This window comes from Dasypus novemcinctus, chromosome 12, assembly GCF_030445035.2.
Source record: "Dasypus novemcinctus isolate mDasNov1 chromosome 12, mDasNov1.1.hap2, whole genome shotgun sequence".
Lineage (NCBI taxonomy): Eukaryota > Metazoa > Chordata > Mammalia > Cingulata > Dasypodidae > Dasypus > Dasypus novemcinctus.
Window position 1 is genome coordinate 6,153,767 of NC_080684.1, and position 72,089 is coordinate 6,225,855.

The following is a 72,089-nucleotide window of genomic DNA, read 5'->3' on the forward strand; positions in this document are numbered from 1 at the left end:
GCACCAGTAAAGACAGTAACTACAGTGGATTGAAAGCTGAAATTCATGAGTTCATAATAATAGTAAAACAAACAAAAAGCATGTAGGTGGTTAACATAGGAGGGTGTGATGGAATCAATTCATTATTGTAAAAGACAGTAAAAAACTGAAAAATAAAAAAGGCAGTTAATCAAACACCCTGCTTTTCCTATATGATCTATACCACTGAGAAGCTACAAAGAGGATGAGGGAGAATTTCTTTTTATATATCCCAGCTAAAAAATGGATTTAGATAGTTGCCATTTTAAAATTCCTAATGAATAAATGAATGTAGTCATTGTACATCAATAGCTGTTAACATGGCAGAAAAGGAATCATTAGATGCCTCTTAACAGAGAAACACAACACTGCCTGTTAAAAAGACTTGCCCCAAAATTTGAACCTGACAGGAACCAAGGTTTTAGATCCATCTACCAATTTACAGGAATATAGAGAACATATTAAACAACACAACTCTGCAATCAGCAAAATCCAATCTATGGAAAATTGTGGGTCAAATTAACTTCAACAAATATGTGAGAGGTAGAGAGATATTAGAGAAAGAAACTAAATTAAAGGAGACACTGAAAAGACATATGAACCAATAGCACTGTATGGACTTGTATTAGTTATCTACGGCTATGTAACACTTCATCCCAATGTTTAAAAGCTTAAAACTAAAAATATTTCTTTTCTCAGAGCTTCTGAGGGTCAGGAATCCAGGAGTGACTTAGCTAGGTAGTCCTGCTCTGGGTCTCTCATGAGTTTGCAGTCAAGCTCTTAGCTGGACTCCAGTCTTCTGAAGGCTTTACTGTGCTGTAGGATCCCCTTCCAAGATGTCTCACTGACATGACTGTCAGACTAAGTCCTCAGTTCTTTGCCACAATACCCATCCCACAAGAGCTGCCCGAGTTTCTGCCCAATGCAGCAGCTGGCTTCCCTAGAACAAGTGGTCTGAGAGAGAGGCAGAAGTAACAAAGTCTCAGAGTGACATACCATCATTTCTGCTGTTTTCTATTAGTCACACAGATAGAGTGTGGGAGAGTACTGCACAGAGCATGAATGTCTGAAGGTGGGAAGCATTGGGAGCCATCTTGGAGGCTGACTAACACAGTCTGGTTCATAGAACTAATTTCTTGAATTTCTTGCTTTCTCCTTCTCTCGCTATCTCTTATATCTCATATGCATTTCATTGAAAGATATTTGTTCTTCCTCTCCTTCACATTTATGGAAATTCTCTCCATCTCAGTCCACAAAGGTTGTTTATCTTCCTCAACCCTTCTTACGTTCCTCTTTCCCATATCAATTATTATCTCTTTCTTTGGTGAATAGTTGTGCACAATTTGCATAGTGAATGCTAATAGCCCCTATAGGCTCTTCATTTTTCTCTTTTTATGCATTTCCTTGATCTCCATAAACTTCAATACAAGACCCTTCTTGAGAGAGTGCAGTGCAGCAAGAGGCCATGGAAATTAATGTATATCTTTCTTCTCAACACAACTACTGTTTTAGTTTCCTGGCTGCTAAAACAAATGCTATGCAATGGATTGGCTTAAACAATGGCAGTTTATTGGCTCATGGTTTTGAGGCTAGGAGAAATCCAAAATCAAGGTGCCATTAAGGCAATGCTTTCTCCCAGAAAACTATGGCATTCTGAGGCTGGCTGCCACTGAGAACTTGGCTTTTCTGGCACATGGCTTCTGGATTCTGTAAGTTCTATTGACTTCTGGTGCCCACCCATGGTTTTCTGTCTAGTATCTGAATTTCATCCTGCTTATCAAAGACTGCATAATAGGATTAAGACCCATCCTAACTCATTTGGGCCACACCTTAACTGAAGTAACCTCATCAAAATGTCCTATTTCTAAGGGTTCACAACTCACAGGAACGGATTAAAATTAATATATTTTTCTGGAGTACATAGTTCCAAACCATCACAACTACTGTGCAAAACACAGACTAGATGTTGTGGGAAATTTAAAATGGTAAATAAATAAATAGAGCAATAGTAAGACTTGTTCCCATTCTTAAGGTGTATCTTTCTGCGTAAACTCTAAAAGCACTCAAGAACTATGTGATTGTGCCCTGTATTATTTATTTAGGCTTTCTATTATTATTTCATTTAACCAAATGATTTAGAAACAAACAAAACGCTCTATATTATTATTACACATCTATTGTCATGAAAATTTGGGGCGGAAAGAGACTGGATATGTGTGACTTTAACCTGAATAAGATTTAAAAGACCTGAAGTAGGATGACTAAGGTTGTGATGAAAAGAAAGACAGAAATGTGAGAGAAGCTATAAGCAAATACAAATGTGAAATAGTATTTAATAATGAGATGCTACAGAGTGCATCAGAAGAAGGAATCAAAACTGATTCTAGGTAGGACTACTGCGAGAAATGAGAAGTTACAGAAGGATGAATGCTTGGGGATGGATTTGTTGTTAGACCAAGTGAATCTTTACAGTAGCCTGTTGGAGCTCTGGAAAGACAGGAGGGCCAGCAAGGGAGATATGGAAACCAACCCCTGTATCAAACCAGCCAGAAAGAGACTAGGTAAAGATGCTTTGGAACAAGATTAAGAGATGTTTTCACAAAGACCTGCTTTTTACATGTGTTCATTGGCATTCAAGCTGAACACCTTCATTTCTCCAAACCCTAATTTTTCATACATGCTTAATTTTTGTTCCTTAAATTATTTTAGATATCAAGTGAATATCAAAGCATTTATGTTTTTAAAACAAGAATTACTTTTTTATTTAGGGCTCTAAATAACTTCTTCCCCAACAGTTAAAAATTATTAAATTCAAATTTCCTGATGCCTTGTAGGATTGTTTTTATTTTATTTTATTAAACATTTATTTTATTTCTCTCCCCTTCCCCCCACCCGCCACTTGTCTGTTCTCTGTGTCCATTCACTGTGTGTTCTTCTGTGTCTGCGGCACTGAGAAACTGTGTCTCTTTTTTGTTGCGTCATCTTGCTGCGTCGGCTCTCGTGCACGGCGTCACTCCTGGGCAGGCTGTACTTTTTTCGCGCTGGGCGGCTCTGCTTACAGGGCGCACTCCTTGCGCGTGGGGCTCCCCTCCGCGGGGGACACCCGAGCGGCACGGCACTCTCTGCGTGCATCAGCACTGCACGTGGGCTAAGGCAAACAGGCTAAGCGTTAAGTCCAGGAGGGAGGGCAAATTCAGGCATGAGTCAGGTGTATTAGTCAGCCAGAGGGGTGCTGAAGCAAAGTACCAGAAATCTGTTGGCTTTTATAAAGGGTATTTATTGAGGGTGCTGGGGTAGAAGCTTACAGTTATAAGGCCCTAAAGCATAAGTTACTTCCCTCACCAGTCTCTTGCCATGTGTTGGAGCAAGACGGCTGCCGATGTCTGCCAGGGTTCAGCCTTCCTCTTCCTCTTCAAGCTCCGTGGTGCCAGCCTCTTCCAATATCAGCTGTAGGCTGGATAAGTCTTGTCGCTCGCCCTGGGCTCATTTCTCTCCAGACTCAGCTGCTCTGTTCCCTCCACAAGGCCAGCTGTAAACTCTCAGGCGAACAGCTCCTCTCCCTTCCCAGGGCCTCTGCCCAGGCTAAAGGAGGCTTCTCTCTCCTCTGAGTACTTACTTCCTAGGGCTCCAGCATGAAAACTCCAACTCACTCCTCTGCCATGTGGTTTTCTTGGTAAGTCCCCACTCACACCTACTGATGTGGCCCAATCAATGCCTTAATCATTATTTAATCAAGTAAAAGGTAAACTTCTGAATTTAATACAATCTAATACACTCAGAGGAACGGACCAGTGTTCAAACATAATCCAATGTCTATTTTTGGAATTCATAAATGATATCAGACTGCTACACCAGGTAAACAACCAGAATCAGGATCCTGGGTGTGTCTGCTTTTGAAAACAAAATGATGGTATTTTTAGTAAAATTTAAACTGTCTCCTGAAGGTTGAGAACCAATTAGTCATTTAAAGAGTGATGTAAAAAGCATTCCAGATAGAAAATTGAGTATGGAAAATAGGTTAGAGTTATATGATTAATGGCCTTATGCATGAACAGCCTTGGGCAGCATTTAAGTATAATGAGAAAACATTGGAGGGTTTTTTTATCTGGAAATTTATATAATCTGATATAGAATTTTTCAAAGATCCTTCTGGCCACTATGTGGAAAATAAATTGAAGCAGCTTTAAAATCACGTACTAGAAATATATTGCAGTGGGAAGCGGATGTGGCTCAAGTGATAGTACTTCCACCTACCATATGGGAAGACCTGGGTTCGATCTCTGGGGCCTCCTGGTGAAAAAGAAGAGCAAACGTGCCTGTGCGGTGAGCCAGTGCCCACGCGAGTGCCCAAGTGGTGAGCTAGTGCCTGCGCCAGTGAGTCACACAGCAAAGTGATGCATCAAAAGGAGAGATAAGGGGAGAGTCAAGGTGAAGCACAGCAGAGACCAGGAAAAGAGGTGGCGCAATTGACAGGGTACCTCTCTCCACATCTGGGGTCTCCAGGATTGAATCCTGGTGAATCCTAGAGGAGAGAAAATGAGATGACAACACAGACAGCAGAAACAGCAGGGTGGGAGGAGAGGAAGGGGGGGAAATCAATAAATAAATCTAAAAATAAGAAAAGGCAATTGCCAATTTTTTTTTTAAGAAATACATTGCAGCAATGCCAGTGAGAGACAGAGGTAGTTAAGTCTGGGGTTATGTCTGTGGAGAGAGTGGGAAATGGATGGATTCGAGATACAGTCTGAATACAGAATTACTAGGATTTTGGAATGGATTGGATGTTGAGGAAGGTGGGTTTAAGGGGAAGATGTCAAGAAAAGTTTTCCTAGTTTGAGCAATTGCCTAAATGGTAGTGAAGCAGGCTAGTAAGATAGGGGATCAGTAGATGGATCTAGAACTTGGCAAGAAGTCCACGTGGACATCAATAACCCCAGGACGGCTGCTGGAGGACCCTCCCCAAGATCCTGCCACTCAGAAGAAGACTTCCTCCAGGAGCCAGGAGAAGCCCTGGATATTCCCTAAGGACTTTATCACTGGGCGCTCCTGGGAGACTGATGGGAGAGATAAGCAATCACAATGGTGAACAGCTGGGACTCCTCCCCTGCCATTAGCAAAGGGTTGGGATCATTTACAGTTCAAAAAGCTGCACCAGGCCTGAGTTTTCTCTCTTGCCTCTGGATCTCGACTCTGGCTGTATATATCCCTGCTTGCATCACTACCCAAGTAAACCTGGGGATTTGTTATCTATAATGGGGAATTGTAGCTTGTAAATCAGCCCTCTTTATCACTTTTCACCCCCTTCCTCTCTACCTGGGACCCTGATCTGTTATTTTCTCCCATTTGTCTTCCTTCCCTACCTGAATAAATTACTGGCCTAACTCACCTGATGTGCTTTTGAAATTCATTTCTGCAGCATAGCCAAGAACCTAAATGAAATCCATTAACAGTAGAGCAATTATTAAATCTATATATGGAGCCAAGTTAAATAACTTGTCAAAGATCTCTTAGCTAGAAAAGGGTTGAACAGGGACTTCAATCCAAGTCTCCAAGCCTACAGTCTTAACCCTATACAATTCACATTTTTAAAACATTGTACTTAAAGCTGTAAATTTTACAACAAAAATGAGCCACAGAGATCATTTAACTTCATTCTCCTCATTTTATGGATAAGAAAACTGAGGCCAGAGAGAAGTGACAAATCTTTCCATTTCAAAAGAATAATTTCAGTTTATTTTTGTATAATAAGTGGAACTTCAATATGTGTTCTACGGACTACGATGGATGTAGGATGACCGAATACCTGAAAGTAACTTGTTTCTTTCCCTGTTGCTAGGATACAAAGAAAAGAATTGTATGTAAATCAGAAGGCAATGAGATGCGACCCTCTCTTTGGGCCAAGTTCCGCTTTGGGTGGTCAAGAATATCCTGTTGAAGCAATGAAGTATGAAAACCAGCTTTAACCAGTTGGCCGGACCTGCACAGAAGCAGCCCCTTGCTGTCCTCACTTTAACTTGCTTAATTAACATAGTAAAATTCCCACCCAGGGGTGGAGTTATCCGCCCCTTTCTTGATCATGCAATGTATGTGCAAGGGTGATTTCCTGAACATACTAATCATGCAATTATAGAACCAGCTATGTGTGTTCATCCATATGCATAAAAACTAATGCATAATCAAAACAAAGGCTAAGTAATAACTTGGGTAGTTAAGCCCGAGTGAACTGCAGCGCAGGGAGTCGGGTCTGAGTCACTTTGGACTGGCGCTGGTGCCTTACCTGTGCAGACATAATAAATGTGAGTTTGCCTAACTGTCCTGTTGAAGTTTTCTTCCTGCGATCTCTGGTTATCCATAAAGGCCCTACCTTGAGGCCTAACAACTACAGGAACAACAAATTTCTCTGTTGATTTAGGGTGTGCCTTTGAATAGTGAAAATCAAAATCGTTAGCATTTCAAATAATGGCTTTAGCTAAACTTCTCTTTACCTGATTGGAGTTATCTGAAATCAGCTTTAACTCTTGACTAACAGGAAGGGATTTCATTTTAGAACAAAGTCCTTTCTGATACTCTGTAGACCAAGGTGAGGAGCAGAGCAAATCTTAAATGTTGTTCAAGGTGTTTCATTGAGAGGAACTAGGAAGAATGATTACCACCTGCCAGCTTCTCCCCCACCATCATCAAAACCAGCACCACTGATAACCGCCTCCTCTACCAGGCCCAATGTCCCATCCCAGTCTTTAAAAGGCACTGTGATAGGATGTGAGACAGGGTATGGAGAGAGTCATTGGAAAATATCATTCTTATTTTATTTCCAGTAGAATTCTCATTGGATTGGTAGTCTGGAAATCAAAATTTTAGTAATGAACATTAATGTTCTTTCTTGCTTTGGAGAACTCACACATCTCTCTAATCCTCAATTCTCTTGTCTACATACTGAGAGAACTGAAAGAAGTTATTTCTGAAATACAGCACAGGACATTGGAAAGAACCCAGCCTTTAGAGTTAAACAGATTTGATTTAAATTCCAGTCCTGCTAATCATTAACGTGCTACCTACTTAAACTTCTCCGAACTCATTTCCTCGCCTATAAAATTGAGTTTTACATTGTTTAAATAATCCTTTATGGAAGGATTAAAAAAGATAACATATATAAAGCACTGGCTATGTGATAGATTCTCAATAAATATCAATTCTATCAAAGTCTTCTACGATATGTCCTGGAAGCTAAAAAAAAAAAAAGAGAGAGGCAGTCCCACCACTTTTGTGGTAGTGTTGCTGGTAGGAGTGGAGCACCAAAGTTAATTAATTGAGAAAACGTTTATTGAGTGCTGAACATTTTAAAATGCAAAGATGTCTGTTAAACAGTCCATGCTCTTAAGGAACTCACAGTCTAATCAGAGATGGGCACAAAGCAAACGGTAAGGCAGTGTGATAAGATCAGTGATGAACTCAACATAGGCTACCATAGGCACATGGAGGAGGTATGGAACCCATCTGTGAACTTGAGTCTGTGATCTCGTCTTCCATCACTTGATATAGCCACGTCCTCTTCTGGTTGCCATCAAGAATTGAATGTCTTGCTGAGCTACAATAGCCCCATGCATGAAAAGATAAGGAACTCAAAGATCATCTTGTTTGCAAAAGTTGTTCTTCGGATATTTTTATGTTTTGCTCAGTTTGGGGGATTTCATTATATATATTTGTCAAAGATTTTATTTAGATCTTTTAGGAGGCCAATTCAGAGGCCACATTGCAGCTTCATTTTAAATCTCACTTTTAACAGTTATAACTCCATTGCACCTGGTAAAAAAACATAGCTTCAATTATCATATTACCAAGGGGGTGGGGAGGGGTGGGCTTGTGCTGACTGAAGGCAAGGGAGAAATAGTTAAAGGCTTTTATCTCCATGTGATATTAGGAAATGGTATTTTTTCAGGCGGGTACAACTGAGTTATTTAAGCAGTGAAAGGTCCATGGTTCCTTCTCTGGAGGTCCTTTCATTTTAAATTTCTCTTTTCTGAAGTAGTACGTCTCTGAAATGATAGCTTTCTTTTTTCTTCTCAAGCTTCCCCATTCTGGAAATGGAGGGACTGAAAATAAAAAAAATATCGTTTTATTCCTGGCATGTGCTATAGGACCTAGGGATTGCATTTCAAAAAATATTTGAGCTGGTGTGGTGGACTGAATTGTACCCCAGGTTGGACATGTTCTTGGTCTTGGTCTGCCTTCTGGTAGGTATGGACCCCTTATAAATAGGATCTCTTTAAGAAGTAATTTTAGTTAAGATGTGGCCCAACTGGATGAGAGTGGGCCGTAATCTGGATTACTGGGATTCTTTATAAGCAGAAGAAATTCAGACAAAGGGGGGAAAAAAGCCATGGGGAGGAGCACCGTACTAGAGGGGAGTCAATAGCAGTTGAAGATCAACAGACCTTGACAGAGAAAGGAGAGGACCTTGCTGTGAGCTGGGAAGGCCAGGTGACCCAAGGGCTGCCAGCCAGCTAGAACACTACTAACCCTGGAAGGAAGCAAACCTTCTTGCCCCAGAAACCGTGAGCCAGCACATTTCTGTGGTATAAGCCAAAACCAATGTGTGTTATTTGTGATAGCAGCCTAGAAAAACTAAGACAGATGGTTAATTAGGGATACTTGGTGATAGTTAAACTGGAAACCTAAAGTGATAGGATGGGTCTTGGTAAATAAATTAATGAATTCTTTGAATAGATATGCTCATATAGAAAAATCTTGTCATAAAAATATTCTGGGAATATTTTTATTTAAAGTGACATAAAATTCCTAAGTAGATGAGACTCTCATAACAGAAAAATGTGTGAATATGTACAACAGGAATATTTTAAAATAAAAAAAAATACATCCAATTTTTTAAAAGAGGAAAACTTTTTTTGTATGTGTGTATAAATGGGTATGAGTGTAGAGAGACCTGGGAAGGCAGAACTTCACGGGCTCATTCTTATTAAGTGCCACTCATAGGAGATCCATAGTACAGGAAGTTATTAGGAGATCTTAAAAAAAGTGGAGATTAATTCCTAGTGAATTGATTTTTTTGGTGTAAAGGGATAAGAAATGGAACCTCCAGCTTTCAGCTCTTGGTATCTTTGGCTCTGCTACAGGTTTCACTGGCTGCCCATCTCAGCCAAGATTATGCCAGACCCATAGGCTGTATGGGTCAAGTATATAACAGAGCCTAGGAGGCCTCACTCTCCATTTAAGCTAAGACTCCATATCATATACTAACAACAGGTAGGATGATGTCTCTCTCAACTACTTTCTTGTATTTTCTCTTTTTTTTTTAAGGCAGCAACAGGAACTGAACCTGGGTCCTCCCATGTGGGAAGCAGGTGCTTAACCACATGAGCCACATCTTCTCACTGTACTTCCTCTTTTGATATCAATTATGTTAACTATGGAAATGAGTAGAAAATAAGTCCCAATTTTCCAAAGTATGTGCTAAAAAATGTTAAGTCTGATGGAAAAAAAGTCACAGCATAAAAGTTTGAGAAACCCTATGTTAAACAAAGGCAAGTTTAACTTAAGAGCAAGTTCACTTACTGCAGGAATTTTCCAGCTCTTAATATGTATCACCAGACTCTAAGCTGGTAAGGATGAGAATATAGTGCTTCTAATGTTTAGTTTACTAAAGAATCAGTAGTAAAATTAGTTTGTTCTATACAATAGATTCTAGCAATACACTATCCATTTACCTTAAAACAAAAAACATTTTCTTCCTTCCCCTGAGCAAGCAGGAGGAATTGTTGGGTGCAAGAATGTTTTAAGATCCCTATACCTTTGGGCACTGTTTCTTTCATAAACTTCATTCCACATCTTATCAAAACTTAAAATATAATCAACTGTTATTAAACAATACGGTTTTGCTATATATAATTTTAAGGATTTCAGAAGGTTGCTTTTCTGACTGTAATATAAAATTAATAAATTAAGGCATTACAGTGAAAAATCTGATTAAGGAAAGGACTGATCATAAAGAGTGTTGGCCAACAGCATTAAGAAACAAGGTCATCAAGGAAACATACATTGGCAGAAACCATTGAAAAACCACTGGAACTTCTGGTAAGATGGAGGAGTAGAAAGATATGGGACTCACTTCTCTCCTAGAAAAATGGCTAGAGGAAAGGCAGAAAGGGCCTAGAAAAAATGTTCTAGGGTTTAGGACACCAGGGGAAGTCTGGACTGTGTCCAGAAGAGAGGGGCGATGGAAAAAAATCATGATGGCAAACTGAGTTAAAAGTGGCAGCTGCAATGGCTGCAGGTTTCCCCCACACTATAGATACTTCTGAATTCTGAGGTCTCCTGGCCTGCAGCTATAGACAGAGGGGAACCCAGGGATCCATCTCCCCAGGAAAGGGGAGAAAGGCGAACACAGCCTAAGGCTGACTCAGCTTTTGACCCACAAATTTGATCTGCTGTGTCTCAAGAGCCCTTCCAAGCTGGGTGGGGCCGGGCCACTGTTTGCCTTGAGGAGCCAGCACAGGACGAAAGAGATCTGACCAGCCCTCTCAATATCCTTTTCACTGATCGGGACTGGTTGTTGAGGGTGCAGAGAGGAGTGGAATTATTTCACTCCCAGTAAAGAGAGGGGCCTGCCAACAAAGGTTGGAGAACTGTCTCAGAGAATTTAAATTACGAGGCTCTGAGCCTCCAGGCAGGATCCTCTATCACATTGATCCAGTCCATGTCACAAGGTACACACTCTGACGACCAGGCTTTGAACTGAGAGGCCTGCCAAAGAGTGCCATCTGCTGGCAGGCCAAGGAAGTGATGTGAGGGAATTAAAAGTAAATAAGTCAGAGAGGATTTTTCCAGCTTTTACGTCCTCCCTCATCAAAGCCCTTGGAAATGGGTCTGCAACTGATTACTGGGTCGAGAGTCCAGATTTGAGCAACTAACAGGGACAATCCTAAAGACTCAGAACAGGTTGAACCAAGAATCAAAGAATAGGGAAGTGGATGTGACTCAAGTGATTGGACCCTGTCTACTGTATGGGAGGTCCCAGGTTTGATTCTCAAGGCCTCCCAGTGAAAGCGAGCTGTCCAGCACAGATAGCTGCCCCACGTGGACAGCTGGCCTGCACAGAGAGCTGGCACAACAAGATGATGCAACAAAGGAGACACAGAGGAGGGACAGTGGAAGACATGGCTAACCAGGGAGCTGAGGTGGCTCAAGTGACTGCATGCCTCTCTTCACATTAAAGGTCCTAGGATCAGTTCCCAGTGTCTCCAGAAAAGAAGACAAGCAGACACAGAGCACATGGCAAATGGACACAGAGAGCAGACAGTAAGCACAAATACACAGTGGGGAGGGGGATAAATAAATAAAAATAAATCTTTAAAAAAAAGAACCAAAGAACAGCAGTAATACACAGACTTCAGCCACTAAATCCCTACTAAAAAGAGAGAAATTGAGCATCTGAATAAAATCACCATCCTAATCAGATACCTAGATATCAGCAAAAAATTACAAACCATAAAGAAAATGGAAGACATGGCCCAAATAACAAAATATATCAAAGCCACAGATGAGACAGAGGATTTGAGACAACTAAGCAGTGAGATTCACACAAATTTCCAAAATCAAATTAATGAGTTGAAAAACAATATGGCTAAAGAGGTAAAGGACATCAGGAAGACACTGAGTAAGCCAAAGAAAAATTTGAAAATCTGAATAGAAAAGTATCAGAACTCATGGGAATGAAAGACATGATAGGTGAGACAAAACCAAATTAGAGGCATACAACAGCAGCCTTGAAATGATAGAAGAAAGAATAAGTGATACAGAAGACAAAACAGGTAAAATTGAAAGGAGAAGAGAACAGAAAGAAAAAATGGAAAATTTAAGCAGGGACTCAGAGAGTTGAATGATAACATGAAACACAACAACATATGTGTCATGGGATTTCCAGAAGGACGAGAGAAAGGAAAGGGGGTAGAATGACTATTTGAGGAAATAATAACTGAAAATTTCCCAGCTCATGGAAGAAATAAAATTACACATCAATGGAGTGCTGTGAACCCCAATCAGAATAAATGCAAATAGATCTACTCCAAGACACATACTACTCAGAATGTCAAACGTCAAAATAAAGAAAAAATTCTGAGAGCAGGCAAGGGAGAAGCAAACCACTATATACAAGGAATGCCAAGTAAGACAGTGCAGATTTCTTATCAGAAACCATGGAGGTGAGAAGATACAATTAGGATACTGAAAGAAAAAAACTGCTAGCTGAGAATTCTGTATCCAGCAAAATAGTCTTGCAAATAAGAAGGTAAGTTTAAAATATTCACAAAAAAACAGAAACTAAGAGAGTTTGTCTCTGATATACACATACAATGGACTATTACTCATGTGTAAGAAGGAATGCAGTATTAACACACGGGATACCATGGATGCACCTTGAAGACCTTACATTGAGTGAAGCAAGCCAGGCACTAAAGGGCAAATATTACATGACCTCACTGATATGATTTAAACAAATTGGGCAGACATACAGAGCTATAGTTTGGAATATAGGTTATCAGGAGACAAAGTGTGTAGAGGGTTGTGAGCCAATGTCCATATGGGCAAAATCTATGATAAGGCAGAAGGGTGTAGTTGTGCAGTGGATGGGCATGATGATGGGGCAGTGATGCTACTGGGTTGGGCAGTGCTGGTCTGTGCGGGGGGTGGGGAGTAGGTTATACTGTCCATAGAACTGGGAGGAGGGTCAGGGAAGAAAGCAGATGAACTCTGAGGATTTGCAAGTATGTGGTTGAAACTACAATGTTGGAAATGTTCTTTTGGAGAATACGGCAGGGGAGTGTTACTGGTTTAGGGTATTAGATATGGGGTGCATGTGGGATAGGACACACTTGGGGCAGGCTTCTAGGGAGTATGTGAATGTTCATCCTGTCATAGTTCATTGTTTCAGTGGGTGGAGACCCACAAAATGAATGGGAAGGTGTTACACTCCCATCCTTGGGAGTCCTGCTATGTTCTCAAATAGAGGGGTGGGAGTCTTTCCAGAGCATAGGTGGTACCTAATAGGGGAGGACAGACCAGTATGTCAAGCCCTCAATGCTGTTACAAGAAACTATGAATCTAATCTTGTTCTTCAAGGAGTGAAGCTTGGTGGTTGCCATGGGTCCTGAGGGGAGGAGAAAGGAGGAATAGAATAGATGGAGCATGGGACATTTTGGGGGCATTGGAATTGTTCTATGTGATCTTGCAATGCTGGATAAAGGCCATGTTAAATTTCATCAAAATTTATAAAAGCATATGATCCAAAATGTAAACCATAATGTAAATCACTGACTATGGTTTGTAGCAATGCTTCAATATTTGTACATCAGTTGTAACAAATGTACCATCCACATGTAAATTTTATTATTAGGGGAAGGGAGAAATGTCAGAGGATATTAGTATATGAGAAACTGCTATATTCTGTATGTGACTTTTCTGTAACCTAAAGCTTAAATGGAAAATATAAGCACTGGGAAAATAAATGGAAGAAAATGTCACTGTACATACAAGACAATGTACTTTATAATGATGAAAGAAATGCCAAAAATTTATGAAAATTTGATTTATTTTTTTATGTCAAAATTAAAAATTTTTAATGTATCTTTTTTTTTTTCTTGTCAGCAGCATGGGAAATCTTTGTCTCTTTTTGTTGCATCATCTTACTGTGTCAGCTGTCTGTGTGTGTGGCACCACTCCTGGGAAGGCTGCACTTTTTTTGCACTGGGCGGCTCTCCTTACGGGGCGCACTCCTTGAGCCTGGGGCTCCCCTATGCAGGGGACACCCCTGTGTAGCATGGCACCCCTTGCATTCATCAGCACTGCATGTGGGCCAGCTCATCACACAGGTCAGGAGGCTCTGGGTTTGAACCTGAACCTCCCATGTGGTAGGCAGATGCTCTATCTGTTAAGCCAAATCCACTTCCCATCTTTTTTATTATTATATTTCTTAAAAGATATATAAATCACACAAAATGTTGCCTTGAAATATATAAGGTTCCCATATACTCCACTCACCACACTACTTCCCACTCCTCCCACATCAACAACCTCTTTCATTAGTGTGGTACATTCATTGCATTTGATGAGTACATTTTGGAGCATTGCCACACAGCAGGGATTATAGTTTATGTTGTAGTTTACACTCTCTTCCAGTCCATTCAGTGGATTATGGCAGGATATATATAATGTCCTGCATCTGTACCTGCAATATCATTTAGGACAACTCCAAGTCCTGAAAATGCCCAATATCACACCTCTTTTTTCCCTCTCCCTGCCTTCAGCAAATCCCGTGGCCACTGCCTCCACATCAGTGATATAATTTCTTCCATTGCTAGAATTACAATAATTCTATAGTAGAATACCAGTAAGTCCATTCTAATCCATATTTTATTCCTCCATCCTGAGGATCCTGGGATGGTGATGTTCACTCCACCTCTAAATTGAGAGGGGGCTTAGATGCCACATGGCTGATGGATGGAATTCTCCTGCTTGCAGCTGCAGACTCTCGGTTCCCTGGTGTGGAGATTGACCATCCACACCTCCCTGTTAGCTGACCTGGGAAAGTCCAATGAACTGGAGAGTAAGTGTTGCAACTCTGCTGAGGCTCAGGGCCTAGCTGGCACATAGACAGCCCAGAGAGTCAACACCAACCCCAACGCCAACCACAGGTTCAGTAAAAGTGACAGAAGAGACATGCATAGAGAGGTCACATCTGAGTCCAACTCCCTCACCCTCAGAAGCACGAATTCCAAAGTAGGACCCACTGGCAAGGCACTGAACTCCAGAGCTATCTACTACGACTTAGAACCCGTGTGTCTCCATAGCCCTCAGAAGCACCACTACCTGGGGATGTATCTACTTTGGCTGTCTCTGGGATCCTGCTGAGACGTGCATAAGCGCGACCCCTCTGATGACCTCCTGACTCATTTTGAAGTCTCTTACCCAAATACACTAATTGGTCTTTTTAATGAAGGTTTTTTTTCTAGTTGCATCACCAGCTGGTGATTGGTGGTAATCGCTCGGCGCCAGGAAGGCTCATCCCCAGGAGTCATACTCCCATGCTGAGTTTATATGCTGAGTTTGGCTTAAAGAGTGGCCACATTTGAGCAACATGGAGGCTCTAAGGAGGTAATTCTTAGGCATCCTGCAGATCTAGGCTTGGTTGAAATTTCAAGGACACAGGCTCATAAGTAGAGCCCCCTCTTAATTTAGAGGTGGAGTGGACATCGCCATCCCAGGGTCCGCAGGATGGAAGAATAAAATATGGATTAGAGTGGACTTACTGGTATTCTACTATAGAACTCTTGTGACTATATCAATGGAAGAAATTGTATCATTGATACGGAGACAGTGGCCATGGAAGTTGCTGAGGGCAGGTAGAGGGAAGGAGAGATGTGATATGGGGGCATTTATGGGACTTGGAGTTGTCCTGAATGATATTGCAGGGACAGAAGCAGGACATTATATATCCTGCCATAACCCACTGAATGGATTGGGGGAGAGTGTAAACTACAATGTAAACTATAATCCATGTGATGCAGCAGTGCTCCAAAGTGTATTCGCCAAATGCAATGAATATACCACAATGATGAAAGAGGTTATTGATGGTTTAGGAGTGTGTGTGAGGGGGTGGGGAGTTGGGTATATGGAAACCTCTTATATTTTTTAATATAACATTTTGTGTGATCTAGGTATCTTTATAAAAAAAGATTTTAAAAATTTGCTGAAGAAAAAACAAAGAGAGGACTACAAGTGTTGCAGAGAATGTGGAGGAATGGGAAACCCTCATCCACTCTGGTGGGAATGTAGAAGGATCCAGCCATTCTGGAGGACAGTTTGGTGGTTCCTCAGAAAAAAATCTAGTTATAGATTTTCCATATGAATCAGCAATTCCACTGTTGGGTGTATACCCAGAAGAACAGAAAACAAGGATACGAACCAATATATGCACACCAATGTTCACAGCGGCATTATTCACTATTGCCAAAAGTTGGAATCAACCCAAATGCCCATCAACAGATGAATGGCTAAACAAAATGTGGTATATACACATCATGGAATACTACTCAGCTGTAAGAAGGAATACAGTACTAAAACATAGGGTAACATGGATGTATCTTGAGGACCTCATGTTGAGTGAAGCAAGTCAGGCATTGAAGGACAAATACTACATGACCTCTCTGATATGAATTAAGCAAATCAAGCTGTCTCAGAGAGCTAGAGACTGGAAGATAGGCTTACAGGAAATGGCAGGCGGGGGGAGAGAAAGGTTGTGAACCAATGCCCACACAGGCAAAATCTATGATAAAGTGGAGGTAAGTAGTTGTCCAGTGAAGAGATAAGATGGGGGCATTAGGGATACTATTGGGTTGGGCTTGAGGGGGGCCTGGATTGGAAGGATGGGTCAGATGGTCCAAGGAATTGGCGGGACTGTTGGGGGAGAGCAAATGAACAAAAGAGATTGTTGGGTATGTGTTTGAAACTAATGTTGAGAAAACTCTTTAGAAAATATCAGGAAGGGTTACTGGTTTAAGGTATTCGATGGGGAGCATCTGGCACAGGGTGCAACTGGGGCAGGCTTCTAGGGAGTGTGTGAGTGCTCATCATGTCATAGGTGTTATATTAGTGTGTGGAGACCCATACAATTAGCAGGAAGGTGTTATGACCCCATCCTGGGGAGGCCTGATGTTCTCAGAGGGGAGAGTGCCTCTCAAGAGCGAGTGGCTCCCATTGGGGGAGGACAAAACTAGTGTGTCAAGCCCTCGACATTGTTGCAAGTATCTATGAATCTTGTCCTTTAAGCAGTGAAGCTTTATTGTCACGGTGGGCCCTGAGGGGTGGTGGAGAGAGGAATAGAATAGTTGGAAGAGGGGTTAACAGAGGGGCAATGGAAGTGTTCTGCATGATCCTGCAATGATGGATACAGGCCATGTTAAATATCACCAAAAATTTATAAAGGTGTATAGTCTAAAATGTAAACCATAATGCAACCAAAAATTTATAAAAGTGTACAGTCTAAAATGTAAACCATAATGTAAACTATAATGGAGCCATGGTTAGTAGCTCTGTTTCAATATCTGTACATCAGTTGCAGCAAATGTAACATCCACAGGTAAAAAGATCATTGCTGGAGAAGGGGGAATGGGTTTGATGTTGGGTATATGGGAGTTCCCTATATTCTATATGTGACTTTACTGTGACATAAAACTTTTTTGAAGACATGGTGAAAAAAAAAAAAAAAAGGATATAGGCACTGAGGAAGAAATGGAAGAGATTGCCTTGCCACTGTACATACGGGGCAATAACTATTATAGTGACGAAAAGTAAAACTTGAAAAAAAATTTTAATATTTTTCACTTTTTTAATACCACAAGTTAGTTTTTACTTTATTTCATCTTCTCTATATATTATGTATTCTACTTCTAAACCTATCATCTACTTTAAACCTATTGTTACTACTTCATTTTCCTATTAATTGAATCTGGCAATATATTAGACCTCATTTTTGAAAAAGTTTTGGATCACAGAAGGGTTCAGCTAGGGTAGGGGAGGAGCACTGATGTGGGGTGTCACTGAAGCGGGATGCATGGGCAGGAGGGAGTTTTCCAGGGCATGCATATAGGGTAAATAGATATGTTCAGATGTTCGTTGGGTATTGACATAGGAGTAGAGTTTCACACGACAACCAAGGGAGGGCCGAGTTCCCATTCTCGGAAACTCTGTCGCACTCCCCAGTGGAGCAGCAACAACCCCCAACGTACAAGAGCAAAGACCAGTGGAGAAGGATGGTCCAGCGATGGGCCCTTGATACTGATGACTATGCTTATGAGCCTTATGACTCTGGTCCTCTGTTTTTTTAATAGCTGCCAGGCTAAGATGGTTTCTCATTGTAGTTTTGATTTGCATTTCCCTAATTGCAGGAATGTTTTCATGTGCTTTTTGGCCACTTGTATTTATTCTTTGGAGAAGTATCTGTTCAAATCTCTTGCCCATTTTTAAAATGAGTGCTGTCTTTTTATTTTCGAGATATTGCTGGAAATATGCTGGATATTAGGCTTCAATAAGATATATGGCTACCAAATATTTTCTCCCATTGGGTAGGCTGTCTTTTCACTTCCTTGATAAACTCCTCTGAGGTGCAAAAGGCTTTAATTTTGAGGAGGTCCCATTTTTCTGCTTTTTCTTTCACTGCTCGTGTTTGTATGTGAGCTTCATGAAGCCATTTCCGATTACAAGGTCCTGTTGATGCTTGCCTATGTTGTCTTTCAAAGTCTCTATGGTCTTGGCTCTTATATTTAGATCTTTGATCCATCTTGAGTTGATTTTTGTATAAGGTGTGAGATGGTTTCCTCTCTCATTCTTTTGCATATGGATATCCAGTTCTCCAGGCACCATTTGTTGAAGAGGCCGTTCTCTCCCAGTTGAGTGGGCTTGGTGGCCTTGTCTAATACCAGGTGACTGTGTATGTAAGGATCTGTATCAGAACTCTCAATTCGGTTCCATTGGTCGATATGTCTATCCTTGTGCCAATACCATGCTGTTTGACCACTGTAGCTTTGTATTATGTTTTAAAGTCAGGTAGTGTGATTCCTCTGATTTAATTTTTCTTTTTCAATATGTCTTGGGTTATTCAGGGGTTCTTTCCCTTCCAAATAAATTTCATAATTAGTTTTCCAGTTTATTAAAAAATGCTGTGTTGATATTTATTGGGATTGAGTTAAATCTTTAGATTAGTTTGGGTAGGATAGACATCTTAATATTTAGTCTTCCTATCCATGAACAGGGAATATTCTTCCAATTTATTTAAGTCTTCTTTGATTTCCTTTAACAGTGTTGTATAATTTTCTGTGTTTAAGTCTTTTACATCTTTAGTTAAATTTATTCCTAGGTATTTGATTTTTTAGTTACTATTGTAAATGGTAGTTTTTTCTTGATTTCTTCCTCAGGTTGCTCATTTTTGGTGTATAGAAATGCTACTGGTTTTTGTGCATTATCTTATAATCTGCAATTTTACTGAACTCATTTATAAGTTCTAGAAGTTTTGTTGTAGATTTCTCAGGGCTTTCTATGTATAGAATCATGTCACCTGCAAATAGGAAATTTGACTTCTTCCTTTTCAATTTGGATGTCTTTTATATCTGTTTCTTGCCTCAGTGCTCAAGCAAGTACTTCTAACACAATGTTAAATAGAAGGGTTGATTTTAAGATAAATTTTGTATTTTATTTATTTTTAAAACTATCATTATTATTTCATTTTCTTCTTAATTTTACTTGGTTGTTTTTATCGCTGCATTTTTTTAAGATGTTTTGGATCACAGAAGGGTTACAACTGTGGCAGGGGAGGATCATTTGTGCAGGATGCCAGTGATGGGGGACGGATGGGAGAAGTTCTCCTGGGTCATACCTATAAGCACATGAATGAGTTCAAGTGTTCATGGGGCATTTTCTTGGTGGGTGGAGATCTACACAATAACCAAAAGAATATCGAATTCCCATCCTGGGGAGTTCTGCCACATTCTCTATGGGACAGGAAGAATCCCCTGAATACAGGGGCAGTGTGTCGTGAAGGAGGATAGAACACTGACAGGCCCTTAATATGGATGGCTGTACTTATGAACCTTTCCTTTAAAACTGAAACTTAACCTAGTATTATAGGCTGCCTAAGAGATACCTCCTGAGAGCCTCCTTGTTGCTCAACTGTGGCTTCTCTCTGAGCCAAACTTAGCATATACATGTATTACCTCCCCCCAACCATGGGACATGACTCCGGGGGTAAATTATAAATTATAATCTGTACTTAGTGACAATGCTCCAATATGTGTTCATCAACTGTAACAAATGTATCCACTAATGAAGGATTTGTTAATTTGGGAAAGTGTGGGAAGGGTAGGGAGTGGGGCATATGAGAATCCCCTACATTTTTAATGTAACATTTGTGTAATCTAAGTATCTTTTTTAATAAATTAAAAAGTATATTAAAAATAAATAGTTTGTTAAAAAAAATCCAACTTTGCAGGAAATATTAAAGGTAACCTTATAGTCTGAAAGGTAAAGACAGGAGAGAGAAGCTTAGAGGAGAGTACAGAAGACAAGAACAGCATAAAGGATAACAAAAGAGTAAAATGACAAAAATAAGATGACATTTGAAAGCAAAGAATAAAATGGTTCAAGTAAATAATACATTTAAAGTTACAGTAATGTCATTGAATGTGAATGGATTAGACAGCCCAGTCAGAAGATAAAGGCTGACAGAATGGATAAAAAAATCATGAGCCATCCATATGCTGCCCACAGGAGACCTAACTTAGACACAAGGGTACAAACCAGTTGAAAGTGAAAAGCTGGAAAAAGATATACCATACAATAGTAACCAAAAAAGAACAGGGGTAGCTATACTAATATCAGACAAAACAGATTTTAAATGCAAAAAAGTTAGATACCAAAGGCCATTATATATTAATAAAAGGGACAATCCACCAGGAAGATATAACAACCATAAATATCTCTTCATCTAACCAGTGTGCCCCAAAATACGTGAGGCAAACTCTGGCAAAACTGAAGGGAAAAATAGACATCTCTATAATAATCGTTGGAGACTTCAACACACCACTCACATTATTAGACAGAACAACTAGACAGAAGATCAACAAGGAAACGGAACTTGAACAATATGATAAACGAGCTAGACCCAGCAGACATATACAGAACATTGCACCCAAACTCAGCAGGTTACACACTCTTCTCAAGTACTCCTGGACCTTTTTCTAGGATAGACCACATGTTAGGGCACAATGCAAGTCCCAATAAATATAAAAAGACTGAAATTTTACACAGCACTTTCTCAGATCATAATGGAATGAAACTGGAAATCAGTAATAGATGAGAAAGGGGTAAATTCACAAATGTGTGGAGGCTGAACAACACACTCCTAAATAATCAGTAGAAGAAAAAAATGCAAGTAAAATTAGTAAATACATTAAGAGGAATGAATACGAGAACACAACTTATCAAAACTTATGGGACATGGTGAAGGCAGTCCTGAGGAGGAAATTTATAGCCCTAAATGCTTATATTTAAAAAGAAGAAAGAGCTAAAATCAAAGATCTAACTGAACAACTGGAGAAACTAGAAAAAGACAAACAAACCAGTCCTAAAGCAAGCAGAAGGAAAGAAATAACAAAGATGAGAGTAGATATAAATGAAATTGAGGACAACAACAACAAAAAACAATAGAGAAAATCAACAAAACCAAAATCTTGTTCTTTGAGAAGATCAATAAAATTCATAGTGCCTAAAGAAGTTGAATATAGATTTGCCACATGACCTGGCAATACCACTACTGGGTATTTATCCAGAAGAACTGAGAGCAGCGACACAGACAGACATCTCCACACTGGTGTTCATAGCAGCATCATTCATAATTGCCAGAGTTGTAAACAACCCAGATAACCATCAGCCAATTAATGGATAAACAGTCTGTGGTATATATACACGATGGAATATTATGCAGCTGTAAGAAGAGAAGCATATGACAATACGGATGAACCTGGAAGACATTATGTTGAATGAAGCAAGCCAGACACAAAAGGACAAGTACTGTATGATTGTGCTACTATGAAATAAATGTATTATAAAATCTCATGGACTTAATAACTAGAATATAGGTCACTAGAAAATAGAATGAGGTTAGAGAATGGAAAGCTGAGGGTTAGCTTAGGCAGAATTTGTAAAAAAGGATGTGTTCATTTTTGGTAATGATTAGGCAAGGTGAAAGCACAACATAATGTTTGTAAACTAGCATGCTATTATGTGGGTATGACAGTGGTTTAAAGGGAAGGTCTAAGTTCACATGTATTAGTAAAAGGAAAGCTAAAAAATGTAACATGGGACTGTACAGCATAGTAAAACCACATGTGAAATATGAATATGGGTAAAATTGCATATATAAAACCTTCTGTTTTTTGAAACTGAACAAATATATGTTAATACTACAGGATGTTAATATCAGACAAATATTAATTATACTAAGTAAAAGAAACCAGACACGAAGTACTACATATTGTGTGATTCCATTATATAAAATATAAATATGAATCAATTTGTAAAGATGAAATTAGATTAGCAGTTATGTAGGACCAGGGAAGGACTGCTAATGGGTGTGGAGTTTTTCTTTTTTGGAGTAATGAAATTGTTCTAAAATTTTTTGTGGTGATGAAAGCACAACACTGTGATTATGCTAAAAGCCATTGATTATATACTTTGGAGAGATCATGTGGTATGTGAACATATCTTAATAAAACTGCTCAATAAATAGATAAATAAATGTGCAAGAATAGCCAGAAATAACGGCTATCTACAGCAGGGGAAGCATATAGAGATTGAGAGGTGAAGAATTTTCTCATTTGTGTGTTTGTCTGTTTTTGTTTATTATTATTATTATTATGAAAATGCTCTAATAATGATTGAAATGATAAATACAGAAGTATGTGATTATACCAAATACCACTGAGTGTACACTTTGGATGAATTGTATGCTATATTAATATGTATCGATAAAATTGGTTTGTTTAAAGAAAACACCATTTAGGGTTTTACATTAATGTTACAAGATGTTAATATCAGGCAAAAATACAACCAAACCAAATTATGGACAGTGGTATACAGTATTATATTAGTAATCTTCCATTAAGCGTAAAAAAAGAAATACTAAGTGAAAGAAACTAGACAAAACATACTACATATTTTTTTACTCCATCTATATAAAATATAAATATAAATAAATTAGATGCAAAAAGAATAGAGCTATGTATGGCAGATGAAGGATAGAGAGATTGAGAGGTGATTGTCTATTTTTTGTTTATTATTATTATTATTGGGGTAATGAAAATGCTCTAATGTTTAAAGTGATGAAGGCACAACTCTGTGATTATATCAAATATCATTGATTGTACACGTTGAATGGATTGTATGCTTTATGAATATGTATCAATAAAATTTATTTAAAAATAAACACCATTTAGGGAAAAAGGTGTTCATCAAGGCCGCTGGTCACACAACTTCAGAGGGCATGGTGTACATAAACTGCCATGTGAATGGTCCCTCCTGAAATTATGTGACGTGGCATTCTGGTACTCAGGAGCAGACATATGTTGACTGGGAGGCAGGTGCATCTGTGGAAATGCAGCACTTCCACCTGGCAACACAGGAAGCCACTAAGCACTGCAATCAAACCACCAGCCAGCTCTGCTCTGATTCCAGGATCACTAAGCTATCTTCTGATTATAATTTGGCTTCCCACATGGCTTCCTACAGAGAAAGAATATGATGGCCAGAGAAGTGAGCATCTCTCCTCTTGGCGATTATTTTCTCATTGTAAATTAAATCAGCAACTGCACTCTGATATTAACCACTAGTCCACTGAAAGTTTTGTTATAGCGAATATAAATCCCAAGTTTGAACTAGTCCAAATGACAGACAAGACCAAAATTTTAGTTTGAAAATTTGAAGATCAGACCCTTGCATGTGCTGACTTTACAAATAGAGTACAATTTTGTAAAGCTTCCAAGGAACAGCAAGAGGGCCTCAACTGGCACTGCAGTGGTTCGAACACCTTTCAATTAAAATGGGGTCATACTCTGAGTAGTAAATAATAAACTATTTTCAAGGATAATCTGACAAATAAAGGCAGTTGGAAGGGAAATGAAATTTAATATCAATTGCATATACAAAGATGCTTAAAATTACATTTTTCATTAAATCTCACAGTCTTAGGTATGTTAATGTTATTCCCAACTTAATGAAAAAGTAACAGATGATCAGTGAGATCCCTGATCTGCCTAAAGCCACACAGCAACTGGGAGAAGCCAGAAGTGGATCACAGGATTACAGGTTTTGCATCATGTGTGTACACCAACACTATGATAGTAAAGAAACTGGATGATATTAATAAATCTGACTGAAGAGTGGGGAAATAGCTGAAAGAAGAGAAAACTGGAACATATTAAGAAAGTAAGGGCCTCCTAGCTTTATTGAAATAAATAATGAGGTGTTTAGATCTATACTAATGAGTGGGAATGAACAACAAACACTGTAATAAGAATAATGTTCTCCTCCATCAAAATGTGTGTGATTACTAACTTATTTAATGTATATTGGTTGCAACTTGAAGTTAATCATTGGTGTGTTTATCTACTCCCTTATAATCTTTTATGATCAATTAGTTTATAAATAATTGGGGACATACCCATATAATATAGCAGAAACAGATTTGTGGATAAATGGACTATGAATTGCACGCAATGATTCATACAAAAACTTGGAAAAAGTAATTCTTAGTAGATAGTTCAGGATATACACTTAAAAAATCAGGAAAAAATAATTCTTAGTAGATAGTTCAGGATATCACTTAAAAAAATCAGGAAATTATTAACCTAGAGGATAGCCAGTCAGGAAAGTGTCAATTTAAAAGGAAATGTGTGGCATTTTCAGTGTCAGAGGCTCAGTTAGAAAATGACTACCCCAGCTGGTACTCTATTGCCATCCACTAATCAGAAACTTGGCAAAAGCGAGTTCACACCGATCGCAGCATGGTTGCTTTTGACTGGAAATGCCATTGCGGTAGTTTTAATTAGAGACATGTCAAGTAACTCAGTGTTAACAGTGGTGTGGAAGAATCAGCAATGGTTACAGTTTGAAACCCTCTGTGGACATTTACACCATGTATGGAAGTCTCTTGGAAACATTTTTGTGAGCTGAAAATAATTCATATTATGTCTGCTGGTCATTAAGTCATGTCCCATTGTGTTAATGCCAGGACGGAATGGAAAAACAGATGTGGCAATTAAAAACTAAAAGTGATAACCATTTATTTTTGGCTCAGAATTACTACACATAGCAGCAGTTTTTTCTTCCTTAGCCAAAGAGATGGCATGTACAGAGTAACTATTATTTTCCTGCTGTTTATGAATAGTTCATGAATCATGACCAACACTCAACCACCTGCATATTTCTATTTTTAAACCACTTAAAATATACTCATTTTCTGATTTCTCTGTACTTTTGAAAAAAAAAGTATTATATGTGTTACTGTGTTTATCTAGCCATTTTGGCTAGAAAGCAAAAAGCAACTAAATAACTGAAATCGTAGCTTTGAATAAGCATTGTTCTCAAAGTGAACTTCACACGAACAGAGATAGTAAGATTGATGTTTCCCAAGTCTATATCACACTTACTGCAAAATCAAACTGGTCATACCCTTATATAATAGTAATTGATCAAATTAACTACGAATTACAAATCCACTTTGAAGAAGAACAAGAATATCATAACTATGTTTCAGCCAGTCCTACTTTTGAAGATTTCTACAAGTTAAATATTGTTAAGGATCCGCTTTTTGCAAGGATTTTGAAGATTCTTCAGGAAATTACAAGGTAAGAAACAGTTTCCACCATCTTCTAACTTACTGCAATATAGTTAGGGTGACAAGACAATAACATAAATAACTATAATTCAAAATAAAGTATGATAAAGTATATTAGAGGTAGGTTAAAAATGCTGTGTGGCACCATAATAACAAAACTCAGTAAATGCAATCCCTATAAAAAGCCCAGGTGCCTTCTTCTAAAAATTGGTAAACTGATCCTAAAATTCATATGGACATTCAAGGGACCCAGAGTAGCCAAAATAACCTTGAAAAATGAGAACAAACTTGAAGGGCTGACATTTCCCAATCTAAAAACTTACTACAAAACTACAGTAATCACAGAAGGTGGGACTGACATAAAGGAAGGCATATGGGTCAATAGTACAGAAAAGAGAGTACAGAATAAAGGATCATATTTATGGTCAATGGATTTTCTTAAAAAGGGTGTCAAGAACATTGAATGGGGAATGAATAGTCTTTTCAACAAGTGGTACTAGGATAACTGGATATCCACATGCAAAGGAATGAAGTTCTCCACCTCACACTATATATATACAAAATTAACTAAAAATGGATCAAAGACATAAATATAAGAGCCAAAACTTTTAAACTCTTAGAAGAAAATACAGGTTAAATCCTTGTGACCTTGGTTTAGACAATAATTTCTTAGATATGACATGAAAGCACAACCAGTGAAAAACAAATAGGACATTAATCAAAATGTAAAACTTTTGTACTTTAGAGGACACAACAAAGAAAATGAAAGGACGACCCACCAAATGGGGGGGCGGAATATATTTGCATATTATATATCTTCCAAGGGACTTGTATCTGGTATACATAAAGAACTCTTACAGGAGTTCCAGGAAGATGGCATCAGAGTAGGCAGTCAGGGCTCAACTCTCTTACAAAAACAATGAAGGAAGATCAATCAGCAGACCAAGACAGCTCCAGGAGGGCAAGGGAAAGAGAGACAAAGAAAGTAAAGAAACAAATGAGTTACTAAAGCCCCATGGAAGCCGGGAAGGGCCCCATTGCCCACCCGCGAAACATTATACCTGGATAAAATCCATGGCTAACTGCAGTCAACAGAAGGGAAGAGGCGTCTTCCTCCCAGACAGCTGTTACAAGAAAGCGGGAGGGTACATCAGAGGGCAGGGAATGGTTTCTCTTCAGTGAATTCGGCCGGGAGTGCCCGCTCTGAATCTTGGCTCTGGCCAGACTAAGGAACAAGGGAAAGTGAAGACAGAAACACCTCCATGAAAGGTTTGCCATTGAGCACCATCTGCTGGACGGACAGGAAACTGCAAGGGAAAAACTGCATCTTGGACTCTTTGGAATATTTTCTTTTTATTTTTTACAGAACCTTTAGATTACATAAATGTTACATCAAAAATATAGAGGATTCCCATATCCCCACCCTCTCGACCTCTCACACTTTCCCACACTAACCACATCTTTCATTAGTGTGGTGAATTTGTTACAATTGATGAACACACATTAAAACACTGTACTAACTAAAGACTATAGTTTACATTATAGTTTACACTCTGCCCTGCACAATTTTATGACAAAATATATAATGGCTTATATCAGTCATTACAGTGTCATGAAGGACAATTCCAATGTCCTAAAAATGCCCCCATGTTACACCTATTCTTCCCTCTCTGTCCACTCAGAAGCTTTGGGGGCCACTGCCTTTATATCAGTGATACAAGTCCTTTCATTGCTACAGTAATATAAATCTACTTTAGTCCATAGTTGCTTTCCCACTTATGTTTCTTCATTCCTCAGTCTTGAGGGTTTTGGGATGGTGATGCCCACCTGCCTCTGGTTGAAAAGGGGCTTAGATCCCATGGGGCAAATGAGTGGAACTGTATTGCTTGCAGTTGCAGACACTCTCCACTTCCTGGGATGGGTATTGTCCATTATCATTCCATTTATTAGTTGTTCTGGGTGAATCTGATTAACTGCTGAGTAGCTATTGCAACTCTGCTGAGATTCAGGGCCCAATTGGCATAGGAACAGAATGAAGATTTAGCCTGAAACCCTGGGAGAAAATCTGTACCCCATTAGTGAGTCCCTGGCTTGATTTTGATAACTCAAGCTGGACAATTTTAAAGACTCATAATGAATTGAACCAAAAATCAAAGAAGAGCTGTGAAAAAAAAAAAGCTGGGCAAGAGAAAAAAGTTAACCATCAAAATGAATTCATCAACATTTTCAGATACCTATACATCAGCAAAAAATGATTAGCCATACTAAAAAAAGGAAGACATGAATCAGCCAAAGGAACAAACCAAATATCCTGAAGAGATACAGGATTGATTTAAAACAACTAATCAATGATAATCACGCAAATCTCCTAAATCAATTCAAAGAGTTTAAACAAAACATGACTAAAGAGATAAGGGATATTAAGAAGACACTAGGTGAGCTTAAAGAACAATTCAAGGGAAGCAGATTTGGCTCAATGGAAAGAGTGTCCGCCTACCACATGGGAGGTCCAGGGTTCAAACCCAGGGCCTCCTGACCCATGTGATGAGCTGGCCCACGCACAGTGCTGATGCGTGCAAGGAGTGCTGTGCCACGCAGGGGTGTCCTCCATGTAGGGGGGCCCCATGAACAAGGAGTGCACCCCGTAAAGAGAGCTGCCCAGTGCGAAAAAAGTGCAGCCTGCCCAGGAGTGGCACCACACACACGAAGAACTGATGCAGCAAGATGATGCAAGAAAAAGAGACACAGTGGCACAGATTCCCAGTGCCACTGACAAGAATATAAGCAGACACAGAAGAACACACAGTGAATGGACACAGAGAACAGACTGCTGCCGGGGGGGGGGGGGCGCGGGTGGGGAAGGGGTGAGAAATTTTTAAAAATCTTAAAAAAAAAAAAGAACCCAATTCCCTTCAAAGAAAAGTTACAGAGCTTATGGGAATGAATGACACAAGGGATGAGATTAAAAATATATTAGAGGTACATAACAACAGATTTGAATTGCTTAAGGACAGAACAAGTGATTTCAAGGACAGAACATCTGAACTGGAAAAGACAGGGAACAGGAAGAGAAAAGAATGGAAAAAATGGAATAGATCTCATGGAATTGAATGACAGTATAAAATACAAAAACATATGCATTATTGGTATTCCAGGAGAAGAAAGTGGAAAAGGGTCAAAGAATAATGAGGAAATAAAGACTGAAAACCTCCCTACTATTATGAAAGACATAAATATCAATGTCCAAGAAGGACAATACACCCCAAACAGAATAAACATGAATAGACCCACTCTGAGACACCTACTATTCAGAATGAAAAATATCAGAGATAAAGAGAGGATTTTGAAAGCAGCAAGAGTAAAGCAAAGCATGACATACAAGGGAACCTCAGTAAGATTAAGTAAGATTAAGATCAGAAACCATGGAAGCAAGAAGGCAGTGATATGATATATTTAAGATACTGAAAAAGAAAAACTTCAAGCCAAGAATTCTGTATCCAGCAAAACTGTCCTTCAAAAATGAGGGTGAGTTTAAAGTCTTCACAGACAAACAAAAACTGATAGAATATGTTACCAAAAGACCAGAATGACAAGAGATATTCTAAAGGGAGTGCTGCACCCTGAAAGGAAAAGACAAGGGTGAGAGACTTGGGCAAAAATCTAATATGAAGATTATTAAGAAGTGTAAATTAAAGGGTTAAAAAAAAAAAAAGATATGACCATGGAAAGGCAAAGGATAAAATGGACAAATTACAAAGTAAGTAATGTCTTTACAATAATAACATTGAATGTTATTAATAATGGCTTGAATTCTCCAATCAAAAAATAGAGACTGATAGAATGGATAAAAAATAATGAACCATTTATATAGTTGTCTACAGAAGATGCAACTCAGACATAAAGACACAACTAGGTTGAAAGTGAAAGACTGGAAAAAGATACTGCATGCAAATAATAGCCAAAGAAGAGCTGGAGTAGTGATATTAACATTGGACAAAATAGATTTTAAATGCAAGACTGTTACAAGGAAAGAAGAAGTTCATTAATTATTAATAAAGGGGTCAATTCACCAAGAAGCAATAACTATACTAATATTTACGTACCTAACCTGGGTGCCACAGAATATACAAGGCACACACTGGAAAAACTGAAGGGAGAAACAGACATCTGTACAATAATAGTTGGAGACTTCAATGCACCACTCTCAGAATTGCACAGAACATCTGGACAGAGGATAAAGAAACAAAAGAGTTTGAGTAATAATATAAATGAATTAGAGTTAAGAGACATTTATAGAGCACTACACCCTGAAACAGCAGAATACATTTTTGTTGTCAGTGGCACGGGGATCTGTGTCTCTTTTTGTTGCGTCATCTTGTTGTGTCAGCTCTCCGTGTGTGCGGCACCATCATGGGCAGGCTGCACTTTCTTTCATGCTGGGCGGCTCTCCTTACGGGGCGCACTCCTTGCACGTGGGGCTCCCCCACGTGGGGGACACCCCTGCGTGGCAGGGCACTCCTTGCGCGCATCAGCACTGCGCATGGGCCAGCTCCACACAGGTCAAGGAGGCCCGGGGCTTGAACCGCGGACCTCCCATGTGGTAGATGGACGCCCTAACCACTGGGCCAAGTCCGCCGCCCAGAATACATTTTTATTAAGCACTCATGAATCCTTTTCAGGATAGACCAAGGAATTGGTTAAAAAAAAAAAAAAAAAGGTGTTTGGAAATTTTTGAAAATAATAGAAATGGTGAAAGCACATCACAGTGTTCGTAACCAGCAGAGCTATTATACGGTTATGACTGGTTGAAAGGGAAAGTTTAAGGACATGTATATAACTAGAAATTAAACTAAAAATGTGACATGGGACTGTTTAACATAGTGTAACCTCATGGGAAATATGAATATGGCTAATATGCATATGTAAGACTAGTTTTTACAAAATATAAATGCAAATAAATTAGACAGAAAAAATAGCAGCTATGTATGTAAGGGGAAGCATAGAGAGAGGAAGGTGATGAGTTTTTTATCTGTATTTTGCTATTATTATTGGAATAATGAAAATGCTTTAATAATGATTGAAGTGATGAATGCACAACTATGTGCTTATACCAAATACCACTGATGGTACACTTTGGATGGTTTTATGCTGTATTAATATGTATCAATAAAATTGATTTGTTTGTAGTTATGCAAAGAAGATAAATGAATGGCCAATAAACTTATGAAAAGATGCTCAACATCATTATCTATCACAGAAATGAAAGTCAAAACCACAATGAGATACTACTTCACACACATGGCTACAGTTAAAAAGATAAGTGCTGTTGAGGTTGTAGGGAAATTGGAACCCTCATACACTGCTGGTGGGAATCTAAAGTGGTGGATCCACTTTGGAAGGCAGACTTTCTCAGTACTTTCTCAGATGATTAAACAGAGTTATCATATGACCAACAATTCTATTCCTAGGTATCTACTCAAGAGAAAAGAAACCACGTGCCTACACAAAAACTTGTCCAAAAATGTTTATAGCAACATTGTTCGTAATAGCACCAAAATGAAAACAACCCAGTAGTTCATCAGCTGATGAATGGATAAACAAACTACAATATATCCATATAATGGAATATGATTTGACAATTTAAAAAATGAAGTACTGATACCTGCTACAACATAGAAAAACCTTTAAAACATTATGCTAAGTGAAAGAATCCACTCACAAAGACCACATATTGTAGGAAGTTCATTTAAACGAAATGTCCAAAACAAGCATATCCATAGAGAAAGGAGGTTAGTGGTTGCCAAGGGGGAAGTGGGGAGTGAGGCTAATAGATACGGGTTTTCTTTTGGGGGCTAATGAAAATGTTCTAAAATTGATTGTGATGATAGTATCACAATTCTGTGAATATTCTAAAAAAACTATTGAATTATATACTTCAAATGGGAGAATTGCATAGTTTGTTAATTGTATCTCAATAAAAATGTTATAAAAAACTATAGGTAAAAAGCAAAACAATTCAAAATTTCAAGAAATGTATCATTTCAGTGCTATCAACATGCAATTAAAAGATGAAACAATTCCAATTTATTTTGAAGCCATTATAATATCCTGAATATCAAAACTTAATAATAATTATATAAAAAGAAAATATAGACAAAATAGTCAACCTCATACTTAACATTAGACACTATAGTTATCCTTATTAAATTTCTGAGAATCCTAATTAAGGCAAAAACAACAACAGCAACAACAAAGCAAATAAACTCAGAAATTAAGAAAGGAAAAAAATAAAACTATTGTGTTGGCATTAAATGCAATCAACTTTCTAGAAAACTCAGGAGGATCAAGTAAAGAAATACTTAGAAATATTAATATAACGATGATTAAAATCTATAAAACTCAATAGCTCCTACGACACGGGAGGTCCGTGGTTCAAACCCCGGGCCTCCTTGACCTGTGTGGAGCTGGCCCATGCGCAGTGCTGATGCGCGCAAGGAGTGCCCTGCCACGCAGGGGTGTCCCCTGCGTAGGGGAGCCCCATGAGCAACGAGTGCACCCTTTAAGGAGAGCTGCCCAGCGTGAAAGAAAGTGCAACCTACCCAAGAATGGTGCCGCACACACGGAGAGCTGACACAACAAGATGACACAACAAAAAAGAGACACAGATTCCTGGTGCCGCTGACAAGAATTCAAGCAGACACAGAAGAACTCAGAGCGAATGGACACAGAGAGCAGACAACTGGGGCAGGGTGGGGGGAAGGGAAAGAAATAAATTCAAAGTAAATAAATCTTTAAAAAACAAAACAAAGCAAAACTCAATAGCTGTATTTTTTATGAACTGTAGTAAGTTAAAAAAAGTGGAAAACAAAATCTTTTATTTATAGACAGCTAGAAGACGAAAACAAAATATTCCATTCTTCAAAATCACAAAAATATTAAAATACATAGAATTGACTCATAAGAAATATATAAGATCTATTTAAATAAACTATAAAATTTTATCAGTTTCTTAAAAAGACTAGATTTCCTGTATGGAAATCTGACTACAATAAATACTTCAATTCTCCTCAAATTAATTTATTAATTTTAATGCAGTTCCAAACATGATCCAATAACCCATTTCTTGCAACTTGACAAAGGGCTTGTTCATCTGGAAGAATAAATTGGTGATAATATAAAAATCAATTTCTTTCAGCAAAAGCTATTAAGGGGCATTAAAATATAACAAAACATTTTGTAAAATAGTGACATATAAAATAGTATGTTATATTTTATAACATATTAATGGACCAAATTGTAAAGCCCCCAAATAAATGCTGGGAAAGAGGAGATTTTGCAACCTAATGTTGATAAAGATGGCATCTCAAATGAGTAAAGAACCATAATTTAATAAATGGTACTGTCAATTATTAATTAATTATAAAACTGGGGAAAAATTGGCACATTGCTTGTTTTTGTAAATAAAGTTTTATTATAGCACAGCCATGTCCATTCTCTTATCCACGGTCCATGGCTGCTTTTGTGCTAGAACAGCAAAGTTGAGTAGTTGTGACAGCCTGTGTGGCCCAGGCTCAAGTGTTTCCTACTGGGCCTGTGCAGAAAAGTTTGCCAACTCCTGCTTTATATTTATTGAAGGCACTACTTTAGGCTTCTTTAGATACAGACTTTTAACCATATATCCCTTTTGTTCATAAACATAAAGCATTAATGTAATTAATCAGATGAGATACAAATAAAACTTCCTTCCATTCAAAGTCCAGCTCTTCAGGTTTACATTTGCATGTAAGATCGTTCATGTATATATTATTTGCATATATTATTTCATACAGTAGTGTCCTATAGGACTTTGGTGAGATAGTATTTCTTAGAAGTGTGTTCTAACTATTTTTTCTTAGTGTTTTCTTCCAAGCACCTGTTCTTCAAGTTTGACGTTGACAGTGATCGATCTTACCAGACTCTGCAAGGAGTGTAGCTTGACTGACGGTGATGGTAAGTCGTTACTGATTGTAAGAGAGATTTGGCTTTCAGAAATGTTGAAATGTGAAAGTCTTAAAATTAGTGAAATATAGTAAATATTTTTCTCACACTTCTGAGAAAAGATTCTAGGTGGGAATAAAGAGTTAAATGTTATCAAAGGCATAAAAGAATCAAGAAAACATAGGTGAATATGTATATAATCTGGTGGTAAGAGGGCCTTTTCTAAAAATAATATATAAGGCAAAACATTAATGGACTTACAATGTGACATTGGGCGGGCTACTTAACATTTCTCTGCCTCGGTTTCCATATCTTTAAAATGAGGAAAACAGCATTCCCTACTTCATAGGGTTGCTTTGAGGCTTAAATGAGTTGACATTTAAATTTCTTAGAACAAGCCTTGGTATATCATAAGTACTATATAAATTTGAACTTTATGATTGACAAAAATAGAAGGCTAGTGTCTATGAAACTTCATATAACTATTCTATGCTGTGTAGCTATTTTTTGTAAATTTATAATTTGGCTTCCTCTCCAAATAAGGATATCTTCAGTCTGCATTCAACCACATTTTTGTTTCAGTGACTTAGAAATTTCATAACTACATCAACTAATCAGTGTTTCACATGTCCCATCAATCTCTGCTCAAATTCAGACCCAAATACTTCTTACATATCCCTAGATTGCCTTTCCTATTTGCTTGACGGTGGAATTGTTTTAATTTTCTGGTTCCCCTTTTTTTTTTTAAAGATTTGTTTATTTATTTATTTCTCTCCCCTTGCCCCCCAACTCCGGTTGTCTGTTCTCTGTGTCTATTTGCTGCGTCGTCTTTGTCCGCTTCTGTTGTTGTCAGCAGCACGGGAATCTGTGTTTCTTTTTGTTGCGTCATCTTGCTGCGTCAGCTCTCTGTGTGTGTAGCACCATTCCTGGGCAGGCTGCACTTTCTTCTGCACTGGGCGGCTCTCCTTATGGGGCACACTCCTTGCACGTGGGGCTCCCCTACGCGGGGGGCACCCCTGCGTGGCACGGCACCCCTTGCACGCATCAGCACTGCGCAGGGCCAGCTCCACACGGGTCAAGGAGGCCCGGGGCTTGAACCACGGACCTCCCATGTGGTAGACGGACGCCCTAACCACTGGGCCAAGTCCGCCGCCTCCCTGTGTCTTATTCATATTGGGGATGAGCAATGAGAATTCAAGGAAGATGTTGTATGTCATGTGGCCTGGATTATGTGAATCTTTATGCATGTGTGTGCAGATAGCAGCCTATAGCTAAACTGATTATTCTGCAGTCGGAGAGGTCGTCTTAATCTCTCTCTTAGACAATTCATAGATTGGGAGGGCAGAGGTTGTAGCTGACAATAAAATCCATTCACAGCTTTCACAGGGATTAATCCCATTATATTATGCAAAGTCCCTATCTAGTCAATCCTATTAGAAGGTACACAAAACCTCTCAGCAGATGTAAATCTAAACAAAGGCATGGAATTTGCATATTTTACTCATGCACCCTCAGTACAAACATGCAAGTAAGTTAACATAGGGAACAGTGCTTTTTGGTAAACCTTACCCGAAAACAGTGATTATATTCTATTACTCGATTCCCATAAGTAGGACAAATTTTTCATACTTTGACATCAAAGAGAACTTTAGTCCTCCTATGGGGGTTTCTGTAAGAATTTCCCCTGGCACTATGCATTAAATTTAAGTAAAGATAACAAAAATAAACTCCATACAAGAATAAAAGGCAGTTTACAAATTAACAAAATATTTAACATGTGCAACAGATACCGTCTTACTCTCCTTCACATATAAAGAGATTATGGAAGTGAAAGAATAAACACTATGGGTAAAGATGAACAACTAAGACTAGGAAGTTCAGAAAATACAAATTAACAATCATTTTTTTGGAAATATGTACCTGCTCTAGTAATCAGAGAAATGCATTTTAAAATGATACATATTTCACCTATCATATTAGAAAGATTTAAATAAAAATCAGCAATAATAATGATGTCATGTATTGCAATGAGTTCCAGAAAACAGAAAATTTCATGCACTGCTCTTGGTGTAACTATTTATTCTTCAGGGTTTCCTGCAGCATCTAAAAATAGCTTTACAAGCAGGCATTGAAGCACAAATATTACATACCTCTCTGGTATGAATTAAGCAAATCAAGCTGTCTCAGAGAGCTAGAGACAGGATGATAGGCTTATAGGAAATCGAGGGGGAGAGGAAGGCTGTGAGCTGATGTCTACATGCGTGAAATCTATGGTAAAGTGGAGGTAAGTAGTTGTGCAGGAAGGGATAAGAAGGGGGCATAGGGATACTATCGGGGCTTTGCAGGCTTGAGGGGGCCTAGGGTAGGGAGGATGGGTCAGATGGTCCGTGGAACTGGGGGGAGGTGTGGGGGGGAGCAGGTGAACATGGGAGATTGTCAGATATGTGGTTAAAACTATAATTTTTGAGAAAACTCTTTAGAAAACATAATAAGGAAGGATTACCTGTTTAAAGTGTTTGACAGGGGGCATCTGGCACAGGGTGCACCTGGGGCAGGCTTCTAGGGAGTGTGTGAGTGCTCATCATGTCATATTGTGTTATATCAGTGCATGGAGACCCATACAATGAGCAAGAAGGTGTTGTACCCCCATCCTGGGGGAGGCCTGGTGTTCTCAAACAGAGGGAAGTGTGTCTCTCGAGAGCATTGGTAGCTCCCAATTGGGGAGGACAGTCTAGTGTGTCAAGCCCTGAGCATTGCTGCAAGTATCTATGAATCTGGTTTTTCAAGCAGTGAAGCTTGGTTGTCACTGTGAGCCCTGAGGGGAAGGGGAGAGAGGAATAGACTAGATGGAAAAGGGGATAACTGGAGGGCAATGGAAGTGTTACACAAGATAGTGCAATGATGGATGTAGGCCATATTAAATTTCACCAAAAATTTATAAAAGTGTATAGTCTAAAATGTAAACCATAATGTAAACCATAATGTACCTAAAAATTTAGAAAATTGTTCAGTCTAAAATATAAACCATAATGTAAACCAAAATGGAACCATGGTTAGTAGTCATGTTTCAATATCTGTACAGCAGTTGTAGCAAATATAACATCCACATATAAAAAGATTATTGCTGGGGAAGGGGGAAAAGGTTTGATATTGGGTATATGGGAGTCCCCTATATTGTATAAGTGACTTTACTATGATCTAAAACATTTTTGAAGACAAAATTAAAAATTAAAAAAAAAAGATGTAGACACTGAGGAAGGAGTGGAAGAGGCTGCCTTGCCACTGTACATACAGGGCAACACCTATTACAGTGATGAAAAGCAAAACATTGAAAACAAAGTTTTATGATATTTTTCATTTTTAATACCTCAATTTATTCTTTTTCCCGCCCAATTTATTCTTTATATTAGTTTTTCTAAATTAGTATGTACTCTATTTCTAATCTTTAAACCTATCATTACTATTTTATTTCCCTACTAATTGAATTTGGCGACATATTAGGCTTCATTTTTTAAGAAGTTTTGGATCACAAAGGGGTTCAACTATGGCAGGGGAGGAGCACTGGTGTGGGGTGTCATTGATGGGGGACACATGGTTGGGAAGTTCTCCAGGGCATGTATATAGGGTATATAAAAATGTTTGGATATTTGTTGGATATTGTCATAGTAGGTAGAGTTACACCTGACAACTGAGGGAGTGCTGAGTTCCTAGCCAAGGGAGCTCTGTCACATTCCCCAATGGAAAAGCAACAATCCCCAAGTATAAGGGCAAAGACCAGTGAAGAAGGATGGTGCAGTGATGGGCCCTTGATACTGATGACTATGCTTATGTGCCTGTGTTCCTAAAATACGAACTAGTCCTAGAGCTGCAGGGTGCCTAAGAGTTACCTTCTCAGAGCTTCCATGTTGCTCAAGTGTGGCCAGTCTCTAAGCCAAATTCAGCATGTAAATGCATGACCTTCCCCCCAGCATGGGGCATGACTCCCAGGGATAAGCCTCCCTGGTGCTGAGGGATTACTAGCAATCACCAGCTGGTGATGCAACTAGAAAAAGACCTTGAATAAAAAGGGGAAATGGTAAAGACAAATGAGTTTATATGGCTAAGAGACTTTAAAATGAGTCAGGAGGTCATCAGAGGGGTTGTGCTTCTGTGTATCTCAGCAGGATCCCAGAAGCAGCCAAAGTAGATACAACCCCAGGTACAAGTGCTCCTGAGGCTATGGAGACACACAGGCTCTATGGTAATGGCAGACGGCTCTGGAGTTCAGTGCCTTGCCAGTGGGCCCTACTTTGGAATTTGTGCTTCTGAGTGTGACGGAGTTGGACTCAGATGTGACTTTTCTATGCATGCCTCTTTTGTCACCTTACAGAATGTAAGGTATAATCCATGTGGTATAGCAGTGCTCCAAAATGTATTCACCAAATGCAATGAATGTGCCACAATAATGAAACAGGTTGTTGATGTGGGAGGAGTGGGGTGGGGTGTGGGGTATATGGGAGCCTCATATATTTTAATGTAACATTTTTTTGGTGATCTATGTGTCTTTAAAAAGAAGACAATTAAATAAAAATTTAAAAATTTAAAAAAATAATAAAAAATAGCTTTAGAACATGTGAATGATTCTATACCTGAAATGTACCTTTGGAAAATGATAGAAAAATTGAACAATGATATGTATATAAAAAAATTCATTTCAGCATCATACATAATGTTGAATCATTGGGGAAAAAACCCTAAATTCTCCTCAAATACAGTATTTGTTAAAATTCACCACATATTCCTAGTGCTCTGCTCCCTTTTTCTTAGGGTACTTAAAAGTCCTGGGGATGGGGATGGGTAAGGTCTGAGGAATCAAGTATAACTGCCCAGTATATGTAAAATCACTTTCCTCACACTGTTATCCCATCTCAGTCTGTCCCAGGTTGACAGATAATTCTCTCATGGTAAATTTCATCTTTTGGGAGTTTTCTTTCTCTAGACTGCTTCCTTCCTTCATTAAAAATGATCTCTATTTCCATTTCTATCTCTAAATCTATATATAATATTTCTGGGGATCTACAATGATACACACAGGAGCAAGCCTGTGAATATGCCAGGAAAGTCCTAAAAGGGCCCTAATCTCTTACTTATGCCTGAATTTGAGTCCCCATGCAAACAAGAAGTAAAGGCTAACACTGTAAACTGCCTGAGAATTGAAGATATACCCACAAACAAATGCAGAGCCTTTTGGTGAAGGATAGAAGAGAAATTGGTTAAAGGAATTTAAGGAAGGCATTGAGTATTAAATGAAAATAATTTCAATTATAGCATACTGTGGGAATACACACTTTACAGAAGTAGCCCATGAAAGTTACTAAACAAATAAACAGGAATAACCGCAAAAACAAAAATAGCAGCAAAAACAAATTTGGGGAGTAGAAGGATGTCTCATTTTGGGATTTGCCACATTACAGTATCTAAAATACCAACAAAATATTAGGGGAATACAAAGAAACAGGAAAGTGAACCCAATATATGGGGTGGGGGTGGGAAGACAGTTAATAAAAACTATCCTTAAGGAAGCTCAGAAAATGAACTTACTAGACAAAGTCTTTAAATCAGCTATTCCAAATATTCAAAAACCTAAAGAAACAATGTCTGAAGAATTAAAAGTTACAGAATATCTAAATAAATGGCAAGACATCCCGTGTTCATGGATTGGAAGAATTAATATTATTAAGATGTCAAGATTAACCAAGTAATCTACAGATTAAATGCAATTCTAACAAAAATTTCAGCAGTCTTTTTTGTAGAAATGAAAAAGCCAATCCTCATTTCATATGTAACTGTAAAGGATCCTGAATAGCCAAAACAGCTTTGAAAACAGAAGAAAAAAGTTGGAAGACTCACACTTCGGATTTCAAAGTGTAATGCAAAATAACAGTAATTAAAACTGGGATAAGGAAAAGCATATGGATAAATAGAATAGAATTGGAAGTCCAGAAATAGCCCCAAACCTCTACGGCAAATTGAAAGAAAGAAGAAAGAAAAGAAAAGAACCTCAGTGATGTGGGATACAACAACGCATACCAAAATAAACAAAATGGGAGTCTCCGTAGGAAATAGAAAGAGAGAACAGAATATTTGAATATATAATGTTGGAAAATATATCCTAAATATGAAAAAATATGTATAAATCCACATGTAAGAAGCTCCAAGAACTGACAATAGGATAAATTAAAAAAAAAAAATCCAAACCTGGCCACATCATAGTCAAATTATCTAAAACCAAGGACAAAGAGCAAATCTTTAAAGCATCAAGAGAAAAATTACTAACAAGAGATTTTTCAATTAGATTAGCAGCTCATTTCTCATCAGAAACCATGGAGACCAGAAAGCAGTGAGATGACATTCAAAGTACTGAAAGAAAAGGACTTTCAACCAAGAATTCTACATCCAGCAACACTATTCTTCAAAACTGAAGGAGAATTTGACATTCCCATATAAACAAAAACTGAGAAAATTTCTCACTAACTGAACTATCCTACGAATATACTAAAAGGGATTCCTTTGGGTTGAAATGAAGGGACACTATAGACAGTAATTTGAATTCACACAAAGAAATGAAGCAGTAAAGGTAACTATGAAGATAAATATTAAGATAGCATGAATATATATTTTTTCACAACTATTTTCTTCTCTTATCTGACAAGCATAAAGCAACAATTTTAAAACTATAGTGGTAAGCTTATAATATATAAAGACATAATTTATATGACAATAATCTCGCAAAGGAAGGTAAAGGATATGGAGCTGGATTGAAGCATAGTTTCTGTATACTATTTAAATTGTTTGTATTAATTCAAACTAGATTTGTTTAAATTAAGAAACTAATTGTGATATCAAGAACAGTCATTGTAGGGAAGCAGACTTGGCCCAGTGGTTAGGGCGTCTGCCTACCACATGGGAGGTCCGCGGTTCAAACCCTGGGCCTCCTTGACCCGTGTGGAGTTGGCCCATGTGCAGTGCTGACGCGCGCAAGGAGTGCCCTGCCACGCAGGGGTGACCCCTGCGTAGGGGAGCCCCACGCGCAAGGAGTGCACCCCGTAAGGAGAGCCGCCCAGCACGAAAGAAAGTGCAGCAGCCTACCCAGGAATGGTGCTGCACACACGGAGAGCTGACACAACAAGATGATGCAACAAAAAGAAACACAGATTCCTGTGCTGCTGACAACAGAAGTGGACAAAGAAGACGCAGCAAAATAGACACGGAGAACAGACAACCGGGGTGGGGGGGGAGGGGAGAGAAATAAATAAATAAATCTTAAAAAAAAAAAGAACAGTAGTCATTGTAAAAGTGTCACTATATCAGGAAGATATAACAATTATAAACATATATGCACTGAAAAATGGAGCATCAAAATAATAATTGAAGCAAAAATGATCACTATTGAATGGAGAAAATGACAACATGAAGTAAGAATTGGATACCTCACTACCTCACTTTAAATAATGAATAGAATAACTAAGCAGATTAACAAGGAAATAGAAGACTTGAACAATAATATAAACCAACTAGACCAAACAGACATCTCTATAGGATATTCCACCCAATGACAATAGCTGTAAATGCCTATATTAAAAAAAAAAAGAAAAAGGAAAAAAATAGATCAATAACCTATCTTTAGAAACTAAAAATAATGTTATGTAATGTAATAATAAGATATAATTAATATAATATAATAAATAGCACATATGTACTCTATATACATATGCATACACCTATACAGTCAATTCTCATTATGGTAGTTATGGCTTATAAAGTCACTGAACGCTGGATTACCATATGTTGAACTAATGCTCTTAGTGGAAATACAGGGTTATTTCAGGTAAATACGTACAGGGAAAGATAGCCTCTGGTCACATTTTCACCAACTAATTAGTACATAACCTTGTTAAATATGTATTTCTGTTAAGACAGCTTAGACATTTTAGACACTGAAATCAACCAAAAAAATCACAAAAATGTGAAAATATGGCACTAAATATACCAAGAAAAAGTGTTGCTTTGTTGTAACTCAGCTAAGGATGTGCATGTTGGACGACTAAAAATTTTCACCACTTTGCCATTGTGTGTAAATGACCACAAAATCTCTTTGAGTATTGGTTTTGTAGTCACCATCATATTTCAGTAAGTAGGCAAATTCGCAGATAGTTATTTGCACATACTGAAGATCAGTTGTATAAGTTGGAAGTCCTTATATGTACTAAGAACTGCTGCAGGCACTGCTGATAATAAAGGTAGCTATGTCTCACTCCCAGGTAGCTTAGATTCCAAAGGTTAACATTCCAGTCCCACTGGGTGCCTGGGAACTACGAAAAAAATAAAGACTGCTGCTTTTCATCTTGCAATGTGTCTTGCAGTATCTTAAGTCTGTGACACTTAAGATGGTCCGTGGACTTTCTAGAGCAGTTAGAGGCTTGTACATTTGCAGAGTATGCACAGTGGGCATTATCTCAGTCCTATGTTTACATGTCTTCTCTGATTAAAACAAAAACTCTTGAATGTAAATTCTAAATTTTCTACAATAATGTGCATTCCCTACGTAAATGAAGAATTAAGACAGGGCTATGATTAATTTCGAATGGAGTGACCAAGTATAGATTCATGGAGGAGGTGGCATTTGAAATGAGGGTTAATAATTTGCTATAATTTGGCAGGGAGAATTGAGAAAGAAGTTTTTAGTGCAGGAAAAAGCAAAACAAAAGCACGTTTTCAGAAAGGTATAATCACATTCAAGAAATACCAAATAGTCTTATTTTACTGTTGCAAAGGAAAGGGGGATGTAGGCAACATTGTGTAGTACTTACATCTGATTGAAATGGGAAAATGACATGACATGAAGCTTGGCTAAAGACATTAACCTCCTGTTTAGTTGCCTGCTGGTTGTGTTAGCGTGAAACCGATGAACTCGATGGTGATCACTTTGGAAGCACTTGCAATACCTCAGGAGGGCGAGGGTAAGATGGGGGAAGGGTCCAGTGGAAAAGCTTAAGTGTAGAAAAGAAAGGATGATTAGAAACAACACCCCAAAATGACTCTATCCTCACGTTAATAGTATATTATAGAACTTTCTCTTACTCATAATTAAAAGATTGTTCACTGGATTAGTAAGAACTCTCAATTGCAAAGACAAACATTCCTTTGAACTTACATAAACTAAAAAAAGGAATTTATCTGAGGATACAGGAATGTCTCATAAAACCTAAGGCGAGCTATGTAACAGGGACTCAAAAATGGACTGAATCTAGGACACCATTTGTATTAGTCAGCCAAAGGGGTGCTGATGCAAAATACCAGAAATCAGTTGGTTTTTATAAAGGGTATTTATTTGGGGTAGGAGCTTACAGATACCAGGCCACAAAGCATAAGTTACTTCCCTCAGCAAAGTCTATTTTCACTCGTTGGAGCAAGATGGCTGCCGACGTCTGCCAGGGTTCAGGCTTCCTGGGTTCCTTTCTTCCCAGGTCTTGCTTCTTTCTGGGCTCAGGGTTCCTCTCTTCCCGGGGCTTGCTTCTCTTTCCTCTCTGAGCTTACTTCCTGTGGCTCCAGCTTAAGACTTCAGCATCAAACGCCACCATCAAAACTCCAACATTAAGAACCCTCAATTTGGGAAGCAGATTTGGCCCAGTGGTTAGGGCGTCTGCCTACCACATGGGAGGTCCAAGGTTCAAACCCCGGGCCTCCTTGACCCGTGTAATGAACTGGCCCATGCGCAGTGCTGATGTGCGCAAGGACTGCCGTGCCACACGGGGTGTCCCTCACGTAGGGGAGCCCCATGCGCAAGGAGTGCGCCCCGTAAGGAGAGCCACCCGGTGTGAAAAAAGCGCAACTGTCCAGGAATGGCTCTGCACACATGGAGAGCTGACATAGCAAGAAGGTGCAACAAAGAGAGACATGGATTCCAGGTGCTGCTGACAAGAATACAAGTGGACACAGAAGAACACGCAGCAAATGGACACAGAGAGCAGACAACTGGTGGTGGTGGGGGGGAACCTCAAGTCTGTCCTTTGCCATGCCTTTTATCTGTGCCCTACAGGCACAAGAGGTTTACCTGATTACTTAATCAAGTAAACCTCTGAATCCAATATAATCTAATATGCGCAAAGGAAAAGATCAGTTTACAAATATAATCCAATATTTCTTTTCTTTTTTGGAATTCATCAGTAATACCAAACTGCTATACCATCAGGCCCTGTCTCTCAATTTTTAAAAAATGTATGCCTTTCTATGAGGCTGCTTCATTCTTTCTCCTTTGTCCCTCTGTAGAATACCTTTCTTTCTTTTTCCTGTTCACATGATGAAAAAACACAGGCTGAATTTACAAATAAAATATCTAGGAAGAGTTGAGTTCCTTTTTCCTAACTAACCCGTCTTGTGGTCAGAGCCCAACTCAATTTCACAAGGGAGGCAGTTTCAAGTTGAATAAACATAGTTCCCAGGAATTTCTCCACAGAAACATGGCGACAGAGAGAATCACTGTGAGCTAGGGACATGATTCAGTAATGTCTTATATGTTACTGTAAACACAGTCTCTGCTTCTTAGTTTGCTCTTGTTTTTTCTTCCATGGCAGAGTGAATACTTTCTAGCATATTTTAACTCTTTAAATTGAATTTAGCAATAAAATCAGAAACTTCCTTCCTTCTTCTAGTTCTCAGTTTCAATACCATTAGCATTTCTCCACTGATCCTAATTTTAAACCCCTCAGTCACATTTCAGATTCATCTTTGGATCTTTTTAAGGAGTGTGATAGGTAAAATAAGAATCTGATTAATGTTAAAATTTGTGTAATATACCTTTTAATATTTCTATTTTATCATGTTCGATTTTTAACAATTGCTTTATATTTGTGACTCATATTCAGTTTGTAGTGTACTTTCTCCCCTGGACCTTTTCTCTCTCTCTCTCTCTCTTTTGGACATTTTTCTTTAACTTGTGTTGATGGCTTAGCCTTTATTTTATACCATCGAAATTTTTAATTTTCTTGAGGCAGATCTATTTTCTAATGTATTATATTAGTGGGTTAATTTGAAATTTTTTCTCGTTTCCTTGAATTCTACAATGATTGGCTACTTTGAGGAGCATTAAAAAAGAAAGAAAATTGGCCCTGAGCATACATGTTCCTTATAAGCAACATTTTACCTATGCCTTGCTACTTACTATTATTATTACTATTTTTATTTTTAATTTTAACTTAGCAAAAGATTAATATAATCCTACATTTCAATTTTCTCCCTTTCCATTACTCCATTTTTAACTTTATTTTTAAAGGTTTTAAAGGAGTTTTAGATTACAGAAAAATTACATAAAAAATATAGGGGATTCCCATATACCCCACCCATTCCCACTCTCACATTTTCCCTTATTAATAAGCATCTTTGATTAGTGTGGAATATTTGTTACAGGTGATATACAAATATTGAGACATTGCTACTAACCATCGTCTGTAATTTACATTATGGTTTACACTCTGCACAGCACAGTTTTAGAGGTTTTGACAAAATGTATAATGGCCTAAATCCATCATCACAATGTCACACACAGCAATTCCAATGTCCCCAAAATGTCCCGTGTTACAACCATTCTTTCCTCTCCCTCCCCTCAGAAGCTCTGGTGATGACTGTCTTTTATTAATGATACAGATTCTGTTACTTTGGTCCATTGTTGCATTTACCCCTTATGTTTGTTCATTCCTCAAGCTTGAGGATTTGGGGATGGTGATGCCCGCTCTGCTCCTGACTGAGAGGGGGCTTAGATTCCACGGGCCAGATGGATGGAACTGTCTTGCTTGCAGTTGAAGATACTCTTTCCTTCCTTAACACTAGTTACTTAATCTTTCCGTGCCTTAGTTTTCTTTTTTGTATAAGAGGAAGTATAACAGTACCCATCACAGTTTTGCTGAGAGGATTAAATCAATACATATAAATTGTTTTTAAAATTCCTGATAAATAATAAAGCAACTTAAGTGATAGATCATAATGATATTATTACTTTCATGTTGATGAAATTCAAATCTGTATGTCTATCCCAAATTCTGTCTTCAGAGGTTTTTCCTTTTTTTTTTAAAGATTTATTTATTTCTCTCCCCTCCCCACCCCCACCCCAGTTGTCTGTTCTCTGTCTATTTGCTGCATCTTGTTTCTTTGTCCGCTTCTGTTGTTGTCAGCAGCATGGGAATCTGTGTTTCTTTTTGTTGTGTCATCTTGTTGTGTCAGCTCTCCGTGTGTGTGGTGCCATTCCTGGGCAGGCTGCACTTTCTTTCGCGCTGGGTGGCTCTCCTTACGGGGTGCACTCCTTGCACGTGGGGCTCCCCCATGCAGGGACACCCCTGTGTGGCAGGGCACTCCTTGCGCGCATCAGCACTGCACATGGGCCAGCTCCACACGGGTCAAGGAGGCCCGGGGTTTGAACCACGGACCTCCCATGTGGTAGATGGAAGCCCTGACCACTGGGCCAAGTCCATTTCCCAGTTTTTTCTTTCTTTATCTTTTCTGTATCATTTCTCATTTTATAATGAATGCACAAATATAGCTTTTGTATAAGAAAACATTTAAAATAGAAAATTGATACATAAGAATTATCTGTCTCAGCATTTAACATTTATTATGTTTATTCTTTTTAAAAATAATTTTTAAATTTTGTCTTATAAAATAAAAAAAGGTTGCAGAAGGCTATAAAGTAAGGAAACCAAAAGGAAATTTGAAAGACTTTCTTTTAACACATTTTTACATAATCACAAATCTGCTTTCTAGCTTTAAAATTCATCAAGGGCATCTTTCTATGTCAATAAATACAATAACTGCCACCAATATTGGTTCTGATGCAGAAGTATGCATTACAATGAACTATACAACTTCTTAAAAAGATAGATGCTTGGTCACTAGAACTGGGTATTCAGACATAGAAGGCCTGGAGAACGTATTCCCATTTGAAAATCAGAGATTCACAACCTCCTTTATAAAAGGCTGAACAGTATTCCTTTACATGGTACACTGTGTTTTAATTAATCCTGTATGGCTGAATGCTTTAACTACAATTGACCTCCCTATTCTTGGTATTTACGCTCTGTAAAGTCGCCACAACACTGACTTACCTAATGCTGAACTACTGCTTCTAGAGGATGTGCAGGGTTAGTTACTGTGAGACCCTGGTCACACCATTTTGTCAACTGATCAATTCGTAACTTTGTTTTATGCATTTTCTGTTTAAAGAAACCTTGTTTAACATATCCTGTTTAATCATGAACGTTGAACTCATGGCCACCAGCGCTAGAACTCATGCCTGTGGGACGCTTATCTAAAGCACGTATTTTCTTCAGGTGGCATCACACGGCCTTCTGGTGATTGTGCTTAGAAACATTAGACTTCAGCACCCTATTTGGGGGCCATTTGATAGTGAAATCACCAACAAAAAGCACAAAAAGCCAAACTACATGGCCCTAAATATACCATGACGAGGACATCTGTTTCCAGTATGACAGCTGAAACAAGAAGGCAGAGCGTCGTGGCCTTGTTCAGTGTCAACTGGGAATGTGCATTTCAGGCAGCTCAAATTTTTTGCGGCTCTTTGTATGTCAGTTTATGACCACGAAAGCGCCATGAGTATTGATTTGGGGGTTAGAAATGCTAGAAATGAATTTTAGCAAGTAGGTGGATTTGTAAACACAGAATCTATGAATAATGTAGATACTTTATTTTCAGTGTATTTTATATTAATAAATTATTGATTGGAGAAACATTTATTGGAATTAATGTTTATAAAACCAATGGATTAGGAAACTCAAATTGCTTGCAGTTCAAGTATGCAGTTTGTCCAGGTCTCGAAGACGGAGAGGATTGCCTCTTATGGGGGTAGCGCGCTTGTGCGGGCTGGAGGTGTTGGCTGGGAGACTGGCTGCATGTATTCATTTGAGTGACTTTGCTACGACTACTGCTGCATGTATTAATTTGAGTGACTTTGTACACATTCAGGGTATTTGGTGTTTAATTTTTTTCTGTTACATGATTATTTGTAATGTTTAAGTTCATGTGTCAGTTGGCTAGGCTATGGTGTCCAGTTTTGGTCAAGCAAGCACTGACCTGATTTTTACTGTAAGGATATATTGTGGATTTAAATAATCAGTTAGTAGATTGTCTTTATGGCTGATTATATCTACAGTCAACTGAGGAGACTGTCTTCAACAGTGAGCGTAGTCTCGTCCAGTCAGCTGAAGGCCTTCGAAGGAGAACTGATCATTTCAGCAGTCAGAAGGAAGAGTTTACACCTGTACTTCAGCCAGCCACTTCTCCTGCGGAATTCATGGAAAACCTTTGTCAGAGTTCTAGCTTGCAGCCTGCCCCACAGAATTCGAATTTGCCAATCCGCACCGTTGTGTGAGGCAATTTCTAGAATAAATTTCACAGTATTTACATGATATATATATCCTGTTTGTTCTGTTTCACTGGAGAATCTGAATTACGCAACGTTGCAAATATTTTTTCACAATTTGCTACTTTTCTCTAACTTTGTTATGATGTCTTTTGTTAGGACTGCTTTAAATGTCTATTTTATGGTTCCAATTAAGAACTTCTGGTAAGAAAGGCATTCTTCCCCACAAGGTAGTATGTGTTCTAGTTTCTTATTGTTTTCTTTTTAAAATTTCGACCACGTCATTTTTCCCTTTCTTTTATCATGTCTGCATGCTGAATAAAAGCTAGAAAACCTTTCCATATAATCAGTTTATGAAGGTACTCAGCCATGGTTTTTTTCCCCTCATACTTGTATAATTTCTTTTTATTTCTTTGTTTTTAACATTTAGGTCTCTGATTTATTTGGACTAGTTCTTATGTATTCAGTAAAGAATGGCTCAAGTTTGTCTTTTTTCACACAGCTATCCAGTTGCCCCAATTGGCAACTGATATTTTAAAAATCTATCTTTTCACAGTAATTTTAGATATTTCCTTTATTGTATACATATAAATGAGTCATACCATATCATACACCGAGTCTGTATTTGAACTTTCTACTCTATTCCATTGGTCTGACTATTCATGTACCAATATGAATACTGTTTTTATTATAGAGACTTTGTAGTATATTTTAAGATAAGGTAGGACTTTTTCCTTGTCCTATAGATTTTATTTTTTTCCAGTATTTTCCTATTTGTGCATACATATTTTTCCTATATCGTATTTAATATCACCTCGTTTAAGTCCAGAAAAAGAACTAATTGGGAAAGCATTATATTCATAAATTAATTAAGGGGACACAAACCTATTGATAATTTTAAGATATCTGTCTAAAAATAAGCAGTGTCTTTCCATTTATTCAAGTCAACTTTTGTGCTTCTTGGGAATATTTTATAGTTTTATTCATATAAGTTTTGAATATTTTGTTGTTTTGCCTATTTTGATGCTATTGTGAATGAAGTCTTTTAACTGGTTATTATTTGTGAAGCTGTGGTTTTATGATTGATTCTCAAGGATCATTCAGATATCCTATCATGTTATTGAAAAGTATATATAGTTTTACTGTGTTTCTAATTGGTTTCTCTTATCTAATTGCATAGTTAACTTCTCCAGTAGAATGTTAAATAGCGGCAGACATCCTTGCCTCTAATATTTCACTTTAAGTAAGATGCTAGATCTTTGGATATTCCAGAAGTTGAGGAAGCTAACGGTTATTCTATTTTCTTGAGATGTTTATTAGGAATGGGTATTAGATTTTGTCAAGTGATTTTTCACTATCTACAGAAATAATCATTTGATTTTTCCTCTTTAGATCTATTAATGTTGTGACATATAATATTGAACTATCCTATAATTCATGGTATAAATCCAACTTGGTTATGATGTGGTATTTACTTAATGTTAACTGGAGTCTATTTGTTAATATTTTATTTAGAATGCTTGCTTCAATATTCCTAGGCAATATTGATCTGTAATTTTCTTTTACTTTTGTACCATATTTGTCAAGGTGTCAACTTTGTATTTTCTTCATAAAATATTTGGAAACTAATTTTTTTCTAAGTGCTGAAAAAATGTATGCAGCATTTGAAATATCTGGCCTCTAGAGTTTAGAATTCCTCTTTGAATCCATCCAGGCCTGATTTCTTTCTGTAAGGTGGATCCTTGGTAATAATCTCTGTTTCATCTGTGGGCACTGGTTTTTTACATGCTTTCAATTTTGGTAACTATTAGTCAGCCAAAGGGGTGCTAATACAAAATACCAGAAATGTGTTTATAAAGGTATTTATTTGGATAGAAGCTTACAGTTACCAGGCCATAAAGTGTAAGTTACTTACCTCACCAGTCCACTGCCATGTGTTGGAGCAAGATGGCTGCCAATGTCTGCATGGGTTCACTCTTTCTGGGTTCCCGTCTTCCTTAGGCTTGCCCCTCTCTGGGCTCAGTGCCTCTATTATCTCCACAAGGCCAGCTGTAGACTATCAGGTGAACAGCTTGTTTCTCTTCTCTTCCCAGGGCCTTCTCTCCTTCATCACGTCCAAACTCCTCTGTATGCTTACTTGCTGGGGCTCCAGCTCAAGACTCCAACTTCCCTTCTTCTGTGGTGCAGTTTCTCTGTGAGTCCCCACCCACCAAGGGGGTGGGGACTGAACATCCTACTGACATGACCCGATCAAAGCCTTAATCATTATTTAATCAAGTAAAAGCGAAACCTCTGAATCCAATATACTCTAATTACCTGGAGGGACAGATCAGTTTACAAACATAATCCAATATCTATTTTTGGAATTTAAAGCCATATCAAACTGCTACAGTAACCTATATTTTTCTAAGAAATTATCCATTTCACCTAGGCTTTCAAAGTTACTTTCATGGAGTACACAAAATAGTCTACCATTTAAAAAAATTTCCTCTGGATCAATATGACTTCCCTCTTGTCATTTCTAATTTTGCATATTTATGTTCTTTTTCAGTTTAATTTTTAGTGATTTATTTTCTTAAGTTTATTCCAAGAACCAGGATTTTGATTTATTAATTTGATTTACTCATTAATTCACTCCTCCACCTCATTATTTTCTTCTTTTTAATCTTTATTATTTCCTTCCTTGTAATTTTTTTTCCTTATCTTTTTTCTTATCTAATTTCCTTATCTTTTTTCTTTTCCTACTTTTTGAATTGGGATTTTAATAATTTATTTTCATCCTATCATTTTATTGATATATAAGTATTTAAGGTTATAAATAACCTCAGATCCTTGTTTTCATATATCCCACATTACTGGTTCCTAATTTTTAAATTATATTTGCTAGGCAGTCATCTGGAATTTACTAAGTTCTCTTTTTAGGGTAAATTTATGTAAATAAACATGTGTTTAAATATTTTCAAATAAATACTATTGTTATATATTATTTACAATAATATATAGTTATATATTATTATTAATATATATTTATTATATATTTATAATGTATAACAATATTATTGTTCATACCTGAGTGAAATGCATTGATGCCTTCTACCATGAATTATATATTTGCCAGTTTCTCCTTTAGCTGTATCAGTTTTTGCTTAATATAAATCTATATTGGTAGGTGTTGTGGTAGGCAGGAGTCTACATTGGCCCCAAGATCCCACCCATTAGTGTACGTGCCCAGAATAATCTCTTTCCCTCATGTAGGGGAGGAATCTGTGACTATGACAGGATATTACCCCATGATGAGTTTACTTTGAGTTATCAAATGTGAGTTTAACCTGGGTGCCTGGGTGGTCCTGACCTTATCAGAGTAGCATTTAACAAAACGTAGAGTCAGAGATATGTGCTCCTGCTGGCCTTGAAGGAAACTGCCATGCTCTGAGATGATATGTGAGTGGGAGTCCCCTCAGAGCTGAGTGCACCCTCTGACCAGCAGCCAGGAAGAAAATGGAGACTGCAGTCCTGCGACCGCAGAACACTGAATTTTAACAGCACCCTGAGCTTGGAAAGAGGCCCAAAGCATCAGATGGTAGTGCAGCCCTGCCTTGGCTGCAGCCTTGTGACAGCTGAGCAGAGGGTCCCGCTGAGCAGTGCCTGGACATTTCACCACAGAAACTATGTAAATAAATGAGGTTGTTTAAGTCGCTACGTTTGTGGTAATTTGCTTCACACCAATAGAAAACTAACATGTGTGTTTAAACCATGGTTGGAGTATTGTTACTCCTGGCTGAGCAATATTCTCACAGTGAGATAGCTCTTCTTCTCCCTGCAATGTTTTTTCTTTTTTACCTTGAAATCTCTGTTGTCTTAAACATAATACTCTTAAAATTTTTAATTCTAATCAACATTTTCCTATCATTTCTTCTATACCTTTATTTTAAATCATTTTTGTTTCAATTACTTTAGGTGTGTGTCTTTCAAATAATTTATTACTGGAACATATTTTAAATATGAATGTGTTCATTTTGCCATTAAAAGGCAAAAGACTCTCAGAATTTGTCTTTTAATAGAAAAATGAACACGTTCATTGTTATGACATGTTAAATCATTTTGAATTGGCAACATTTGGGCCAATATATACTATCTTATTTTATGCTTAGTATTTCGAATATTTGCTTCTTTTTAATCTTTTCCTTTTCCTTGCCTTTTAATTTTTGGACTAATTCCATTTTCTTTGTTCTATTGTTTTCTCTAGTAGTTTAGAAGTTATACACTTCTTGGTTCCTTAATGATAACCTTATCTTTTATTTAGTATGTACTATAAATTCATTCATTCCAATGATAATTAGTATATATATTATCTCCTAATAAAAGGGTATTAGAAAAATTCCATTTTCCTCATCTTCCCTGTCCCCTTCAGGTCATCTGAGAATTAAATTCCAGATTTAAAAAAATTTAATATTTAGTTAAGCTTAAACATATGTGTATTGATTTATTTCCTTATGACTACTTATGGTCTCTCAACTCTTTCATATTCTCGGATTTTTTATTTTTCTATACAATTTTTCTGTTAGTGTCTTTAAAAACATCAGTAGAAAATGCCTGCATCTTCACATATTCAAAAAATTCTTTAATTTTTCATTATGCTAAATTGGATGGATATAAATTTTATGGTCAAACTAATTTGCCCTCAGCACTTGAAGTTACTGCTCCATTCTATCACCAGATGTTATCGATGAGAATTTCCATGCCACCCTGATTCTCATTCCTTTGTGGGGATGTGTGTATGTGTATATATATAGTTTATTTATTTGCCCCTAACAGCTTTCTTTTTATTCCTGTTGCTCTAGAATTTAACCTAACTATATTGAGTATAGGCCTCTACCCACCACTTACATATTCGAAGGATCTTTCTAGCTGAATATCCACATTCTAATATGGAGACAATTTTTGTTAGTTCTTTTATTACTTAACTTCTTAATTCTCTGTTTGATTTCTCTATATACTTTCTGATGGGATGTCTGATTTATCCTCCATATATATGACATTTTCTTTTATATTGCCAATCTCATTATACATTGTCAACCTTCATGGCCACTTCCTTTAGCTATATCCACTCTTTTTGTAATTAAGTATATGAAATGACACTTTTAAAGTCATATTGTTAATTTCTTTTTGCCCATTTGTTTTTTCTCCAGCATTAGTCTTTGGCTTATTAAGTTTGTGGCTAATTTCTCCTCTGGTCCTTAAATAATAGACTACATTTTCTACATCTGCTTATCTGAGTCCTTGATAGTCATTGTATTACAGATGCCAACTTTCATTACTGGATCATATCTAAAATGAGGAGGAAGAGGTAGTAAGGGCAAGATGTGCTATCAGGGTGGGGGGTGCCAACTCCCACTTCCTGACTTTAAAGCATATTACATAGCTACAGTGGTAAAAACAGCATGTTACTGGCATAAAGATAGACAGATGAACAATAGAACCAAATCAAGAGCTCAGAAATAGACCCTTACAACTCTGGTCAAGTGATTTTGTGTGTGTGTGACAACTGTCTTTTTTTTTTAACTGAAGCATATCACTCATACAGAAACATACAGAAACAATAAGCATACAGTAATAGTTGTGAACTTACAAAATAAACATATACAATATCATACAGGACTCTCGTATCTCACCCCACCACCACCACCTTGCGTTGTTGCTAAACATTTTTAACTAATGATTAAAGAGCATCATCAAAACATCATTACCAACCAAAGTCTTTCCCCCCAACCCACTCTATTATTATTATCTTTCTTTTTTTTGGTCTTTATTTTTTTAATATTACATTCAAAAAATGAGGTCCCCATATACCTCCCACCCCCCTCACCCCACTCCCCCCCCCATAGCAACAATCTCCTCCATCATCATGAGACATTCATTGCATTTGGTGAATATGTCTCTGAGCACCGCTGCACCTCATGGTCAATGGTCCACATCATAGCCCACACTCTCCCACGTTCCATCTAGTGGGCCATGGGTGGACATATGATGTCCAGTAACTGTCCCTGCAGCATCACCCAGGACAACTCCAAGTCCTGAAAACGCCTCCACATCTCATCTCTTCCTCCCATTCCCCACACCCAGCAGCCACCATGGCCACTTTCTCCACACCAATGCCACATTTTTTTTATTACTAATCACAATAGTTCATGAATAGAATATCAGTAAGTCCACTCTAATCCATATTCTATTCCTCCATCCTGTGGACCTTGGAATGGTTGTGTACACTCCACATCTATATCAAGAGGGGGCTTAGATTCCACATGGATGTTGGATGCAATCCTCCTGCTTTCAGCTGTAGGCACTCTTGGCTCCATGGTGTGGTGGTTGACCTTCTTCAACTCCATGTTAGCTGAATGGGGTAAGTCCAATAAACCAGAGTGTAGGAGCTGAAGTCTGTTGAGGCTCAGGGCCTGGCTATCATATGGTCAGTCCAGAGATTCAGATCCCTTGGGTATATATTAAACCCCAGCACCAACTACAGTTCTGGTAAAAGTAACAGGAGAGGCTTGTGCAAAAAGATCACATCTGAGTCCAGCTCCATCACATGGAAACACAAACTCCAAAGAAGGGCCAACTGACATGGCACTGAACTCCATCTGCAATGACCATAGAACCTGTGGGTCTCTGTAGCCCTCAGAAGAACGAATACCCAGGGTTGTATCTACTTTATCTGTCTCTGGGACTCTGCTGAGGTGTGCATAAGGGCAACCCCTCTAATAACCTCCTGGCTCTTTTTTGGAGATTCATAGCCATATAGAGTTATTTCCCTTTCCATTTCCCCCTTGATTAGGACCAGCATTTTTAACTCCTGGTATTATATGTAGATTGAGATATTCTGCTGCTCCGAGTTGACCCTTTTATTTAAGGTCATTTTCTAGTTATATCATCAGCTGGTACTTGGTAGTAATCCCTTGGCACCAGGGAGGCTCATCCTCAGGAGTCATGTCCCATGCTGGGGGGAAGGCAACGCATTTACATGCCGAGTTTGTCTTTGAGACTGGCTACATTTGAGCAACACAGAGGCTCTCATGAAGTAACTCTTAGGCACCCTGCAGCTCTAGGCCTTGTTCTTATTTCAGGTACACAAGCTCACATGCATAGTCATTAGTGTCAAGGGCTCAGTGTTGGACCTTCATTCTTTTTTGGTCTTTGCTGTTGCACTTGGGGGATTGTTGCTGTTCCTTTAGGGACTGTGGTAGAGCTCCCCTGGCTAGGAACTCAGCACTCCCTCAGTTGTTTTTAATTGTATCCACTATGAAAATATCCAAACATTTTTGTGTACCCTGGATATATGCCCTGTAGAACTCCCTGCCAATCATGTGTCCCCTGTCATTAACATCCCACACCAGTATTCCTCCGCTGCCATTGTTGAACCTCTCTGTGATCCAAAACTTCCTGAAAAGTGAAGCCCAATATATTGCCAGGTTCCCTTAATAGTAAAATGGAATATAGCAATGAGTTTAAAGGTTAGATGTAGAATAGATATTAATTAATTAATTTGGGAAAATTACAGTCAAAATAAATTGGGGTATCAAAAAATTGTCTACGTCCTATCTTTTTCTTTTCTTTTTTTTCTAATTATTAAGCTTTTCTTCACAAGAATTTTAGATCACAGTAATTCATATATACAATATACAGTATTCCCACATATCCAACATAAAACCTTTTCCCTTCCACAGCAATAATCTTTTTACATATTCATACTATATTTACTGAAACTGATGTACAAATATTGAGACAATAGCTTTCAAACAAGGTAACATTTGTTTTTACATTGTGGCTTATATTTTAGACTACACAATTTTCTAAATTTTTAGTTATGTTTTATATTATGATTTACATTTTTGCCTATCAGCCCCTATACATTTTTGGTGTAATTTTACATGTCTTATATCCATCCTTGGGTACTCTTGTGGAACACTTCTATTGCCCACACAGTTGCATTGGTTCCATCTATTCGATACCTCTTTCCCTCTTCCCTTAGGGCCCACAGTGACAGTCAATCTTCATTGCATGAAGGGCCATGTCCAGAGATACTTGCAACAGTGTTGAGGGCTTGACATGCTCACCTGCCCTAATGCCCTGGGAGCCACTATTTCTCTTGAGAGATAAAGTTCCCTCTATTTGATGGCATCAGTCCTCCCCAGGATGTGGGTATACCTTCACTCTCATTATATGGGTCTCTCCCCAATGATATAACCCACTATGGCAAAATGAGCATTCTATTATTATCTTTCTATCATTTATATATGAGCATACATAAAGAATAACTTACAGTGAAAGTAGTAAACTTACAAAGCAAACACGCATAACATCTTACAGGGGTGCCATACATCAACCTCCACCAACACCTTGCATTTGTTGTGAGATGTTTGTTACAAAATATGAAAGAATATTGTCCAAACCTTACTACTAATTATAGTCATATTTGGTGTATTTCCCCCCAACCCACCCTATTATTTTTAAAATATATTTTTATGACAGAAATTGTAAACTTATAAAAAAATCATGCACATGTGCAGAATTCCCAAACAACACCCCTCCATCAAACACTACACTGTGGTGGAACATTTGCTACAAATAAGATAATATCATCTGTTACCACGTCCTTAGTGTACATTTGGCAAACATTTTCCTTACTACCCCATTATCAACACAGTACATCTTTGGCAAAGATGCAAGAATATTATATTATTACTGCTGACCACAGTCCATAGGTCACTCCAGTTGTATCTTTCCTATTCTTCTCCACATCCAACCACCCTGCAATAGTGATGTAAATTTGCTCTACCTAACAAAGGACACTCTTGCATCTGTGCCATCACCCACAATTCTCTCCACCTCTTGGTTTACTATGCTATTCAGTTTCTAGATTATTCTCTAGCATTCTGTCAATTGAAATTTACATCCTGTAGCAGTTTGATATTATTGATGAATTCCAAAAAGAAATATTGGATTATGTTTGTGAGCTGATCTTTTCTTCTGGGCCTATTAGATTATATTGGATTCAGAGGTTAAGTAATCAAGTAAACCTCTTGTGCCAGTAGGGTGTTGAGTCCCTCCTCCTTGGTGGGTGAAACTCACAGATAAAAGACATGCAAAGGAGAGGGTTGAGGGTTTTTGTTGTTGGAGTTGTTTTGTTGTTGGATGCTGATGTCTTAAACTGGACCCCTGGGAAGTAAGCACACAGAGGAAAGAGAAGCAAGCCCTTGGAAGAGAGGAAACCTAAGCCTGGAAAAAAGCAAGCCCTGGGAAAAGAGGAACACTGGGCCCAGAAAAAAGCAAGACCTGGAAAGAGAGGGACCCAGGAAGCCTGAACCCTGACAGATGTTGGCAGCCATCTTGCTCCAACATGTGGAAATAGACCTTGGTAAGGGAAGTACCTTATACTTTATCACCTGGTATCTGTAACCTCCTACCCCAAATAAATACTCTTTATAAAAAGCAACCCATTTCTGGTATTTTGCATCAGTACCCCTTTGGCAGACTATTACACATCCCTAGACTACCATTTTCAGGCACATCCCTATTTATATACTAGCTGTTACTATGTGTTACCATCCACTCTATCCATTTCCACACTTTTACAGTAAAGCTAATTTAAAACTTATACATACATTAAGCATCAGTAGTCCTTCTTAGTCCTCCTCTTATCTCCTTTAAGAATCCACCACCTACCACCAGGTCTTGAAGATATTTTCCTACAATTTCTTCTAGAAGCTTTATGGTTCTTGCTTTTATTTTTAGGTTTTGGATCCATTCTGAGTTAATTTTTGGATAAGGTATAAGCTAGGGGTCCTCTTTCCTTCCTTTGGCTATGGATACCCAGTTCTTTCAGCACCATTTGTTGAATGGACTGTTCTGCCGAGCTTCATGGGTTTGACAGGCTAGTCAAAAATCACTTGACCATATATGTGAGGGTCTGTTTCTGGACCATCAGTTTGGTTCCATTGGTCTATGTGTCTGCCTTTATGCCAATACTATGCTGTTTTTACTAGCATAGCTAGGTAATATAAGATCTAGAAATGAAAGTTCACTTTTCCTTTTGAAGATGTTTCTGGCTATTCAGGACCCTTTACCCTTCCAAATGAATTTGATAATCATGTTTTCAATTAAAAAAAATGCTGGTGGAATTTTTATCAGGATTGCATTGAATCTGTATATCAATTTGAGTAGAACTGACATCGTAATGATAGTTAGTCTTCCAATTCTTGAGCCTGGAATGTTCTTCCAGTTATTTAGGCCTTTTTAAATTTCTTTAACATTGAGCAGCAGTTTTCTGAATACAAGTATTTTACATCATTGGTTAAGTTTATTCCTGACTATTTGAGTTTTGTCTGTCATATTTTATTTCCCCTACTCTTTTGACACTCTTGGTTACTTTTTTTGATATAATCTTCGTTCTAGACTTTCTTCCAGGCCCCTCTCTCCTGTCTTTTCTTTTCAGGCTCTAGCACATCCTTTAAAATTTCCTGAAAATCTGGTCTCTTGGTTAGAAATTCTCTCAGCTTCTGTTTATCTGTGAATATTCTAAACTTCCCCTCATTTTTGAAAAACAATTTTGCCAGAGATAAGGTTCTCGACTGGAAGTTTTTCTCTGGTCATATCTTAAATATATCATACCACTGTCTTCTTGCATTCATGGTTTCTGGTGAGAAATCAGCACTTAATCTTATTAGGTAGTCCTAATATGTTATACATTGTTTTTCTCTTGCTGTTCTCAGAATTCTCTTTGTCTTTGGCATTTGACATTCTGATTAGTATGTGTCTTGGAATTAGTTTATTTGGATTTTTTCAGATGGCAGTACGTTGCACTTCTTAGACATGGATATCTATGTCCTTCAATAGGTTTGGGAAATTTTCTACCATTATTTCTTCAAATTTCCCTTCTGTCCCTATTCCTTTCTCTTCTCCTTCTGGGACACCCATGACACATATGTGTGCACATCTATTGCTGTCATTTAATTCCCTGAGACCTTGTTCAATTTTTTCCATTCTTTTCTTCATCTGTTCTTTTGCATGTTCACTTTGATAGGCCATTTCTTCAAGCTCACAAATCATTTCTTCTGCCTTCCCAAATCTGCTATTATATGATTCCAATTAAAAAAAAATTCATTTATTGCATCTTTCATTCCCATAAGAGCTGCTGTTTTTCTATGCATGCTTTCAAATTCTTCTTTGTGCTCATCCAATGTCTTCTTTATATTCTTAATCTCTTTAGCTATCTCATTGAATTTATTAAGGAGATTTGTTTGAACATCTATGATTAGTTGTCTCAACTCCTTTATGTCATCTGGAGGCTTATCTTGTTCCTTTAACTGGGACATATCTTCCTGTTTCTTGGTGTGGATTGTAATTTTTTGTTGGTGTTTTTGCATCTGGCTTACTAGAGTATTTATTCTGGGTGCAGTTTTTCTCTTTAGTTTAGGACTTCCTACCCTTTCTCCCTAGCTGGTTGTGCAGGAGGGACCAAGGATGTAGTTGGTGCTGTAAGCTGTGGAGGCTCAAGCTGCCCTCATTGCCTCAGGGACCCATGAAGTTTCTCCCAACTTTCTCCTTTGCCAGGGGTAGGGACAGAGTCACAGCTGTGTGGAATAATCTAAGTTGTGCAGGCCTAGACTGTAGTTGCCCAGAGACTGATGAAGTTTCATGCCCCTGGAGCTGCAGGTGTGGGGAGCAGTCTATGCAGTGCCAGTCCAAGTGCTACAGTTGCCCTGGTAGACTCCCAATTATTCAGTTTGTGCCAGACAAATGTACCTGCAGTTACCTGGATAGGCTGGTGCAGGGCCTGCCAGCCTCCTCCCTGCCAGAGGTGGGCTGATGACTAGCCTAGGGCTGCAGGCCATTCTATGTGAAAGAAACTGGTTCCTTCAGTCACTGTGATTTTTGTCACCCCAGCTTTCCCTCATGCTGGGGGCAGAGTCAAAATGGTGGCTACTGGCCTATTTCTGATCTGGACAGGTTCATACTTTAGCTGTTCTTAGGGTTATACTTTAGCCAGGCAAATTTACTAATCAGCAGCTGAAATTTTTGCAAAATGGAGCTTCACATTTTTGCAAAATGGAGCTTCACATTCCAGCCACAGAATAGCTCCTGGGGTGGCTTGTGCTACCAAAGTGAGATAAACACCTGCCTCTGCAGCTTGGCTGGTAAGTTCCTGGAGAAACTGGTGCAGGTCCCCCCGGCTTCCTCCCTGCTGGAGGTGGGGTTGGGGCCTAGGCTAGAGCTGCAATCTGATCTGGATGGAAAGAAGCCAGTCCCTACCAGCACTGTTATTTTCAGTCCACCCTCCTTCCCCTTGTGCCACATGTGGAGTAAAGATGGTGGTTAGTAGCCTCTTTCTGACTTGGACAGGTTCAAACTTTAGCTATTCTTAGGATTGTACTTCAGCCCACTGAATTCAATCATCAGTAACTGAAGTTGGTGCCTAATTATCTCTTCCTCCTTGTTTTTGGGAAGTGGAGCTTTCAATTCCAGCAGCAGAACAGATCCTGAGGTGGATTATGCCTCCAGTGGAGGATCAGCATAGGCCTCCATGGTATGGAGAACTCTACTTATGAGTCTTCTCAGCAGATGGGAAGTTTCCTTCTTCCACTCCTTCAAGGACATTGTGGGATGCTCTTCTGCTCTCCTGGAGCCCCCAAATGGGTGCTTCAGCTAACTTCCCTGGAGCAGGAGCTGACTTTAGGAACTCCTTACTCTGCCCACCAGCTTGCTGATTGTCCTCTGGTCAAGTGATGTTTGACAGGGCTGTCAAGCCCCCCCAGCTGGGCCAGGACAGTCTATTCAACAAATGGTACTGGAGAACAGGATATCCAATCCAAAAGAAGGACAGAGAATCCCTTTCTCACACCTTATACAAAAATTAACTCAAAATGGATCAAGGACCTAAATATAAAAGCAACAACCATAAAACTCCTAGAAGAAAATGTAGGAAAACATCTCCAAGATCTTGTGGTAGGTGGTAGTTTCTTATACCTTATATATAAAACATGAGCAGCAAAAGAAAAAATAGATAAATACCACCTCCTCAAAATTCAACACTTTTGTACCCCAAAGGACTTTGTCAAAGGGATGAAAAGGCAGCTGACTCAATGGGAGAAAATATTTGGAAATCACATATTCAATAAAGGTTTAATATTCATGATATTTAAAGAGATACTACAATCAACAATAAAAAGACATACTACCCAATTTAAAAATGGGCAAAAGACTTGAATAGACAATTGTCCAAAGAAGAAATACAAATGGTGAAGAAACACATGAAAAAAATGTTCATCATCACTAGTGATTAGGGAGATGTAAATTAAAACTACAATGAGATATTTCATACCTATTCGAATGAACACTATTAAAAAGTCAGGGCGGCAGACTTGGCCCAGTGGTTAGGGCATCCGTCTACCACATGGGAGGTCCATGGTTCAGACCCCAGGCCTCCTTGTCCCGTGTGCAGCTGGCCCATGTGCAGTGCTGATGCGCGCAAGGAGTCCCCCGCGTAAGGGAGCCACACGTGCAAGGAGTGCGCCCCGTAAGGAAAGCCGCCCAGCGTGAAAGAAAGTGCAGCCTGCCCAGAAATGGAGCTGCACACACGGAGAGCTGACACAACAATATGACGCAACAGAAAGAAACACAGATTCCCGTGCCGCTGACAATAACAGAAGCAGACAAAGAAGACGCAACAAATAGACACAGAGAACAGACAACCAGGGTGGGGGTGGGGAAGGGGAGAGAAATAAATAAATAAATCTTTTTTAAAAAAGCTGTAAAACAAAAGTCAGAAAACTATAAGCATTGGGGAGGATGTGGAAAGACAGGAACACTTATTCACTGTTGGTGGGAAAGTAGAATGGTACAGCCACTGTAGAGGACTGTTTGGCTGTTCCTAAGGAAGTTGAATATAGACTTGCCATGAGACCCAGCTAGACCATTGTTAGGTATATACCCAGGAGAACTAAGAGCAGTGACACAAATGGACATCTGCACACCAATGTTCATAGTGGCATTATTCATGATTGCCTAAAGTTGTAAACAACCTATCGACTGATGAGTAGATAAACAAATTGAGGTGTATACACATGATGGAATATTATGTAGTGTTAATAGGTAATGAAGCATGACTGTGTTATTATGAACTAAATATGTTGTTTAATCTCTTGGAATCAATAACTTGAATATAGGTAAACAGAAAATAGAGTGATGTTAAAGAATGGAAAGCTAAGGGTTAATCTGTGCAGAATTGGTGAAAAGGTTGTTTGTAAATCTTTGGAAATGAATAGAAATAGTGAAAGCAAATCATAGTGTTTGTAACGAACTATGCTATTATATAGGTATGAGTGTGGTTGGAAGGGAAATCTAAGGAATGTGTATTATTAGATGGAAAACTAAAAAATGTAACATGGGACTATAAAATATAGTGGAACTTCATGTGAAATAGGAATATGGATAATATTGCATATATTAGACTTGCTTTTACAAACTATAAAGACAAACTAGAGAGATGGAAACAAACTTGTAGCTATTATGTACACCATGGGAAGCATGAGAGATTGGGAGATGTTGGGATTTTCTGTCTGTTTTTGTTGGAATAATGAAAATGCACTAATAATGATTGAAGTGATGAATATACAACTAGGTGATTATATCGAATGCCATTGATTGTACACTTTGGATGGATTGTATGCTCTATTAATATATATCAATAAAATGGATTTGTTTAAAAAAACTTTAATGGATGAGGAGTTGCTTCTTATGGATGAGCACAGCAAATGGTTTCTTGGAATGGGCTGTACTCCGTGTGAAGATGCTGTTATCATTGTTGAAATGACAAAAAAGATATAGGATATTACATCAACTTATTTGATAAAGCAGTGGCAGGGTGTGAGAGGTTTGACTCCAATTTTGAGGGAAGTTCTACTGTGGGTAAAATGTTATTAAATAGCAATGCATGCCACAGAGAAATCTTATTTTAAGAAACAGCCACAGCCATCCCAACCTTCAGCAACTACCACCTGGATCAGTCAGCAGCCATAAACATCAAGGCAAGACTCTCTGAAGGCTCAGATTTTGGTTAACATTTTTTTTTTTTTTAGGAATAAAGCATTTTTAAATTAAGGTATATATGTATTTATGATGTAATGCAATTGCACACTTAATATACTCAGTACAGTATAAACATAACTTTTGTTTGCACTGGGAAACCCAAAAATTTGTGTGATTTGTTTTATTGCAATATTCTATATTGTGTTAGACATAATGTTGAACTTACAGTTTCTCCAGGGTAGCCTGTATTTAATTTTTTGTATAGTACCATATTGAGACCCTTCTCATTTCCATCTGGATATATTTTTACTATATTTTTCTTGTAGTTACCACTGGACTAAAATTTAACACTGTAAATATATAATAAATATATTTGATTTAATATTAACAACTTCAGTAACCCACATATACTTTGTTCCTATACTCCATCATCTCCCCATCTTTTTTTGTACTTGATACAAATTATATCGTTGATATTGTATGTATAAAACCATGGACTTATCATCACTTTTTATTCATTTCTTTTTATCATATGTAAGAGGTAGGAAATGGTGTTACATAACAAAGAATAGAACACAACAGTACTGGCATTTATAATTATCCAGGTGGTGACCTTTATCTGAGGTCTTCCTTTAATGTCAATAGTTCTTTTCTTTCAGTTTGAAGAACTCCCTTTAACATTGCTTATAGGACAGATCTAGTGGTATTGAACTCCCTCAGCATTTGTTTATTGTTACTATCTTAATCTCTCATTTTATTTAAAAAAAAAGTCTTGCTGGATACAAAATTCTTGGTTGGCAGTTGTTTTATCTCAGAACTTTAAATATTTCATCTCACTGTGTTCTTGCTTTCAAGGTTTCTGATGAGAAATTGATACAATCTAATTGGGGTTCATGCTGCTTTTCTCTTAGGGCTTTTGGAACTCTCTCCTTTCTTTTGCATTGGACAGTTTGTTAAGTATGTGATAGGATGTATGTTTCTTCAAGTTTATCACGTTTGGTGTTCCCTGGGCTCCTTAGACATGCATATTCATGTCTTTTGCTATGTTTATGAAGTTTTCTTTCATTATTTCTTTGAATATTCCTTCTGCTTCTTTCTCTCTTTTCCTTCTCAGACTTCCAAATTGCATATAGTGCTATGCTTGTTGGTTTCCCAGAGGTCTCTTGTGGTATTTTCACTTTATGTATATATATATATATGTTTTTCGTGCTCCTCAGCCTCATTTCAATTTCCTTGTCTTTGAGTTCACTGATTCTTTCTTCTGCCAGCCTGTTGCTCAAACCTTCCTGAAAATTTCTCATTTCAGCTATTATGGTTTTTAACTCCAGTAGTTCTGTTTGGCTCCTTTTAAAAATTTCTGTCTCTTTACTGAGATTCTCTTATTATCCATTCATTATTTTCTTGAATTCCTTTAGTTCTTTTCCTACATTTTCCTTCATTTTCTGCAGCATAGTGACTGTTTTTCTCATATCCTTTTATTCTTTTGTTTTATTTTCCTTCATCTCCTGAAGCATATTTAAGATCATTTTTAAAAAGTATTCTTCATTGTTTTGTGTATTTTTATCCTGTTTCTCAGGATGGACTATCATTTTGTGTTTCTTTATTCATCTTGTAATCTCTTGTTATGCTCTGTTCATTTTAATATTTTACCAATGTTAACTCTGGGATTTAGTCCCTGAGATGTCTGTTTATTGAGTTTGCATCAAATTAGTAATATGACTGAAATATTCTTGAGTGTTAGTAGCTAATAAAACCAAGCAAATCTAAGCAAAAAACACCTGTCACTGTCTTTGCAACTTGGCATTACATTGGCTGTTGCTGTCCTTCAGAGTTCAGTATGCCCATCTAGAAGGTCAGTTCAATGTGGATGCAAAGAACAACACCCTAATTTTGCCTTTTCTATGCCTTGTCTGAGCTTGTGCTTGCTGTGGCCTTAGGAGTTTCCCTGTACACAGGAGTTTAAATGCCCCACCTACTTCTTAGGAAACAGATCTTCTCCCTCTCCCACCAGGACTTAAAGCAGCTAAGCCTTTGCCCCAGGGTGTCCACCTGATTGTTTCCTCCACTGCTTTAATTGTCTCAAGCTACTTTTGCCTGGAGGGAAAATTCTGGGAGGTATGGCACTGTGAGAGGAATTCCCAGAGTCAGTCTTTCCCAGTGGAACAAGGTCAGGATTCACACAGGAGCACTGGCAGACTCCAAATTGTCCTGGGGAGAAGATCAAGAAGGGGCCCGAAAGGGCACCAGGCACTTCCACAGCTCCCCAAAGCTGAGCTTTCTTGACTCAGCACCTCTCCATCCAAAGCAGCCCTTGAAGTGTCCTTGCAGCTCTGAGGAAGTGAGCCATCTTCACGTCTCCTCCACCACCTTTGTCCAGGCCCAAATGATCTGAAGCAGCTAATCAAAAGCAGTGGTCAGTGATCAGACTGCATCCTCCAAATGTGGGGGAACTGTATTTTTATGTCCCTCTTTGGATCAGCAAGCTATGCCAGGGACCAGGTCCCACTTCTTCTGCCTGCCAAGGAGTAGGGAATAGGCGATGGTAACTGCCAGATGGAGAGAACAATTTACTGGCATTTACCATAATTTACCAGCCTTTTCCCACTCATTTCTGGATGCTGTGCAGTGCTCTACTGGATTCTGAAGTTTTGAAAAGTTTTGAAAAAGTTGATTCAGACAGCCCCTGCCTATTGAATAGTTGTTCTGGTGGAGGAAAAATTCCTGGAGCTTCCTATCTGGCCATCTTCCCAACTGTTCTATTCTTAAAGGAGAAATCAGTTACCTCAAAATCTATTTTTATCATTCATATCTATATGCTATATTATCACAAAGAATTTTCAGCCTAATGTATCCAAACCATTTGAGCCTCTTAACCACTCCTCTCACTTAATTTTTTTGAGCCATCATATCACCAACTTAGCTTCCAGTAAAGGAAATCTGCTCTCTATTTCTTTTATTCACTAACTATTCTTGATTTTCTTTGGCTTTCTTTGCTATTCACTCTCTGTCACTTTTTGTCAATTCATATCCTTCCCTACTTTCAGATGCTACCCACTTCGAAATTTACCTCCATTAAAAATTCTATCCACTGCCTTTTTTTTTTTTTTTTTTTAAAGATTTATTTATTTATTTAATTTCCCCCCCTCCCCTGGTTGTCTGTTCTTGGTGTCTATTTGCTGCGTCTTGTTTCTTTGTCCGCTTCTGTTGTCGTCAGCGGCACGGGAAGTGTGGGCGGCGCCATTCCTGGGCAGGCTGCTCTTTCTTTTCACGCTGGGCGGCTCTCCTCACGGGCACACTCCTTGCGCGTGGGGCTCCCCCACGCGGGGGACACCCTTGCGTGGCACGGCACTCCTTGCGCGCATCAGCGCTGCACATGGCCAGCTCCACACGGGTCAAGGAGGCCCGGGGTTTGAACCGCGGACCTCCCATATGGTAGACGGACGCCCTAACCACTGGGCCAAAGTCCGTTTCCCTATCCACTGCCTTTGGGATCACTCCAGAACTTGTTTATATCACCTCCATAATGTCATTTCTATATATCCTTATATAAATAACCTTGTTTTTATAGTAGTTTGTTCTCCTTCTTCTCTAGATTGCTCTGTGAGGACCAGGGTTATACTTTTATATCTTCCTTACCTGTCTGTATGAAGTTAACATCAAAATATATTATTGACAAGGGTTTTGTGCCTTGAATACCTTGCTCTTCTCAGGACTGCTTTGCCCTTCAAACAATTATCGCCTACAGTTTCCTTCAAGGCACCTTGGGAGACAAAAAGTGTTCTCTATTTCAAAGATTTTACCACATTCCAAGTAGATAGTACAACTCAGCAAGAGATGACCAGGGTAATTCATACATTTCTCTGCTGCTAGTATAGCTGATAAAATGAGAATCTTTCTGTATTGCCTCAAGCTTTCTCTTTTTCTAGATAATAGCAGTACATGTTTGTAACCTGAGAATAAAACACTATGCTAACTCTAAAGAGAGCAAAGCTCACAGTAATTAATGGGGGCCAGTCATTTCCTTGAAACATAGATAAAATATCTATTGGTTGACTTCCCGAAAGCATCTACAAGAGAAGTAGGGGGAAAAAAAGGCATATATTCTAGAGTTCACAGAAGCTGCTAGGAAAATATGAACAAGATTTAAATATTTTTGCTGGAAAAGGTAACCAGAAACAAAAAAAAAAAACAAAAACCAGATGGCTTTAGGAGGAAAAATAATAAAAATTATGAAGTAAATCTTAGAGAACACATGCAAAATTGTTGCAATGAAGGCAGAGAAGCATTTAGTGTGAGGTTTTCATCATAGAGTAGCATCAGAAAACAGCTCTTTTATGTACACGGGTCAGTACACGTGATACACGAAGTTGCTTTCATGATTATACAATTAAGTTCTGTTATGTATCCATCTCTTTCTCTCTCTGTATCTCATTATCTCTATCTTGATGTATCTCATCTATCTCTATATCTGTCTCTCTCTCTCCTCTCACTGGAATAAGGCAACAAGGGGAGAAGTCACCCTCTTCATCTGTTTTTCCCTACTCTTATTTTTTCTTGAATTCTGATTCAGTACACGCTATTCCAATAATTTTTGTTCTTCAACATTTGCGAGTAAAATTAAGACTTTTTTCTACTGTGGAACCTTTTATGCCTGGTTTCACCCCTTACACTGTAGAGACAGGAAGGCCTGGCATGCGAGGAGTCTTTAAGTTTCCTATACCCCCCTTCAAACATTTCCCTTGGTTTGCATTGAGCTTCCCTACTTTCCATCTCAAATAGAAAGATATTTTTCTGTTTTTCAGATAATCCTCTTAACTCAGCTCTGGACCCCATTCCCTTCTTCCAATTTCTGTACTTTCTTCATTAATTATCTCTTTTCTCTATCTCCACTTTCTTCTTCCCTACTGATTATTTTCTTTTACATGAAGTCCCTCTCAACTTAAACAAGCAAGAACAAAATAAAATTTTAAAAACCTCATTCACAAAATTCCCAAAACATCTTTCTTCTACTTTTTTCCCTTCATCACCCTTGTCTCCTAAACTTTTTAGCCAAGTTACTAAATAATAACAACATACGTGGGTCACTGAGTACTCACTACATGCCTGGCATTGTTGGAAATATTCTGATGTATAATCCATTTGATTTTCATAACATCCTCATGAGGTAGGCACTGGTGAGGTTTCTTTTTACAGATGAAGACACTGAGGCCGTGCACAGCTCTGTAACTTGCTCAGAGTCACAGAGCCAATTGAAGGCAGAGCTGAAATCCAAGCCTGGGCAATCTGAATGCACAGCCCATGCTTTCAACACCTATACTCTATTTCCTTATTGATAGAGATTACACTCGTTATCTCAACTTCCTCAACTCATACTTCCATCCTCTATTATCAACTCTGAAATCTCTAATTCTTGAAACCATTGGAAACTTTTCAACCCTATCTGATTTGACCTGTGTGTAGCATTTCACACATTATTTTCTCCAGTTTTTCCTCATTGCTTTCCAATTTCTTTCATCTCCTTCTATGGCCATGACTTCTTTCCACTGTACAGCCTCTTGTGGGATAATTTCATTTATTTCCATAGCTTTCCTTACTACGAATACATTAATGAACACTAACTCTAATCTCCAGTATAGATTTCTTTCCTAATTATTGACTACATATCTCTTAGTTCTTACAGGCACAATGAGTTTTACATTTTCAAAATGAAACTCAGCAGCTTTCCCCAGTATAAATATCCATCCAGTTTCTCAAGCCAGAAATTGAACTCATTCTAGTTTCCTCACTTCCATTTTACTTCTGACATCCTACTCATCAGAAAGATCTGTAGACTATGTCTTTTTATCATCTCTTAAATCTGTCACCTTCTCTTTTTTTTTTAAAGATTTATTTATTTCTCTCCCCTCCCCGCCCCCCAGTTGTCTGTTCTCTGTGTCTACTTGCTGCATCTTCTTCTTTGTCCGCTTCTGTTGTTGTCAGTGGCATAGGATCTGCGTTTACTTTTTGTTGCGTCATCTTGCTGTGTCAGCTCTCTGTGTGTGCGGCGCCATTCCTGGGCAGGCTGCACTTTTTTTGCGCTGGGTGGCTCTCCTTTTGGGGTGCACTCCTTGCGCGTGGGGCTCCCCTACGTGGGGGACACTCCTGCGTGGCACGGCACCCCTTGTGTGCATCAGCATGGCGCATGGGCCAGCTGCACATGGGTCAAGGAGGCCTGGGGTTTGAACCGTGGACCTCCCATGTGGTAGACGGACGCCCTAACCACTGGGCCAAGTCCACTTCCCAGTCACCTTCTCTTTATCTCCTTAGTTCAAGGCTTTATAATTCCACAGCCAGACTTATTGTAGAACTTTTCAACTGATCTTCCAACTCCAGTCTCATTTCCTTCTAACATACTTTACCACTAGAATGATTTTTCTAGAAGTCATATAGATCATATTACTCCTATCTTTAATAACCGTCAAAGACTTTGCCCCCTATTCTATGCAGGACAAAATCTACTCATATTAGCATGACATAATAAGGTCCCATTGGATCAAACCCTGCTTTTATAAGAGTTCTGATTCTAATGAGACCCCTCTTGCAACACATTCTCTATTTTTATCAAATAATACACAGCTTTCTAAACATCCCTTTTTGCCTGTGTGTGTTACACTCTCTGCTAGAATATTTAGCAGTAAACTAAATGTTCTTTTATTCAATGTTAAAGAACTTTAATTAAATACTGTTTAATCTACTACCATCCTACCTCAGGACTGTTCATATCAAATAAAAATCTAATTATGAAAAATTATATAGCTATCTGGCACAGATATTGCATGTAGAATAGGTTATGCATACAATAAACACTCAGGTTTTGATTGATGGATGCATATAATGCAAGTTTCTCTCCTATGGTTCCCACAGGGTGCCTTTGAGCCACAAGGTCATCCTGTGCTCACAATGAACTATAATCTCAGGCTCTTGCTCCAGATGTCCCAGTCCTGGGCAGCAAGCCCTAAAAAATTACATTTCTTAAATGTGTCTGAGCACAACGAAACACTGGCATACGAAACTGATCCTTTTTTTGTTATTGTTTCTGATGTCAAAATTTTAAGACTAAGGCGAGAAAAAGGAGGTGACAAGTAGCTAGAAGAGTAGGAATGTTTTGAAGAAAAAAAGTTCATTCCATGTGCAAAAGTATAAAAGAAACCACAGAAGCTGATTTTACTATTGTTACTTTCAGATAGCCAGTAAAGTGTTCTATTTTTCAGGACGGAAAGGAGTGAGTAGTTTCCTGGTCATTGTCAACACAGGCTTCTATTCTTTTTTACTCTTCTGAGTTTAGGTCACTAAATCAAGTTCAGTTTAGTTACAGTCTCTTTCTACCAAGTTACTGTTTTTGAGTTTGGTATTTTGAGAATCCATAATGATACAGAAGTATATAGCACCTCAACCGAGTTAGATTTTTAGAAAATGGATTTTCTATAAATATTCTGTCTTCTCTCTCTCTCCCTCTCTCTCTTCTCTTATTAGAGAAGTTTTAGGTTTACAAAAATCTTGCAAAAACCCTATTATTAACAACTTGCATTAGTGTGACACACTTACACGTGATGAAAGAGCATTTTTATAACGTGCTGTTAACTATAGCCCATAGTTAACTTTAGATTTACTATTTGTGTTATATAGTCATATGGATTTTTGTAAATTTTTATTCTAGTAACATATCTACAACCTAAATTTCACACTTTCAACAACATTCAAATATGTAATCAGTGCTGTTAATAACATTCACAAAATTGTGCTACCATTATCACCATCTATTACCAATACATTTCCATCAACCAAAATAGAAAACTTTGAAAAATATTAGCGTTAGCTCCCCGTTCTTTACCTAGACCCTTGGGAACAGATACTCTAATTTGACTCTATGAATTTGCTTATTAAAATTGTTTCATAACTGGGGATGATGCAATATTTGTCCTTTTGTGTCTGAGGTATTTCATTCAATATGATGTCTTTTTTTTTTTTTCAAAGATTTTATTTATTTATTTCTCTACCCTTGCTTGCTCCCTCCACCCCATTGTCTGCTCTCTTGTCCATTCTCTGTGTGTTCTTCTGTGTCCACTTGCATTCTCAGTGGCACCAGGAATCTGTGTCTCTTCTTTTTGCATCATCTTGCTGTGTCAGGTCTCCGTGAGTGCGGTGCCACTCCTGGGCAGGCTGTGATTTCTTTCGTGCTGGGCGGCTCTCCTTGAGGGGCACACTCCTTGCGCGTGGTGCTCTCTTACGTGGGGACACCCCTGTGTGGCACGGCACTCCTTGTGCACATCAGCACTGCGCGTGGGCCAGCTCCCCACATGCGCCAGGAGGCCCTGGGTTTAAACCCTGGACCCCCATATGGTAGGTGGACACTTTATTATTAGTTGAGCCACGTCTGTTTCCCTCAACACGGTGTCTTCAAGTGCATCCATGTTGTTGCGTGTATTAGGATTTCATTCCTTTTAATGACTAATAATATCCCATTGTGTTTATTTACCAATTTTGTTTATCCATTCATTGGTTGACCGGTACTTGGGTTGCTTCTACTTTTGGCTATTGTGAATATTGCTCTATGAACGTTGGTGTGCAAATAACTGTTGAACTCCCTATGTCAATTTTTGGGAGTATGTACCTAGAGGTGGGATTGCAGTCATTTGGAAATTCTCTGCTAAGTTTCTTGGAAACCACCAAATTGTCTTCAGCAGTGGCTGTACCCCTTTAAATTCCCACCAACAATGAATCAGGGCTCCTATTTCTCCAAATTCTCTCCAACAATGATATTTTTCCATTTTTTCCCTTTATTGGAGACGGTATAGGTTTACAGAATAGTAATGCATAAAATACAGGATATCCATACACCCCCCCACCCTCCAAAACATACACTGGTATGGAATATTTATTACAATTGATGATATCACATTTTTATAATTGTACTATTACTTAAAAGTCCACGGTTTAACTTAGGATTCACTGTACAGTGCAGTTTCATGGATTAAAAAAAAAGTTATTCTATTATGATATATACAATCTAATATTGTCCCTTTTAATCATATTTAGAAAAAAATATTTCAGTCTGTTAATTGTGTGCACAAGGTTGTGCTATGATCACAACCATCCATTAACATGACATTTCCA

At 38.3% G+C, this 72,089-nt stretch overlaps 1 long non-coding RNA gene across 1 annotated transcript; it reads right to left on the reverse strand.

Annotated features, from left to right (window-relative positions):
• Positions 1-7,320: 7,320 nt before the first annotated feature.
• LOC111759769 (uncharacterized) lies at positions 7,321-26,681 on the reverse strand. Its single transcript, XR_002793662.2, has 2 exons — positions 26,533-26,681; positions 7,321-8,108 (listed from the first exon to the last, which is right to left on the reverse strand). It is a non-coding gene; the product is annotated as an uncharacterized lncRNA (long non-coding RNA).
• Between the last annotated feature and the right edge of the window lie 45,408 nt (positions 26,682-72,089).